This window comes from Gorilla gorilla, chromosome 1, assembly GCF_029281585.2.
Source record: "Gorilla gorilla gorilla isolate KB3781 chromosome 1, NHGRI_mGorGor1-v2.1_pri, whole genome shotgun sequence".
Taxonomy (NCBI): Eukaryota; Metazoa; Chordata; class Mammalia; order Primates; family Hominidae; genus Gorilla; species Gorilla gorilla.
Genome location: NC_073224.2, coordinates 56,975,404 through 57,047,492, shown reverse-complemented (window position 1 = coordinate 57,047,492; position 72,089 = coordinate 56,975,404). Strand labels below are relative to the sequence as shown.

Here is a 72,089-nt window from a genome sequence, read left to right as displayed (position 1 = left end):
CAGCTCTGTGGAGAAGGGCTCCTCAGTGAGGGAGGAGGATGGAGGGTCGCTTTGCTGCCTATAGCTTCTGGAGTATCCGTGAGCTACTTTAAAGACATACATTACTTAGAAGACAGCTACTTCACTGCCCAGGAAATTTAACTGTATTCTTGCCATCTTTCTGCCCTCCTACTGAGTTCCCTGATTGATTTTATTCAGATGATAAAATACAGCATTAGGAGAGATCACCTGCGAAATTTAATTCATCACACAGATGCTGGAAATGATTGACTTTATTATACTCTTAAAAAGGAACTTTATATAGAAAGATCATTACCAACCACTACAAAAACACACTTAAGTACACAGACCAATGACACTATAAAGCAACCACACAAACAATAACCAACAATAACCAAAATATGGTTACAATAATATGCAGCTAACAAAATATGTCAGCTGCATAATAACTAGCTAATGCAAAACAATGGGATGAAATCCACCCATATCAATACTAACCTTGAATGTAAATGGGCTAAATGCCCCATTTAAAAGGCACAGAGTTGCAAGCTGGATAAAGAAGCAAGACCCAATGGTATGCTGCCTGCAAGAAACCCATCTTGCATGCAATGACACACATCAGCTCAAAATAAAGCGGTGGAGAAAAATCTACCAAGCAAATGGAAAACAGAAAAAAGCAAGGGTTGCAATCTTAACGTCAGACAAAGCAGACTTTACACCAAAAAAGGTTAAAAAATACAATGCATTACATAATGGTAAAGGATTCAATTCAACAAGAAGACCTGACTATCCTAAGTATATATGCACCCAACACAGGAGCACCCAGATTCATAAAGCAAGTTCTTAGAGACCTTCAAAAAGACTTAGACTACCACACAATAATAGAGGGAGACTTCAATGCCCTACAGAGAGTATTAGACAGACTATCAAAACAGAAAATTAACAAAGATATTCAAGACCTAAATTCAGCACTGTATCAAATGGACCTGGTAGACACCTAGAGAATTCTTCACCCAAAAACAACAGAATATACATTCTTCTCATTGATGCATGGCACATACTCAAAAATCAACAACATAATCAGATAAAAAACACTCCTCAGCAAATGCAAAAGAACTGAAATCATAACAGCCACTCTGTTGGACCACAGTGCAATAAAATTAGAAAACAAGACTAAGAAATTTACTCAAAATCATATAATTACATAGAAATTGAATAGCTTGCTCCTGATTGACTTCTGAGCAAATAATGCAATTTAGGCAGAAATCAAGAAGTTCTTTGAAACTAATGAGAACAAAGATACAAATACCAGAATCCCTGGGATGCAGCCAAGGCAGTGTTAAGAGGAAAATTTATAGCACTAAATGTCCACATCAAAAAGTTAGAAAGATCTCAAGTTAACAACCTAACATCACAACTAAAAGGACTAGAAAAACAAGAGTAAATGAACCTTAAATCTAGCAGAAGACAAGAAATAACCAAAATTAGAGCTGAACTAAAGGAGATTGAGACACCAAAAAAACCATTCAAAAGATCAACAAATACAAGAGTTGTGGGGTTTTTTTTGAAAAAAATTAATAAAATAAGCCACTAGCTAGACTAATAAATAAGAAAAGACAGAAGGTCCAAGTGAAAACAATTAGAAATGACAATGGGATATTACCACCAACTCCACAGAAATACAAATAATTGGCTGGGTGTGGTGGCTCACGCCTGTAATCCCGACACTTTGGGAGGCTGAGGTGGGCGCATCGCCTCAGGTCAGGAGTTCGAGACTAGCCTGGCTAACATGGTGAAAACATGTCTTTACTGAAAATACAAAAATTAGCAGGTTGTGGTGGTGGGCGCTTGTAATCCCAGCTACTCAGGAGGCTGAACCAGGAGAATCACTTGAACCCAGGAGGTGGAGGCTGCAGTGAGCCAGATCATGCCACTGCATTCCAGCCTGGGTGACTGAGTGAGACTTGGTTTCAAAAAAGAAAAAAAAAAGGAAAAAAGAAATGCAAATAATAATCAGAGAATATTACGAACACTTTATGCACACAAAATAGAAAATCTGGAAGAAATGGTTAAATTCCTGGATACACATACCATCCCAAAACTGAGCCAGAAAGAAATTGAATCCCTGAACAGACCAATAATGAGCTCCAAAATTGAATCAGTAATATATAGCCTATCAACCAATACAAGCCCAGGACCAGATGGATTCACTGCCAAATTCTACCAGATGTACAAAGAACTGGTACCATTCCTACTGAAACTATTTCAAAAAATTAAAGAGAAGGGATTCCTCCCCAGTTCATTCTACAAAGCCAGCATCATCCTGACACCAAAACTTGGCAAAGACATAACTAAAAAAGAAAACTTCATTCCAATATCCTTGATGAATATCAATGCAAAAATCCTCAACAAAATACTGGCAAACCAAATCCAGCAGCACATCAAAAAACATGTCCACCATGATGAAGGAGACTTCATCGCTGGGATGCAAGGTTGGTTCCACATATGCAAATCAATAAACATGATTCCTCAAATAAACAGAACTAAAGGCAAAAATGACATGATCATCTCAATAGATACAGAAAAGGCTTTTGATAAAATTCAACTTCGTTTTATGTTAAAAACTCTCAATAAACTAGATACTGAAGGAACATACCTCAAAATAATAAGAGCCATCTATGACAAACTCACAGCCAACATTATACTGAGTGGGTAAAAGCTGGAAGCATTCCCCTGGAAAGCCAGCACAAAACAAGGATGCCCCCTCTCATATTCAACATGATATTGGAAGTCCTAGCCAGAGCAATCAGGCAAGACAAAGAAATAAAGGGCATCCAAATAGGAAGAGAGGGAGTCAAACTATCTGTTTTCAGACTACATGATTCTATATCTAGAAAACCCGAATCTCAACCCAAAAGCTCCTTAAGCTGATAAACAACTTTAGTAAAGGCTCAGGATACAAAATCAATGTACAAAAGTCACCAGCATTCCTATGCACCAACAACCATCAAGCCAAGAGCCAACTCAAGAATGCAATCCCATTCACAACTGCCACAGAAAGAATAAAATGCCTAGGAATACAGCTAACCAGAGAGGTGAAGGATCTCTACAATGAGAACTACAAAACACTGCTCAAAGAAATCAGAGATGACACAAGCCAATGGAAAAACATTCCATGCTCATGAATAAAAAGAATCAATATCATTAAAATGGCCATACTGGCCAAAACAATTTATAGATTCAATGCTATTCCTATCAAACTACCAATAACATCCTTCATTGAACTAGAAAAAAAACTATTTTAAAATTAATATGGAACCAAAAAAGAGCTCAAATAGCCAAGTCAATCCTAAGCAAAAAGAATAAAGCTGGAGGCATCATGCTACCCAACTTCAAACAATACTACAGGGCTACAGTAACCAAAACAGCATGATACTGGTTTTATAAAAAGAAAAAACAGACACATAGAACAATGGAACAGGATAGAGAGTCCAGAAATAAGGCCACACACCTACAAATCTGTTTTTTGACAAAGTTGACAAAAACAAGCAATGGAGAAATGACTCTCTATTCAATAAATGGTGCTGGGGTAACTGGCGACTGTATGCAGAAGATTGAAATTGGACCCTTTCCTTACACCATATACAAAAATCTACTCAACATGGATCAAAGACTTAAATATAAAACCCAAAAACAATAAAAGCCCTGGAAGACAACCTAGGCAATACCATTCTGGACACAGGAATGGGCAAAGATTTCATAACAAAGATGCCAAAAGCAATTGCAACAAAGGAAAAATTGACAAATTGTATCTAATTAAACTAAAGAGCTTCTGCACAGCAAAAGAAACTATCAACAGAGTAAACAGACAACCTACAGAATGAAAGAAAATTTTTTCAAACTATACATCTAACAAAGGTCTAATATCCAGCATCTATAAGAAACTTAAACAACTCTACAAGAAAAACAAAACAAAACAAAACATAAAAGTGTGGTCAAGGACATGAACAGACACTTTTCAAAAGAAGACATACATGTGGCCAACCAGCATATGAAAGAAAGTGCAAGATCACTGATGATTAAATAAATGCAAATCAAAACCACAATAAGATACCAACTCACACGAGTCAAAATGGCTATTATTAAAAAGTCAAAAAATAACAGATGCCTGCAAGGTTGTGGGAGAAAAAAGAATGCTTATACTCTGTTGGTGCAAGTGTAAATTAGGACAACCATTATGGAAAAGAGTATGGCAATTCCTCAAAGACCTAAAAACAGAAATGTCATTTGACCTAGCAATTCCATTGCTAAGTATATACCCAAAGGGATATAAATTGTCCTGTCATAAAGACCCATACACAAGTATGTTCAATGCAGCACTATTCACAATAGTAAAGACATGGAATCAACCTGAACACCCATCAATGGTAGATTGGATTTAAAAAAAATGTGATACGTATACACCATGGAATACTATGCAGCCTTAAAAAAAGAATGAGATCATGTCCTTTTCAGGAACATTAATGGAGCTGGAGGTCATTATCCTTATCAGACTTACACAGGAACAGAAACCAAATACTGCATGTTCTCACTTACAAATGGGAGCTAAATGATGAGAACACATGGACTCATAGAGGGGAACAACACACACTGAGGCCCACTACTGGGGGGTGGAGGGTGGAAGGAGGGAGAGGATCATGAAAAATAATTAATGCATACTAGGCTTAATACCTGAGTGGCAAAATAATCTGTACAACAAACCCCTGTTATGCGAATTTTCCATATACCACAAACCTGCACATGTACCCCTGAGCTTAAAATAAAAGTTAAAAAAATTAAAAGGAGAATCTTCAACATGGAGTAAAAAGATTGTAATTTTTGTAATTTGCAATTCAAATGAAACCAACATGTACTGGGTGCTTACTTTATGCCAGGAATGGTGCTAAGAGTTTTCATTCAGAGTATTTTATGCCACCTGCAGAATAACACTGTGTCAGTCTTATTATTACCCAGAAGAAGTCTGGTGAAGTCCAGTAATACATCAAAAGTCATGCACAAAACAAGTCAGTGAACTGGAATTTTCTCCCCCAGATCTTCTACCGTGAGTCCAGAGCTTCTCTACAATGTTATACTGAAGAGGAATATGGAATAAACAAGAGTATATTAACTATGAAGTAAGGTAGTTCTGGATCCAAATCTGGGTTTGAAACTCACTAACCACAAGACCATGGGTTAGCAACTTAACCTCTCTATTTTCCTGTGTCCTCTTTATAAAACAGGGAAAATACAACCTATCTTAAAGAGCTGTTCTAAGGATTATATTACTTTAATTACGTGACTTAAGGCAACTAATATAGCAAAATATCTGGCAGGTAAATTTTGGGCCATTTTGTTAATTACACTTAAAAACTCTAGCACTGAAAACAGTATTTAGCATTTAGTATGTGCTCAATAAATCTTTGTGAAACGAATGAAAATAAAATCATCTAGCATACAATAAGAGCTCAATAAATGACAACTATTGTTATATAAAGGGTGGAGAAAATTTGCTTTGATGTCCTCCTGTTTGCAGAAATATCTTCTCCTGACAATAAATAACTTAAAGGTTTTTTGTTGTTGTTGTTGTTTTTTTTTTTGAGATGGAGTCTTGCTCTGCCACCCAGGCTGCAGTGCAGTGGCATGATCTCGGCTCACTGCAAGCTCCATCTCCCAGGTTCATGCCATTCTCCTGCCTCAGCCTCCTGAGTAGCTGGGACCACAGGCACCCGCCACCACTCCTGGCTAATGTTTTATTTTTTTATTTTTTTTATTTTTAATAGAGATGGAGTGTTAGTCTGGATGGTCTTGATCTCCTGACCTAATGATCCACCCACCTCAGCCTCCCAAAGTGCTGGGATTACAGGCATGAGCCACTGTGCCTGGCCAACTTAAAAGTTTTAAAATTAATTCTTTTCTAACAGACAGTTAGAAGGAAATGGGGAAAAAAATATCCTATTCTCAACATTTACCAAAAAGTGGAAGCAGGACAGAAGACTGTGTCTGAGTTGACAGTGAGGTGGTGAAATTGAAACTATTTTGCTAGTAATATGGTTATTCCAGATAGCATTTGGAAAGGTCCTAACAAAAAAGAAATTTATAGCAAAATAAAGGATGATTTCTAGACACTGGAAAAAGCAATTGGAACAAAGGGGCTTAAGTAATCAACTCACAAAATCATTTAACAGAAGGGTAGTGGTGCAATATTGACCAACACACTCACCATTCATTCAGTCATTCATTCATCTACAATGCTAATTAATCTAGACCAACCCTACTTTACATGACACTGTTAGAACCTGAAAATGCAATATGAAAAGCATGGCTCTCTTATTAAATTATCCAGTAATCCAATAAGAGAGACAAGGAGCCAATAACACCTCAGCCAGCTGGAAAAATGCAGGAAAGCTACCCCAGAGAAAGCAATGTACACACTAAATTTTGAAAGATAAGTAACTTTTCAAGGGAACAAACTAGGAGTTTGCAAACTGGCAAAGAAATACATTATAAGAGAAGTCAGCCTGTGCATACAACTACAAATAAGTCCAAAAGCTGAAAGCTAACATTGGAGGAGCTACTGGACAGAGATGAGTTTAACCAGTTATACAAGGTCTACACATAAACAGATGAGCATATGGATATGGCTCATCTATATTAAGGAGGTAGTCTGCTGTACTCAGTCTACCAACCTAAATGTTAATCTCATTCAGAAACACCCTCAGAGACACACCCAGAACAACGTTAGATTAAATGTGTGATCACCCTGTGGTCCCGTTAAGTTAACACATAAGAGACAGACCAATGTGGATTGGAATAGTGAACTTAACCCACACCTTAAATAGTGGGCAGTATTAGGATAGGAATGGAGGTGCTTAGAGAGAACAGAAGGGATTGAGTCAAGGTAGAAGAGATCAACAACAGCCGCAAAACTCTAGAGGCTTAAGCAGAAGGTTTAAGATGAGCAGTGTTGACACACAGCAATTGGTAGGGTGATATCATCCATTTGAAAGTGAAATTTTAGAGTGATGGGCTGTGTGCCATGCTCTATAGATTTTGCTCTATATAGATGTGGGATACTTGACAAGGATTATTGTGATAACTAATTCAGGTTAAAGTTTTAGCACTACCTGAGTACACAGTAAGAAATACATAAATGATTTTGATTGGGATTTTTGGCCCCTTTCTTTTCTTCATCTCCTTTATTCCATCAGCTACCTAGCAACAGTCATTTTTCTTGGATTTTTCCTCTTTCTTAACCACTTTCTTTCCTTCTAAGATATCATGTCTTGTCTGAATCACTGTTAATATTGTCTTTAACCAGTTTCCATTTCTCAATCCGCTCAAATTCATACTACCACCAGATTGATATTCAAAATCATCACTCATTTTGAGTCATTTTTAAAACTCCTAACATTAAATCCCATTGCTTTTCACATCATTACATCGCATTTCAGCTCACTACTCTAAAATTTCACTCTCTAATGGGTGATACTACCCTATCTCTTGCTGTGTGCCAACACTGCTCATCTCAAACCCTCTGCTTTAGCCTCTAGAGTTTTGCTGCTGTTGTTGATCTCTTCTACTTTGACTCAATTCCTCCTCTTCTCTCTAAGTACCTCCACTCCTATTCTAATATTGCCAACTCTTTAAGGCTAAGGTCAGTTTCACTATTCCAATCCACATTGGTCTGCCTCTTATGTGTTAACTTGACTGGACCACATGGTGCCCACACATTTGATCTAACATTATTCTGGGTGTGTCTCTGAGGGGGATGAGATTAACATCTGGATTGGTAGACTGAGTACAGCAGATTGCCTTCCTAATTACTGATGAGCCTTATCCATTCAACTGAAGGCCCTAATAGAAGAAAAAGGTGAATAAGAAAGAATTCCTCCTGCCTGACTTGCTTGAGTTACAAATTGGCCTTTTCTGGCTTGCAGAGTTAGAAACATTGGCTCTTCTTGGATCTCGAGTCTGCCAGCTTTCAGCTCTCCTAGTTCTTCAGACTCTGACTGAAACTTTTACCATTGGCTCTCCTCCTGCATGCCCAGCTTGCCAACTGCAGATCTTTTTGGTTGTTGTTATAGACAACAGACTGGTCTTGAATGCCTGAGCTCAAGCGATCCTCTTGCCTCAGCCTCCTGAGTAGGTGTGTATCACTGCCCCTAGCCCTAAACTATAGCTCTTAAAGACTTCATAGCCTCCTTATTAATCATGTGAGCCAATTTCTTATTATAAATGTGTATGTATATATACATATATATGTGTACACACACATGCGTGCACACACACACATTCTGTTGGTTCTGCTTCCCTTGGAAAACCCTAATATACATACCTTAATTAACGTTTAGCAAAATATATGTACTACTTCTCCAATAAGGTTATAAGCCCTTTGAGGCTGGAACCATTCTTATACTTCTTAGGATATTAATTAGCTCAGTGTTATTCATACATTTGGCACCAAAAAAAAAAAAAACCAACTACATTGATTTACAATGAGAATTTCAACAGCTGATATGTCAAAATAAAAGGGATTAAAAAGCTTTTAGATGGGAAAAAGCAAAGGCTAATTTTAGATAAAGTTGGCAGTTGATATTAGAATCCTATAAAGAGGGGTTAAAAATATTCTAATTTGGCTTCCGACCCAGTCGACCATAAGAAGTACTATCCTAGTAAAATGCTTCTAAGACTATAATAACATTTCCTGTTTGAAATGGGTAAGAAGGAAATGTGCCTGGGAAAATTTTGACCCTTTTACTTTCTATTATACCTAGAATAAGTATATCAAGCAGTTACAGACATATCTCAAAGATATTGCAGGTTCAGTTCTACATCACCATAATAAAGTGAACACTGGGTAATAAAGTGAGTCACACAATTTTTTTTGGTTTCCCAGTGCATATAAAATGATGTTTACACATACTGTATTCTCTTTAAGTGTGCATTTTTACTGGGCTAATCTTATAATTATGACATCATTATATTCAAAGTTGCTAATTTAAAAAAAAAAGAAAGGAAGGAAAAGAAAAGAAAGGAGAGGAGAGAAGAGGGGAGGGGAGGGGAAGGGAAAGGGTTTAAGGAAAGGAAGAAGGAAGGAAAAAAAGGAAGGAAGGAAGGAAACAAAACAAAAAAACAACAAACAAACACAAAACAACTACAACAACAACAAAAACAGATGGTATACTATGTCTCTGCTGCCCAGGCTGGAGTGCAGTCATGCAATCTCGGCTCACTGCAACCTCTGCCACCTGGGTTCGAGAGTCTCCTGTCTCAGCCTCCTGAGTAGCTGGGATTACAGGCACCCACCACCATAGCCAGCTATTTTTTTTTATTTTTAGTAGAGTAGAGGTTTCACCATGTTGGCCAGGCTGGTCTTGAACTCCTGACCTCAGGTGATCTGAAAGCCTCAGCCTCCCAAAGTGCTGAGATTACAGGTGTGAGCCACCATGCCTGGCCTGGTACAGCAATGCTAAAAAGTCATTATCCAACAGCTAAATGTAAGGTGTCTTAGACTTGATCCTGGACCTGAAAATGGACATTAGTGAGACAAGCAGCAAATTTAATTGAGATCTGAAGATGAGTCATAGAATTAAATCAATGTGAATTCCCTGATTTTGATAATTGTACTAGGCTTAAGTAAGATGTTAACATCTGGAAAAGCTGGTAAAGCGTATATGAGATTTCTTTGTACCATTTTTGCAACATTTGTATAAGTCTAAAATTATTTCAAACTTCAAAATGAAAAGTTAAAATTTAAAAAAAATTAAATCACAGACAAAGCCATAGATATTTTAAGTGATCACATTAGACATTGCATAATTTAGACCACTCAATCCAGAACTGCTCACCTCAGGGAGGTTAACCACAGCTGAATAAATTCATTAATGTTTTTTCCCTTAATTTGCCACATCCTACTTCCTGAGTCTGAAGTATTTGAGTTGAGTTCACTTCCAATCCCATAAAAAGGGAAGAGGAAACATGTTTAAAGTGGGAAGCAATTGTACTCTAACTGGCTGCTGGCGGTGTGCTACCTCCAGGAAACAGAAAGCCCCACCCCTTTCGGTTTGCACATCCTAAGCACTTGCAAATTAAAAGCCACAGCAGTGTGAAAATTCCTGAGGAATTTCAAAACGTCATTATTGATAGGAAACCAAACAGAGTCATATCAGAAACACATAAGTAATTTCTTTTCCTATTGCCCTTCTTTGGTATCAACACCTTTTAGCCATGCTATTTCTGGCTAGAAAATTTATAGCCAAAACCAGGATGTTCATCTTCTCTTGGTTTCAGGTAACACAATCAGACTCCCAAAATATCATGTCATGCTGTCCATTATGTTCTATAACCCAACAATCAAACAGTTGGAATTTTTGTCCATCATTTTGTAGCATACAAAGTTTTCACAAGTCTTTTTTTTGCATGTTGTTGAGGGAATTAAATCAATGGTGGCACTAGAGAACTTCTCAAGCCTCTCCCCATCCCCTGCTCCCCCTCCTCTGTTTTAGAAGGCAGTAGATGTTGTTTTATGGCATCTGCACTATCGACATTACAGCTCATCAACCCTCTGTCTGATCCTAACATTAGCCAGAAACACTTGGGTAGTACTATATGTTTTAAAGAACAACATGACATGATTTGTTAACTAGATCAAGAAATACTACCTCTTAAACTGTGGGTTCATACTTGTGCTATTTTGACACAACCAATGCTACAAATTTCTATCCTGCGACAGAGTGCACTAGCTAATGGTCAATCTTAGAAAAATAAAGCATCAAGGGGAGTCTTCTAAGTGAAACCTTAGCAAAGGTTAATTATCTTTACAGTCATCTGTCCTATCATGATTTAAATGTGCTGGGTAGAGCTGGGGAAGATTACGTTTTGAGAAAATAAAGTAAAAGACTCAAAGGTGCATTTTGAAAGATGGCAAAATGCTAAGGGTGTTACAAAATGCTTCATGATTCTCACCTAGGTGTGGATATTGAGTAAGGTCAAGAGCTGTAAAACCTTTGCACACAGCTTTGTCTGTACTCAGATGAAGATAGTTAGAACAGCTCCAAGCAAATCATAAAATAAGGGAATCAGTCTTTGATGGCCTTGTCTTATTCCTGCTCCACGCTTCCCAGAATGGTACCTTCTCCTCTCACTGCAGAAGAGCTGTGCCTCTCTGTTCCCAGAGCCTTGCCCCTATCAAAACTAGGACAAATCTGATACCTGTATTTACTTTCCCACACGTATCCCTTTATACTAAGATGTTAAACTCTTCTAGATGTGTTAAGACTTTTAATTCTGTGAAATAAAAAGCTTTGCTTTCTTTTAAAACGGTGCCAGTATTTAGAGAGGAAAAACAAACCATAGTTCTGCTGAGAAATCAAGCATTCCTTTCTGACTTCAGAAAGCAAAGTAGACACGCATTGCTTCTTTTAGGGAACTAGAGGAGCAAAATCATAAAGAGAGGCTCCCTAAATCCTTTTATGAAGCAAATCTTAACCCCTCCCTTTCCCTGTTATTCCCCAGTGTGCTTCTTCATGCTAACTCGCCGCTCCAGGGGCCATCCGGACAAGGGTCTTGCTTCTCCTACAGCAGAGTCTGCATTGTAACTCTCAGCTTCACCTTCATATTTTACCATGCAGCTTTCCTTCTCTTTCAAATGCCCTAGAGCTCAATGAATCTGTAGATCAAGGTAGGGAAAAAAGAAAGAGAAAACCTGGGATCTGCTCAAAAACTTCTCATTTGTGGGCAGAGGCTCCTAGGAGAAGATTTGTAAGATGGAGGCAGACAAGTTCACACCTCAGATCATAAAAAGGTATTTGAGGTCAAAGTAGCCCCTGTTGTGGAAGAGTAATATAAACATTTTACCCAAAAAAGTACACACAAAATATACCTGAGTGGCAGTCATGGTGGAAGTGAGGATGAAATAGAACAGGTTATTTGGAAAATGTTGTTGGATTATGAAGAAAAATCTACATAGTGACAATGTGACTGTGTAAAATTTTCACAATTTCGTTTTTTTATTTTGAAAAAATTGTAGAAATTATCTAATTCAGCTTCCCACACAAAGTGGGGTGGGGAATTTTATATTCTAATTGAAAACATTTACTTCAGAACTTGGGTAATGTTACATCATATAAAGAACAACGAGAGGTGGTTTGTTGGAGGAGAGGAGGTGTAAGCCTTTTAGTAGCTGTGCATTCTCAGGCAAAAATTTATCTTCTCTGGGACTCCAAGAAAACGAGAGCTATTTGAACCCAGTTAGCCTCTAAGATTCTGTGGTGATTCCCACCACATAGTGTTTAATTTACACTAATTTATAAGTTATTACAATGGCATTTATAAATTTCATTAAGTATATGTTAGACAATGTACATTTTAGTTCTATATAAAAACACCTTCATAGTTTAAAGTTCATTACTTTGAGTATCACTGTATACTTATATTGCAAAATCCACAATCAAAACAAAAATAATCTATATTGTAATGCTGTCTTATTGACACATTAATGACGTTGTGTCCATGACAATAAATGATTACATTCACATTTCCAAGAGACTCTTGGAGACCCCCTCTGTGAGTTTGTGAATTTTCCCCCAGCATTGTGATACCACCGATGAGGAGTCTCTCCTATTGTGTCTCCCCTCTGCCCTTTATCAAAGGGGCCACAGATCAACCAAAAAGAAAAAAAAGAAAAAAGCCACACTTAGCTACAGAATGTCTCCTTTACTGAATATGTATCCTTTGTTGAAGAATGAAAAGCAGCAAGTTGCTCAGACAGATAAACAGGAAGAGAGAATAAAAAATCTACATGTGTATGATATCGGACTTCCATTTTCACAGGATACTGACTGTAATTCACTCACAAAATAGCCTCTCCAATTCTAACTGAGCAAGTCTAGTTAAACATGACAATTTTAAAGCTTTTTAAGGAGCTAATTAATTCATTTGTTGATTAAATACAAATAAGGTCCACTTTTATTTTCTTAGCCTCCGGCCTGGGCTCTAAGAAGGCTGTTAAGCCTGCATAATAACTTCATCTGAATTTAATTTTTTCAGGCTACTTTGAAACGGTTACATAACTAATTCATATTAGTCATCTCAGAGAAATCTCAGACCAAGTTTTCATGTGTAAAGAGGCACCCCTGCTAATCCTGCTTTCCTCTGGATCATAGCCTATGTGAAGGAGTTGAGAATTCTGCCACTATAGGTTGATGCTTGACCTTTGGGATTTTTCTGTGGATCTGCTACTGGTAAGTTAATATAAATTAGTGCACAACCAAAGTCTCAGAAATTTGAGTGCATTTATAAATTTGAAATTAAATTTAGTCTATAAAGAAAAATGAAGCTGATTTTGACTCACGTCTCATTTGGAAATGGCCTAATACCCTAGCAACCTCCTTCTGACTATCCTGCTTTCCCCTGATGTAGCCTGAGTTAACTCCAATTGGGGAGTAACATTTGGCCTTTCACACTATAGTTGCTAATGAACAACTCACTCCAGATATATTGGGAAACTCAAAGAAGTCACGTTATGTAGTCAGTAAGTTGCCTTTGTCAATGAATAATTCTATAAGCACTGCAGACAATACAAAATGGCTTAGATATTAACCTAGAATTCACCTGACTCAGCATAATCAGTGTAGCTTTTGAAAGGGAGAAATTGCTTTTACAAGCTCTATTACATTGAGAAAATTAGTCTTAGGGACTTTCTTCACTCTATCCTAAGCCAATCTTACTCTCTTATTTTCCCTTTTCTTTACTGCCCTGCTTTCTGTTCAGCCACTATCCAGGCCTGTCCCATGAATAGCAAAGCACTAAATTGGCAGAGAACAATGAACATACTTTGTAGGCCAAGCAAACTAGGAAATAACCTTATTCATTAAGTAAAAGCGCTACCTTTCCCCCTTGGAGAAAATTGTGCCATGACTCTATTATTCCAGCCTGCATTTCTAGAAAATATCTAAATCTAAAGCAATGTTCCTTCTCTGTGAGTTCTATGAATAAAAAATATTTATTCTTTTTTTATACTATGACTAAAGAGTCTATGAGTTCAGTTTCAAATCACCTAGAATGTTCAGTGTTTTATACTGCATGAGAGGACAATTTATTTAATATGTTTACAGCTGGGTAATAGTTTACAGCATAGGATGGAAATAGGAAATTTTATCCTATGCTTTTAGACAAGCACTTTGAAGCCAGAATCCATTCATTCGAGCACCGTAAAATGATAAACCCAATATATCAATGCATCTTAGAGATGGACAGTGGGAGCTCCATATCTTGGGAGTATCCTGAGCTCCTGGAGAGATTCAGATGTGTTCCCATCTGCAGCCAACTTTCAAATACCTGGGACAGACATCTAAGCCACTTTATTTATTAAGGTGTAACTGACCTGGACTAAGGAACCAAAATAGGCTTCCCTGAAGAAGTGATAGTCACGATCTCAACAATGAGTAGGAGTTAAAAGTAAAAGATGACAAAGGAGTGGTGGGGATTTCCAGATACAGAGAACAAGATCTGCAAAAGTCCTGTAGTGAGCAGGAACATGGCACATTCTTAGAGTCTGAGAGGAAGCCGGACCACAAAGAAGAAAAGTGAAAGTTTCAAGAAGATACTAGAGATACAGATAGTGGCCAATGCATGGCTTTGCGGGCCATCTGCTCCCTAGGAATGAGGACACACTTGACTTATATCTTGTCTCTCCCTTATCATTGTGTTCCTTTGGACTTAGCAACCCAGCCATGAGCTGTTTTCATCGTAAATGATTAGAAATTCCAAAGATCACTACAGTAGTATTCACCTTAGGTACCAAATGTGACAGCTGAGGCTAAAAGGTGCTGGGCATCTGTATCCAGAAAAGCTGCTGGATGCCTCCAACTAATCACTGGACTTTAGTGCCATCTAAGAAGGCAAATCAGACACCAACTAATAGGGATAAGATTTCTGAGCTATTGGCTTATGTTTTTTCCCCAGCAGTTTTTTTTTACCTCCAAGCAGTTTGGGCTCTGTGCTCTTTGCCTCAGGGAAGGGATATGACAAGCAGGAGAAAAAAATAAAACCTAGGAAGGAATATGCCTTCTAAATATATATATCTTTAGGGAGACCTAAAGAACTAGATTTAGGCTAGTTAAATTTAATTTTAAGTAAATTAACTTGGATAAATTTTAAAATGTGGTCCTCAGCCACACCAGCCACATTCCAAGTGTTCAATAGTCACTTGTGGCTATTGGCTACTTGTATCGATCAGCACAGATATAGAACACTTTCATCATCATATATGCTATACTGGACAGTGCTGGACTACAGCAGAGACAAAATATTTGTGAGAAGCAGAGAGGCAAGAGGAAGACTTCTCTTCCAATAAACTATCAACTTGTATCTTTAAGATAGCAGGAAAAAGACATTTATGCTTCCTTCTCTCAGCAATCATCTTAAAACAATACCAAAAATGAGAAACTGAAATGTAAATTCCATCGTTGGTAAAACTATGAGCTGCCATATCCCCAAACCACAATACATGAGGAAAGTAAGCAAGGATCTATCATGTATGTGGGAAGACACCAAGAGAAGACATCTGTGGCTGCAGATGTCAAAGAAAGCCTATAGAACCTAGTGCTCAAAGTAGGTGATCTAAGCTGAAGGGTGAATCCAATAAGCCCTGTCTTTGAATGAGAATTTGGGGGGACTGGTGTAGAGAACCTCTTAGGATCAATTTGGCAATGCGAAGAAGCTGAGAGTGTGGAGCTGAACAAGGAACACATAGATGCTTTTCTTTGCTGAAGGGCACCTGCCACTAGATATGGTATGAGGTGAGGTACTCTTTATAGAGAGCCTCCATGTAAGTGTAGACCTCCTTCAATGGTGGGGAAATCAGTTTAAGAACTCACTCAACCACATACACTTGTGCCATAAGAAACTTTCTTAAGAACCACGGAGAGTACTACTAGCTTAGGACACTGCCCCAGACCGTTCCCCACAAATCTAAAAAGAGTTGGATCAGGAAGAATTCTTTTCATTTAAAGATTAATGATAAGAATGGGACAGGCAAAGATCTGTCTTTGTCCTTTCAGCCTGCTATAACAAAAATATCTTAGACTGGATAATGTACAAACAACAGAATTTATTGCTCACTGTTCTGGAGTGTGAAAAGTCCAAGATGAAGGCATTGGTGGATTCAGTGTCTGGTGAGGGCTTACTCACTGCTCGAATGATGGCTCTCTTGAGCCTTTTTTTATAAGGGTATTAATCCCATTTATCAGGGTGGAGCCCCCTTGACTTAATCACTTCCCAAAGGCCCTACCTGTTAATACTATCACACTAGGTATTAGGTTCCAACATATGAATTTTGGGAGGGACACCAACATTCAGACCATAGCAATATCTGCACACAGATAATACAAGAAAAAAAAAGGTAAAAAAGGAGCAGAAAAAATAAATAGTGAAGAAAGAAAATACACCAGAAAAATGTTGCCATGCCACAGATGAAAATTGAGACCCAATGTATTTCTATTCACTAAGAACAAAAGAAAAAAAATACTTCTGGAAAACAAGAACTAAAGCAGGGTTCAGAAAACACACATACAGAAGACGAAAGATGAGCACTTAGAGCACTCAGAAAAAATTGGAAGGAAAACATTCATCACGTAAATGAAACTCATGATGGAAACAAAAGGTAGAAGAATATGCACTGCATAGAACACGGTAGGGGTAGTGGGGTACCAAATGTTTTTTTTTGAGATGGAGTCTTGCTGTCGCCCAGGCTGGAGTGCAGTGGCGCGATCTTGGCTCACTGCAACCTCCTCCTCCTGGGTTCAAGCGATTCTCCTGGCTCAGCCTCCCAAGTAGCTGGGACCACAGGCATGCACCACCATGCCCAGCTAATTTTTCATTTTTAGTAGAGATGGGGTTTCGTCACGTTGGCCAGGCTGGTCTCGAACTCCCGACCTCAGGTGATCCGCCTGCCTCGGCCTCCCAAAGTGCTGGGTGAGCCACCATACCTGGCCACCAAATATTCCTTAAGTGTGCAAAATCAGATGGAAATAAAGACATCATTTTTAAAAAATGGAGAGAAACAATCACTATGGAGACAGAAGAGATAAATTATACATAATTAGTGTTACCAATAGAGAATAAAACAAACAGAAAAAGATACAAAAAATAGAATTTGAGGAAAAATTTCTATGCTCAGGAAAATTCATCAGAATTATTAATATTAATTATTGTTTATTAATAATTATTTTATTAAAACAAATGAAATATATTAAGTGACTTTTTTTTTGAGGAAGAGTCTCTCTCCATCGCCCAGGCTGGAGTGTAGTGACACAACATCAGCTCACTGCAACCTCCACCTCCCGGATTCAAGCAATTCTCCTACCTCAGCCTCTTGAGTAGCCTCTTGAGTGGGATTACAGGTGTACATCACCATGCCCAGCTAATTTTTGCAGTTTCAGTAGAGATGGGGTTTCACCATGTTGGCCCAGCTGGTCTCGAACTCCTGACCTCAAGTGAACTGCCCTCCTTAATGCATGTACAGTGTAGCAGATACTGTCATGTCCCCTCTCATGTTCCTTGGGCCTCTCAGTGTTTTCTGACTTCCAACTGCCAGTGCTTGTCACATCTTCATGCCTGATGGCATCCCTCCGACACTGGAAGGCTGCTCTGCTCATGCACAAGACAGGCCTAAAGTGCCAGGGAATTCACATTAATTATTAATAAAACATTGTATTATATCTTAATAGTGCTTAATAGAGCCAAATTAATCACCTCCCAAAGGCCCTACCTCTTACTACTATCACACTAGGTATTAGGTTCCAACATATGAATTTTGAGGAGGATACAAACATGGTCATCATCGTTAATAATAATGTACTGTATTCTTAAAAATTGCTGAGACAGTAGATTTTTTTAAGCATTCTCACCATAAAATAAATAATAAGCATGTGAGGTTATATATGTTAATTAGCTTAATTTAACCATCCCACAATGAATACATATTTTAAAATGTCGTGTTGTATATCATAAATACACACCATTTTTATTTGTCAACTTAAAAAATAATTTTTCAAAGACTTATAAAGTAATAATATGAAGGCAGTGTGATATTAGAGCAAGGATAGCCAAAAAAAAAAAAAAAAAAAGAAACAGACAAGAGAAACCAGAGACAGACTAACACACATGCTATAGCTGCTTAATTTATTATAAAATTAGCATTGCAGAGCAGCATGGAAAGAACAATGTCTTCAATTCATGGTGCTGGGTCAATTAGGTATTCTTATGGAAAACAATTAAAACTTGACAGCTAACTTAACAGCTAATCATATATTTTTAAAAAGTGATTTCAAATGGATTCCAGACATGAATATGAAGGGCAAAACAATATATAAAACGAAATGTAGAATATTTTCAAGATTTTGGAGCAGAGAAATATTTATTTTAAATAGAACACAAAAATACCAGTATTAAAGAAAATTTAATAAATGACACCAATTAAATAAAGAACATTTATTCATTTAAAAAAAAAACAGTAAAAGAGTGTAAAAACATGCCACAAAGTTGGAGAAGGTATTTATAACATGAATAACTTTTAAAAGTTCCTATCCAGAATATTTAAACAAATTTTATAAATTAATAAGAAAATAACAGACAACCTAATAGAAAAATTCTCCCCTCAACCCTCCACCAAAAAAAAAAAAAAAAAAAAAAAAATCCCTTGTCAGGTACTGCTCAAAAGAAAAAATATCCTACTGGTCAATTGACGTGAAAACTTCAAAACTGATCACTGATTTGAGACTTAAAACAACAATAAGATAATACTACAGGTCCACCAGAATGGCTAAAATTAAAATGGCTGACAATACCAAGGGTTGAAGTAGAAGATACAGAGCAATAATTAATCTCATACTTTGTTTGTGGTACTTTGAAAACCAGTTTGATTTTATTGAAAATATACTTACTTTATAATCAACAATTCCATTCCTAGCAGATTCCCTAAAATAAGAGTTAGCAAACTAAAGCCCTCAAGTCAAATCCAGTCTACAACCTGTTTTAGTAAATAAAGTTTTATTGGAACAGCCTTGCCTATTCCCTTAGGTATGGGTGCTTCTTCACAAATTTGGGTAGTTGTAACAAAAAAAGCCATAGGACCTGCAAAGTCTAAAATATTTACTCTCTGGGGCCCTCTACAGAAAAAGCTTGCCAACCCATGCCCTAAAGAAATGCATGTGCATATATATGCAACAGAAGATTGAGCAAACATGTCACGCAACATTTTTCTTAATAGCCCCAAACTAGAAGCAACTCCAGCATCCACTATCCAAGAGTAGAATGGATAAATAAATCGTGGGATACTCATGTAAATATTAGAATACTATACAGCAATAATAATGTACAAACTTCAGTTATTACTAACAATATATATGAGTAAATCACATAACAAAATTTAAACACAAAATAATTCATACTTTATGAGTCCATTTATAAAAAGCCCAAAGGCAGGTAACACTGAATCAGTTGTTGTTTTGTTTTGTCTATCCTTGCTCTAATACCACACTGCCTTCCTATGATTACTTTATAAGGCTTTGAAAAATTATTTTTACATTGACAAAAATGGCATATATTTATGGTATACATGACATTTTAAAATAAGTATTCATTGTGGGATGGTTAAATCAAACTAATTAACATATATATCAGTATTTAGGCATCCTCATTTAGTTGGCAAAGAAAAGCAAATAAGCAAGTACTATAAAAGTTGGAATCACTGGTTTCCTTTAGTGGAAAGGAATGTATTGGGATTAGGAAGGAACACGCAGGGAGCTTCAGAATGCTGGCAACTTTCTGATAATTGTTTGTTTTATAATTGTTTCAGCTGTTTACTTATAATATGTATTCTATACTGTTATGCAATTTTCAGAGTAAAATAAGGTTTAAAAAAAGTGTGGAGACTTAATAAGCACTGTTCGGTGGGTGCCACTTGCCATTTATGAGCTTTACTCTGGGGTGATTTGCTGGTCCATTTTGGAGACACCCTGTTACATAGGATCTTTAGGTCTTTCCTCTCGGGCTGCTCTGGTTCTCCAGCAAAGACTCTTCCAACCTCCTGCCTGAGGGGTGACACCTGGACTACTAGAATTCTGGGATCCCAAGCAAGCTAAGGAGAGCTGAAGACTGTCAGCACACAGAGCGCATAGGGTTACTGGATACCGTGCGATGGTGGAGTATACACATCCACAGCTGCGCCTGGAGTCCTCCTGCCCAGGCATGGCGTCACACTCTTCAGAGGATAAGCCACAGAGTATTTGTGGGAGCTGAAAATGGACAGTTACCCAGCAGCAAAGGGCAGAAAAAGGCATCTTCGAATCTACTTCTTAAAGAGTGTTCAGTAAATTCTTACTTTAGCTCTCTATGCCCTTTTATTTCCACCTTATACCCAGCACTGAGCATTTCTGAGCCTTTTGGGAATTCTACCTGTAACTGGGTCTGAGCTTCCATATTTTGAGTAAGATTTGGCTTCCTCTGGTGTAAGTCAGTTGTCCCTCATCTGTTTGCTTTCTAACATTCACACAGACTCTGCCTACTCTCATCCTCTCCATCTTGTTGGTTATATTTTTTACAAATCTCTTTATTGTATTTTTCACTGAGGTTTCAAAAGAAATAAAATTAGATGCATGTATTCAACCTACCATCTTTCCACAGATGGAGTTTGATTTCTTAATCTCTAAAATGAACATCAAGGGCAATCAGGCAGGAGAAAGAAATAAAGGGTATTCAATTAGGAAAAGAAGAAGTCAAATTGTCCCTGTTTGCAGATGACATGATTGTATATTTAGAAAACCCCATTGTCTCAGCCCAAAATCTCCTTAAGCTGATAAGCAACTTCAGCGAAGTCTCAGGATACAAAATCAATGTGCAAAAATCACAAGCATTCCTATACACCAATAACAGACAAACAGAGAGTCAAATCATGAGTGAACTCCCATTCACAATTGCTTCAAAGAAAATAAAATACCTAGGAATCCAACTTACAAGGGATGTGAAGGACCTCTTCAAGGAGAACTACAAACCACTGCTCAATGAAATAAAAGAGAACACAAACAAATGGAAGAACATTCCATGCTCATGGATAGGAAGAATCAATACCGTGAAAATGGCCATACTGCCTAAGGTAATTTATAGATTCAACGCCATCCCCATCAAGCTACCAATGACTTTCTTCACAGAATTGGAAAAAACTTTAAAGTTCATATGGAACCAAAAAAGAGCGCACATTGCTAAGACAATCCTAAGCCAAAAGAACAAAGCTGGAGGCATCATGCTACCTGACTTCAAACTATACTACAAGGCTACAGTAACCAAAACAGCATGGTACTGGTACCAAAACAGAGATATAGACCAATGGAACAAAACAGAGCCCTCAGAAATAATACCACACATCTACAAGCATCTGATCTTTGACAAACCTGACAAAAACAAGAATTGGGGAAAGGATTCCCTATTTAATAAATGGTGCTGGGAAAACTGGCTAGCCATATGTAGAAAGCTAAAGCTGGATCCCTTCCTTACACCTTATACAAAAATTAATTCGAGATGGACTAAAGACTTAAATGTTAGACCTAAAATCATAAAAACCCTAGAAAAAAACCTAGGCAATACCATTCAGGACATAGGCAAGGGCAAGGACTTCATGTCTAAAACACCAAAAGCAATGGTAACAAAAGCCAAAATTGACAAATAGGATCTAATTAAACTAAAGAGCTTCTGCACAGCAAAAGAAAGTACCATCAGAGTGAACAGGCAACCTACAGAATGGGAGAAAATTTTTGCAATTTACTCATCTGACAAAGGGCTAATATCCAGAATCTACAAAGAACTCAAACAAATTTACAAGAAAAAAACAAACAACCCCATCAACAAGTAGGCAAAGGATATGAACAGACACTTCTCAAAAGAAGACATTTATGCAGCCAACAGACACATGAAAAAATGCTCATCATCACTGGCCATCAGAGAAATGCAAATCAAAACCACAATGAGACACCATCTCACACCAGTTAGAATGGCGATCATTAAAAAGTCAGGAAACAACAGGTGCTGGAGAGGATGTGGAGAAATAGGAACACTTTTACACTGTTGGTGGGTCTGTAAACTAGTTCAACCACTGTGGATGACAGTGTGGCGATTCCTCGAGGATCTAGAACTAGAAATACCACTTGACCCAGCCATCCCATTACTTGGTATATACCCAAAGGATTATAAATCATGCTGCTATAAAGGCACATGCACACGTATGTTTATCACAGTACTATTCACAATAGCAAAGACTTGGAACCAACCTAAATGTCCATCAATGATAGACTGGATTAAGAAATTGTGGCACATATACACCATGGAATACTCTGCAGCCATAAAAAATGATGAGTTCATGTCCTTTGTAGGGACATGGATGAAGCTGGAAACCATCATTCTCAGCAAACTATTGGAAGGACAAAAAAAACCAAACACCACATGTTCTCACTTATAGGTGGGAATTGAACAATGAGAACACTTGGACATAGGAAGGGGAACATCACATACCGGGGCCTGTTGTGGGGTGGGGGGAGGGGGGAGGGATAGCATTAGGAGATATACCTAATGTAAATGACGAGTTAATGGGTGCAGCACACCAACATGGCACATGTATACATATGTAACAAACCTGCACATTGTGCACATGTACCCTAGAACTTAAAGTATAATAAAAAAAAAAAGGAAAAAAAAAAGAACACCTGGAACTCTTAAACAAAACAAACAAAAAAAAATGCATGTCCATGAGTGATCAGTAAAACATTCAGCAGGTTGTGTGAGCCAAAGGCCAAATTACTTTTTAAAAATAGTGCTTTGTTTCTATAATGTGAGGCTGGTATTTCTAATTACCAAATCACCTACTATTATTAATAGAAAATATTTGAGATACATATACCTCACCTAATGCTCCCTGGAAAATCTGCTTACATGGTTAGGGCTAGTGAAAACAAGGGATTCTGAATGTAAAAGATCATGTAATCAGATTTAATTGCTCTCTGTTGGTGCAAACCAATTTAGGATAAACTGGGAATTCATAAACAAAAATTAATATAACATTGCCAATTTTGAGTGACTAATGTGGACCAAGTCCTTTACAAAGGCACCACTATGAGATATTTATCATGATAACAATTTTGGAGATGAGAAAATAGAGACTTAATGTGACTTCCTCAGAGTCATATTTCTCTAAGGAAGTTACTAAAATTTCATTCCTTATGTATATAATTTGAAAGCTTCTTTTTTTTTACTACTATAGCATGAATAAAGTATACAAATATTTAAAAAAATAAAAATAAATAAAATGAACATCAAAATAACTATCTTGTGTGATTGGCATAACTATTAAAAGTGATTTATGTATGTAAAGCAGTTTCTTTCCTGTGGCTGTTAAAATAGAAGGTCTTAAATACAGATAAAACCACACCATCTATACATGCACACCACACACACACACAGACACACACACACACATACACACACTCTCACATCCTCCTCCTTCCCAAAAAAAATCATGTAAATTAAATCAAAGGTAGAATTCAGATGTGGATTATTCAGATATGAAGCTTACTCTAAGGGTGGGCATTCTTAGTCCATGATGAGAAAATATAATTGACTACAGGAACCCTGAGGATATTTAGATAAGAAGCATCAAACTTTCTCTTAAAAGATACTATTAAAACAGGACACACATTCATAATCAGTTGTGTATCTGGGGAGATATTGGGATTTGAATAGGACGATATTAGTAAGCATTAATAGAATGTGCTCTATTGCCTGACTTGTAAAATCTAGTCGTAAAAGAAGATCACAGTTTCCTGTTAATTAGGACCACCTACAGTGTTGGAAACCTTTTTGGATGATCAAAGAGGTGGCATACTTAACCCAGGAGATGTTGACAAGCTCTTCAGCTAGTTAGCATAACGTAACTTTCAACTAAGTGCTTGATGTACAAGCTCTTTTATGCTCTGCCATAGTTTGGGTTTAATAGTTTGTGAAGTGATATTCCTTGCATAAACAAACGACAGTTACATGGAAATTTCATTTGTACTAGTGCCTTGTCCCTGTGTCAATTAATTTTCAATATACTTTTGTAATATTTCTTTCAATTATAAGAATGATAAAATAAGATATTAAGAAGGTTACTTTCATTTTTGAGTCTGCAACACAATATATAAAGATCTTGAAGGGGACGGGCTCAGATTACATAGGAAATCATCTATTTCCCCCTTGCCCACTCACAACAACTGAAATAGTGGTCCTTAATGTCAAACTTCAGGGAATTGAGAAAAATGCCTTCTTAGTAAGGGGCCTCAGATCAATGACTTCCTGAGCTTGAAAGAAATTTTTTTAAAGCCTCTGGTCCATATAAATAGGAAGCATAATAGAAAGATCATTTCCTTTGGATCAGATAAACATGAGCTCGAATCCCCGCTCTATCACTTATATATCTGCATGCTCTGAGAGATTTTACTACATCCCTGTGTGTGTACAAATATGGTTCATAATACCAACTTCCAGGGTTGTGTGGAGGCAAAAAGAAGAAAATGCCCATAACGACCCAACACATTCAGGCCCTTAAGAATTTGTAGCTCCTACTAATAAACAGGTGCTCAATCTGCATTCTTTTTTTCGCTTAAACTAAAAACAAAATTTCTTATCAAGGAAAGTGTCGGTGTATTGGTAGAAAAAGAAATACAGTATCGGAAATAAATTTATATATGGTATCCTTAAAATGATTCCCCTTCCTTCAACCTACTAACATCTATTAGTCAATTAAACTCATCTTACTAACAAACATCTATTGAGCACTTAGGTGCCTAACTCAGCTCAAGAAGCTGGAGCTGTGCTTGGAGACCCTTGAACATCCTTTACTGAGCAGATCGAAGGGGTTTCTGGACACTTTCTTCGTGGCGATGCGTCCCTTTTCCACTTCCATAGGGAATTGGTATCTGTCATTTTCCATACCCATGAGGTAATTTACAGCAAGAGAAGGGAGCGAAAGTATATTTTCTCCTTACATTTTTCACTATATTGTGAGAATGTTTTGATTTCTTGTTGCTCTGTCATTTCTCTGCTGGAGTATAGAGAATGGGCCAAATGAAGAAGTAAAAGGGTAGAGTGGATAACGAAACTGCACATCATTTTGGTTACTAAAAAGGGGGCAAGGCACCCCAAAGAGAGAAGCACTGATCAGGTGGTGTTCATGAAACGTCTTCCCTGCCTCCTCGGCCCTGTCCGCCCCACTCTGCCCTGCTTGTGCAGTTCAGAGACCAGAGGTTAAGGTGTGCGGAGGAGTTTGTCAGGAAATGAGGCTGGAGGAGCAGGCTCCGGCCAGACTGGGGAGATTAGTCTTCATCCTCTGGCATCAGAGAGCCAGCAGAGGTCTTTAAGAAGGGAAGGCATGTGATCAGATCAGCTTTTCAGGATGATAACTCTTCATTGTGGAAAATGGACTGTGGAGGGAGAGACGTGTTAAGAGAACCAATTAGGAGGCTGTTGCATTATTGGGCTTTCTTTTACAATAACTATATGTTATTCTGTAAAGTGTCTCTAAGGACCACAAAGTGTTGTAACTTTTAATGTTTATTTAATATTCAACACAATTTTACTCCTAAGCATTTTCCTTCACTCCTCATTAGTATATGTTTAAATGCTATCCTAATAAAAAAATTAAACATAAACTTTAAGATATTTATGGTGCTCTCAACTATTCTAAAGTAATTAAATGAATAAAATATGCATGTTTACTTTGCATATGTTAGGGAAGTCTTGATTTTGAATTTAAAAAATATATAAACACTTGTTTCCTTCCTGTTCCATTGTATAATTTATTTTCCAACATAAAACTAATATCATAGGTTTAGATATTGACTAGGATCTTTATTAAGTTGTACAGTATCAAATTATCTTACACTAGTTATCTTCATTGATAGCATTCTATAACCAGTTTAAATAAATGTATGTGTATATATATATGTACACATCTTTGAGAATCCCTTTGGGATTTGAATAGGACGATATTAGTAAGCATTAGTAGAATGTGCTCTATTGCTTGACTTGTAAAATCTAGTCGTAAAAGACTAGATTTTACCACTGAACCTAAACCATCTAAATAAGATTACTAGCAGACTTAGCTCAGTTGCACTTTGGAAATTCAGTCTTTTTAGAATTTGTAAAGTATTCATAAAAGCTGAAAAAATGTGCAGAAATTTGCATTGATGGATGTTTTCTTAACCTCCATCAGGAAATGATGTACTTGAAACTCATTATAGATCTTCATAGAAACTCGACTGAACGTGCCTTGGGCTTTGTGCTCATCAGCACATACCGAGTTGACTGCATAATTCATATCTCTTGTGTCACATTTAATGTATAACATGTATTTCCTGTTAATTATGAAAATAAAAACACATCATATATTCTAAGAGCATAATTACAAAAACACTGCAAAAAGTTATGTTTGAAGTCTATTAGCCAATTTCTCTTTAGAAGATATAAAATGGAAGAGTTATTTTCTCTTGCTTTTTGAAAATCAGTTTAACAATGCTTCCCTTTTTTTCTTCCACCTGACTTTACAGAATGATATAGAGGCTCCATAACATAGGAAACAGGAAATAATAGAGACAGAGGAGTTACCAACTCTATCATCTCGAAACATTTAGACAAATAAATAAAATGAACTCAGGACTTTCCAGGACAGAACCAAGATTGTTCTGTGGATATGAAGACCAAAGCAATTCACTGATTCGTGATTAATTATTTTTTCTCTTTTAGAGGCATTTTTAAAATATGTTTGTAGTACATGGAAAAACAAAATTCCATAAAGGCCCTGATCCTATTAGCCTCCCAAAGTCAAAATTATCTTAGATAACATCTCCCTTTATAAAGAGGAAATATATTATGTAATTAAAATTCTAACGACTTAATAATCATAATCTGGCTTGAGAAAACTTTTAAAGTATCATATAGGCCTCATAAATCTTGAACTGCATGTGAAGTTATCAAGCATACTGCAGTTTAAGCTTTCACACCTGCAAAATATACAATCTAAGCTCTAACTGTATGAGGCAGCCATCATTCTTTGGCTCTTTGGTTACTAATTAAACAGGCATGATATTAAAAATTAATTAGCTACCTAATTAATATTGCATACTTGTCACAGGTAGTTATTGTGCATCTTTTCCCTGGACTCACAGGAGAGAAACTTTTTGGCATTAAACTTTGGTAGGTTAATTTGATTCACTGCTTAAGAACATAAACTGGATTGTTAGACTGGCTGTCATCAAATATGAAATTTGTTACCTAGAAGCTGATGAGACAGACTTTGAGTTTTCTAAAATGACTCACTTTTGCTACCAAAAATCCTATCTAAGAAAATGATGTGACTTGTTTATTAATGCATACATTTATACATTTATTTATTTATGGATTCATTAATTTATCTACAAGTGCCATGAGAAATTAACATGATTTATTAAAATGAATATAAAAATTTCTATTTGCAGGAATGGTTTATAGGTTTTATCTGGTCAATAGCTTCCAATCTGTTGGCATTAGCTGCCTACCATACTCATACAAGTTCAGCAAATAATACTATTAACAATGGCTGTTATTGTTATTATCATAGTAATAAGTTTCCAAAAGTGAAGAAGGGGGAGGGTGGTCTGTGTGCCCAGTATTTGAAGACCTTGAATAAATGATTACATAAAGACCTCGAATAAACTATTACAGACAGTGTTAGAGAAGCTTACACAACGAACAGTGGAGGCACCAAAAAAAGAGGAACCCATTCTCTTTGTTGAGCCATGGAAGGAATATCTCATGATGAGTCAAGATGCCCCAGAAGAATTCCAGTAGCTGTGATTAGTGAGCAGTGGGATACCTGACCTAGGACCTGAGGACAGAGGTCTGGGCTTGAGATATAGATTTATGAGTCACCAAATGATTCTTGAAAGATGCGGAATATTGTCTAGGTCGACTAAGATGGAAGGGCATCCCAGGCAAAGACATCAATTTGACCAAAAGAACATCCTTATTGACTTATTTTAGATTTCCTCATGATAGAAGCATTAGATGTATTTCCTAGGTGAAGAGAGGAAATAATAAAGCATTAGAAACCTGATTGGCTAGAATGAAACATTAAATTATGATTTTATTTATTTATTTATTTTTTAAGGAGACGGAGTCTCACTCTGTTGCCCAGGCTGGAGTGCAGTGGCGCGATCTCAGCTCACTGCCAACCTCTGCCTCCTTTGTTCAAGCGATTCTCCTGCCTCAGCCTCCTGAGTAGCTAGCTGGGATTACAGGCGCCGGCCACCATGTCCAGCTAATTTTTTGTTTTTTTAGTAGAGATGAGGTTTCGCCATGTTGGCCAGGCTGTTCTCAAACTCCTGATCTCAGGTGATCCACCCACCTCGGCCTCCCAAAGTGCTGGGTTTACAGGCGTGAGCCACTGCGCCTGGCAATTTTATGTATTATTAATTTATTTCTCAGAGATAAAGTATGTCACCAAACTTACATATTTCATATTTGTATTGCACATTTACATATGTTAGTTATCCTAGTTAATTTAAACAACTCTAAAATTCCATTACTCAGTAAATGATCTGAAGCAGATATTTCCTTAATTCAATGATAACTGCTACTTTGTGATCATTATAAATTTGATACACATTTGAGGTAATAACTCTAGTGTATCACTTTTATTTAATAATGAAAAAATCAGAATGACATTTTAATAAAGATTTTCAAATCCACTTATATACTTAGATGTTCCCAATTAATGGCATTCTTAAATATGTGTAGCACAAATACACAAGCTTTTAGGGTTTCCTTAAGTATGTTAAGGCATAGTTAAAAAAAAAAAAACTTAGTTATTTTTATTAGACAAAATTGTGTTTCTGAGCCTGGGTGAACTGCTTAAAATTCCATGTAAGTTCTACTTCTTTGCAACTGAAAAAACATATTCTCCCATAGGGATGTGGTAAGAATAAAATGGAGATAAAGCAAGTACAACATGTAAGTGTTAATAAATCGTGACTGTACCATTATTAGAGTATATTATTATGGAATGGTGTATATACTCTATACAAGAAGACAAAAAAGTACTGAAATCACGCAATTACATTCTCAAGTTTAAATGTAACACACATTAGTTGAGGATCTATAGTTCCTGCTTTTAAGGAATTTATAATTGAGTGATGTAATCAAAAAAAGATATCAAGGTTCATTTGCATTAAGAAAACAACTAGTGTACATGGTATTGTCTAATTGAAATCTGGCCTACCAGCATTTTACAAATGATGGCTTTTGTAACACAGAGAAAATATTAATAAGATCTAATTTAAATTTCTTTAGAGAGCAGCTTTTTAAAATAATTTTAAAATTATGGAATTAATTATTTGATTGGATCAAGTAGTGCATTTTAAAGGGTTTATCATATCTGCTTATAAATGGTTAATTATCTCTTTGACTCAGAGAGTTTCATTTTAAAGCTCCAATTGAGACTGTCACTCTCATTCGCCAAATGAGAGACAGATTGCAGTTAGGAATATTCTCATTTGTTTCAGAATGAAATCCTCTAGCCCATTTTCTCCTTTTTCATCCTTCTTCCTGCAAAGATTTATTTTCTAATTTGTTTCCTCTTTTTCCCATGATTGATCATTTAGGGCCTGTTATTTCACATTCATTAAGACCTAGCTGAGTGCAGAGCATACCCTGCAGAGGACATTGAGGAATTTTAGCTCAGTAGCTACTGGTTGAAGTGGGGTTTATTTTGCCGTTGTTCTGCTGTTGTGGGATTAAGAGGTTTATTTCACTCATCAGTTTTCTCTATCTTGTCTGTTAACATGTTGGTAAACTTTCATAAATGCTTTGAGTATTCCCTGTACCAAGGATTAGGCAGACAGTAAGAGACAATAATTATAAAGCAATGAGATAACAAATTATTCCCAAGCACGGGCTGATAAAGCATAGAAGATGGGCTCAACCCACCTGGAGACAAGCTGAGGGGAAGGTATTTTGAAGGACATGACACTTAGGGTCTTAGAAATGAATAGATATTACCCAGAAGTGTGAAGTGTATGTGTGTGTTTGTGTGGATATAAGCTGGGGTTGGGAGCAGGGTGAGCTTTTCCACAAAGTAGAAATGCATGAGCAAAAGGCACACACAGACATGAAACAGCATGATGCTTTTGCTGTTTGGTGGAACTGAAACTGGAGAAATGAGTAGGTATGCATCAGATTATGAAAAGCATTGTATGAAATGTTGGGATGTATAAATCATGTCATGTATTTTTGGAGAAAGAGAGAAATAGCAGGAACCTACGCTCACAAATGCCCAATCCCACCTCCAGAGGTTCAACAAAAGTATGTCCAAAAGTTCATGAAAAGAAACATGCCATATTTATTTTTCCTCTATTTATATTTATTCCCTAGGTGATTGTGTTTAATCTTATGACCTTAAATACCATACATATGGTCTTAACTCCCACATATTCATCTCCAGCCTCACCCTGTTCCCTGAACTCCAAACACATCCAAACGCCTACTTGATATTCCCAATCAGATGTCGAATGAAGACCTCAAACTTAAGTCCAATACAGAAATCCCATCACCACCTCCCAAACTGTTCCTCCTACTGTTCTTCTCAACTCATTAAATTAAAACTCCAACCTTCTAGTTGCTCAAGAAAAAACATTGCCTCTCATCTCCTTACCTGACCTATCAGGATATCTTGCTGGCTCCTTTCTGAAATATAACAAGAAACCAAAAGTTTCTCACCTCCATTGCTACCAACCCAGTTAGAGCAACTATCATCTCTCACCTAGATTATTCCAGCAGTCTCCCAACTGAGCCCCCTGCTTGTAGGCTTGCCCTTCTAGAGTTGATTCTGCCCACATGGCTCCTCCCAGGGGCTCCCCACCACGCTTAAAGCCCAGAGTACTTACCATGGCCTGAGACGACTCTTGCCTTGGCCCCTGCTACCTCTCTGACCTTATCACCTTCCCCTCTACACATTGCTGACTCCACTCCAGCCTCACCAGCCCTCCCTTGCTGTTCCTCAGACACACCTCTCACACCACTGCCTCCAGACGCATTCACTTGCTATTCTCTCTGCCCAGAGAGTGCTTCCCATCGTGCCTCTTTCTCATTCCTTTCAGATCCCTTTTGAAATGTCATCTTATTGTTGACTTCTGGTCCACTCTGTATAAAACAGCAATAGCTCCCTGCACGTGTACGCATGCGCACGGGCACACACACACAGATGCACATGGATGCACACGTACAGAGAAAGAAAAGAAACAGCTGACTATCTCCTGTAACCTGCTTTATTTTACCACAGTTTTCACCATCATCTGCCTGTATATGTATGTGTATGTGTACATCTATATCTGCACTAGTAGTTTATCTACTGTCTATTTCTCACCACTAGAACAAAAGTGCCATGTATACTGGCATTTTGAGCTATTTTGTTTGCTACCAGATCCACAGCTCTTAAAATAATACAATACTCAACAAATATTTGTTAAATGAATGAATGCTGCTGGGTGCGGTAGCTTGCGCCCATAATCCCAGCACTTTATGAGGCTGCAGTGGGCAGAACACTTGAGCTCAGGAGTTCAAGACCAGGCTGGCCAACATGGTGAAACCCTGCCTCTACATAAAAGAGAAAAATTAGTAGGGCATGGTGGTGCACACCTGTAGTCCCAGCTACTCAGGATGTTGAAGTGAGAGGATCGCTTGAGCCCAAGTAGGTGGAAATTGCAATGAGCTGAGATTGTGCCACAGCACTTCAGCCTGGGTGACAGAGCAAGACCCTGTCTAAAAAAAAAAAAAAAAAATGAATGTGAGGTTCCATCCCAAATGGATACTCTGGGTTCCTTCTGCCTCTATCCTCCTACCTCCTACCCTTGCATCTCCAACTTATAAGCTTTCTAACAGCAAAAACCAAGTTTCATTCATCATTCATTCTTCATCTGTATATCTCAAGCATCCGGCACAGTCTCTGGTATATCTTGCCATTCAAAAAGAGACAAAAGTGGTTTCACTGAGGCATATACACTTCTGAAACACAATAACAATACGGTCTTCATTACTTTAGCCAGAAATAACTTCTTTATCTTTTAAACCCACTCCCTAATCACAACTCTCTCTCTCTCTAGCTTACCATTCTAATGATGAGGACAGCATGATTCAAGGCAATCCATGCAGGAAGATGAATCATAGTCTCTTGCCCAACACAGCAGCCCAAAGCCCACCTCTTCTCCTCCGTCACATGAGGCATGATTCTGCAAAGGGGACCAGAGGTAGATTTACTGTGAGGCTAACGAAGTTTAAGTAAGAGGGCTCCTCAATTTCAGACATCTTCTAAAGCTCCATGCTTAACCATTTATCCGCAATTACTAAATCTACTCATCTTAAAACTCTAAAAACCTGGTTGAAGTGGGAATTTTCCTAATACAAACTGAAAAAAGCAAATGTCACCCATCCTGCTTTGGAAGGTGCCTGTACTTGTCACCTTCTGACCTCTTACCTGCTTGGCTATATCTGTGTTCATCCTTCTACTTCAATTCTACCTTGTTTAGAAAGGTCTGACCTTGACATTTTCTAAATTTAGATTGGTTTTCATCTCTTTTCTTATGATTACATATAATAATTCTCATTTTCGTTTTTCTTCAGAACTAGTTAACAAACTTATTTCTTGAAGATTTTGCTTCATACAATAATCAGATAATTTTTATTCTGCCAGGTTTCCTTGTGATTCATTTTTCTCATTCACTGAGTCATAGTGAGTTTCATACTATTGTTTTCTTTTCCTCCTTCTACATTTCTTTTTCTAATGTATAGGCTCAACCGTCAACTTCTCTCAGTGGAATCTCTGATTTATGGAAGAGGCTACTGTTTGTCAGCTTTATCGTTCTTTCTCTGGACTGCTATTCGCTGTTACGTTTCCTTTCAAGGCTGACACAGCACTTGACATTAGAGGCGCAAGATGAGTAAATGAAATGTAAATCTAAGGGAAGTTACCTTTGAATGGCATATGGTGCCTGCTCCCAGAAGGAGTTCAAAGCTGCCTGTTCATTCATAAATTCAGAATCCCTAAATTGTATTATTCATAGACTCACCCATAACATAAAGTTGGTATAAATTTAACATGTATAGAGTGAAAGTTAGAACCTGGCTTGCCCTGTGGACTTCATCTAGAGTCAAGAAACTCAGGGGATTCTCAGTTTCTTTAAAAGATTTTTAAAAAGAAGAACTTCAGGTCTTCAGAGTAAAGAGCACTTAAATTTATAAGGTTACACATTCAGTCAGCCAGGATTTTATTTATTGATGTCCAAGACTTAACAGGAATGAATCAAATGCCCTGACATCTAAAATGTGGGATTTCTGGTTGTCTCAGCATTTTACATCCCTATAAACTTCCTTCTAGAACATGATCTGTATTTTAACCAACCGATTTTTGTAGAATTTCAGGAGGGAAAAATGGTTTTGCCTTAATAACTTACAAATCAACACAAAGAACTTCACATAGAGCTATTTTCACAATTTTCTCTGAAAGAGCCCGTGTTTAATATATGCGTAACACATTTCCTCGTGCTAAGTAGAATGCTACATTCACGCTGTTCCATATTTCCTTGCCAGTCCTTTTCCACAGAGCCTCTAATTTGCTCAGAAATCAATGAAATAATAGACACAAATGAATGAGAGAGCCACTTCTCTCTGGGTCTTCTTTCCAACTGGGCCTGGGCCTAACATAAGGGAGTGACATCCTTTCTCACCAAGACACTTGAGATTTTTTTTTCTCCTTTCACTTCTGACTTAAAATTCTTATCATTGAGAGTCTTGTCTTGAGCTGGGTCAGAGTGGGGCAGGTACTACCAACAACAGGGCTTTGAGCCTGAGGTCTACTTTTTGCATTAAAAAGGGATATTAGTCAGAGTGATGGAGAACTTAAAGTCATATTAACACCAAACTGGAATTTTCTCTTTGATTTACCCAAAAGAGTAGAAGAGACTTAAAAAGGGAATACTTCTCTCCATATAATATCTGTATTGTTCAATTATGTGTCCATTAATTATTAAATATTCTTTACCAGAAACAAAAAATGGCCTTTATAGTTACCCCCAATTTTCCTGATAATGTGAATTACTTTTTCAAATAGCAAATGAAGAGACAGACTTCCTTTTTTAAAGGAAAGCAAAAGTGTCACCCCCATAAATATCGAAGGGGAGGGGAGGTTCTTGGGCTGTGGTTGATGAAGAGGCAGGGCACAATGAGCTGGCATGGGGTCCAGGGAGCAGGAGCAATGAAAAGACCAAAATGGGAAGAAGAATCTTATATCTCACTCTGCAGGGCCATGCGCTGAGCCACCTGTGAGTGGAGTGACGGTAGGCTGTTGGGGAATAGAGATCCCAAGGTAGACACCTAGAGGTCAGAGCATCCTGGTGGTGGAAAGACTTGGATATAAAAAGATGTCCATCTTCATGGGAGAGAACAAGAAACAGCAGCAATCAAGACAACTTCTAATTCATTCCCTACTCTCAACTATTCATTTCTTAACTCTCAGTCATCTTTGCATACCCTAGGATGCCTCAATAACTCCCTTTCTGATGACCTGTGTTACATAGCATGGACAAGGAAACCCCAGATTTTGTATTTCTCTACTCCATTCCAGGAAACCTCCTGAGAATATAGAGATGATTAGTGACTATCCTTTTTTTACATCCTCCTTTCTCAGCATTATCCTATACACAGTATCCAAACAATACAGAGCCTCCCCAACCCCACCCTACAAGATTACTGTAGACTTCCTTTAGGGGGAAAAAACCGTGGACACAAATTTAGCCAAGCTACTACTCTGTGACAATCAAACACAAGTTGATGAAGTTTTCACATAAAGGAAACCAGCAGTTTGCCCAATGTCTAAAGTTTGGAGATAAAGAACAGAACTTAAAACTGGGACCTAGAGCTGCAGGAAGGAAGCAGGAACAAAATTTTAACCGAGTTAGAAGGTTTATTGAGACCTCCAGGCATCAGTTAGTCTTTTATCTTATCTAGGACTGTGTTTAGGATACAATTCAGCCATCTGGGGGTTGCTTCAATGAGCTTTGCACTCCAACACCTAAAGAAAAAAAATACCGGCTACTAATTGGAAGTGTTATTTGAGCACTCTTTAAAATTCTTTCCAAAATTAATGAGGGCATATAGTACATAAAGATGCACACAGGGAGGCAGGCAGCATCGGGAGACAACTGAGCATCTCACATAAATGCAGCTGCTAAACAAGTTCATGACATGCATAAAAATGGCAATAGGGTTATACCTGCGAGAACACCTCAGAGGGGCTTTAAACCCTTGAGCAAAATTTAAAAATTTTGCCTCAGACCTTCTGGTCTCTTGTAATATTAAACCAACTATTTGTGCCTGCATAAACAGTTCATTTCATTTTTCTCTTTAATTATATATTGTGACTGCTGAATATTAATCTCACCCTTTTTAAAAGGAAAATGTATATTTTTGTCTGTCATTCAGAGTTTTCATAAATCTTCAAGTTTGAAGCAGATTCATCCAATAATGCGTCACTAGCCCAGCTACCTCTGGTTGCCAACAGTCTATATGAATAGGAGGCAGAATGAGAACAAGGAGACCTTGAACTCATTAAATGGTTTGTGAATGGTTCCCATTTCCAGAAAAAGTATAAATTTGTTTTCCAGATCCACTCTCTCTCTCTACATGTGTCCATGATGAGAGAGGCAGGCATTCTTTTATCTTACGGAGATTTTTGTTTTATAGAAGATATAAAAAACAGAAGACAATTTGTAACAATGAATTTAATGCTTCCAATATTAAGCTACAGTATAAAGTAAATTCCTGCATTAATCTAAAACCATCTAAAAATTAATGCAACTATGAAGATAGCTATGACAACGTCCTATACTAACTCATGCCTGACCAGAAGTTATCCAAACATGTAATGAAGCAGTTTTTTCTGTCCATTTATAACTCAATAATTTACTTTTTCATTTAGAGTACACTTATGTCTGTTGAGTTCAGCTACCTTTTAGCCAACAAGTTTACCCCCCTTTTTCACCATGGCTACATATAGAAATACTACCTGTCTCCAGACCCAGCAAAGATGGAAAGAAGGATGAGGGATGCAGCAAGAAAATACTCTACGAGAGCAAACAAAAAGAGGTAAGTTTGTAGAGTATTGCAGAGTCAGACAGTTAGGCATGACAGAAAGAATGGTTTAAAGACACAACTTTGGCTTTGGACCCAAGCCATAAATCAGGAAAGAAGAAAACTCATCTCCTATAACTTAGAATATGCAGACCACTTTTCAAATGCATGGTCAAGTTCTTTGCCGGTCTTTAAGGATTTGCAGACATAGTGCTTTCATGACTAACAAATGGTTTGTATAATTAAAACTGTTTTTTGAAAGCCCTCTGAATTTCAGAGCACACAGAATTATCCTTCATATAGTACTGCATCAGAACAATTAGGTAGAATCAGGCTGCATGTCAGTGCACAGATCATTTGTTTTATGATTAACTTAATTCACCATAATATTTACTTCCACTACTTACTCCCAAACAATATTGATCTGCTCTTTCACAAAGCAGGTTATCCTGGTCTGGATCAAACCTGTCTCTGCTAGTAACAGTTTCTCTAGGAGACAGTTCTATTTTAAATGTTTCATAGGCCATCTAGTTATTTGTTCATTGTTAGGGATGGTGGGAGAGCTATAATAGACAAGCAGCCTCAGCTGGCCACTGGATGTAAGACTAGATCTGGCATTATTAAAAGGATAGACGGTATATTCTATGTCCTATGGAAAATAGTTTGATAATACATCTTGACCCAGAACTTATTAAAAAATCCATTACCTTTTTAATTCAAGTTCATAATACCCTTTGGAATTTCAATTTAGGCATTTCTTACCAAAATAATAGGTAGCTTTATTACTGAACATGGGAGATAGAGTCTCTCATATTGACAACTCTCTTACATGAGGGTTATTAATTTATTACTGACAAATTCATGTTCTTACTCTTAAAAAAAAAAAAAAAGAGGGGGGTTGCACATCTTTGCCTTCCAAGATCTTAGATCAACTCTGCCATTGCCTTGTGTTAATCTTACGGTGGTGCACCAATTCTATTTATTGGGCTGTTAATCTTTACCTAACAAGACCTGGCCCAATCCCTAAGATTGCTCATGAAATCCGCACCCTGAGGCCAGTTTGCTTTAAAAACAAGTACAAACGCACCGAGAAGGGATAGCGTTATACACTCAATTTGGACGATTACATCCCATTTGCAAAATCAAAGATCTTGTGAGGCCATGGGAAATCCAACCTCGGCCTCTTATCCTGCATCAGAAGTGCTGGTCAGGAACCCGACACCTGCTCCCCTCCTTCCGACACACTTGCAAGACAAACACATGCTCCATTAAAAATAACACCACTCTATTCTGGCATGTTTTCTTCCCAGGCGCCTTGCTTTAAAATGTGCTTGAGTTTGTCGCGGCGGGCGGGTGAGGATCTCCAATTACTGCGCGCAATGAGCTCCCAGAAGACAGACGGGCGCACTGGCCGCTGCGTGCCACCACTCAGCACTTCTCTCGCCTTCTGAGGCCTTCTTCCCCCCAGTAGCAGGTCCTCGTGCCTTTTAGGTTCCTTCTTTGATATGCTAGCACAACGGAAAGCAGTGGGAGGCAATGCTGCACCTTGCCCCGTACTGGGAACTCCCTAGAGAACGCGGTGTTTGGTTGCAGGCCTTTCCAAACTGATTCTCTAGCATTCTTTTAAAATCATCTGCTAGCAGAAATTTGTCTGACCATTGGGTGTTTTAATAATTGCTCTAGCTGACCTGGGAACTGGGGAATCTGGTAAAGAGACACAGCGTGACAACACAGCGTTTGCTGATTATTTCACGTTAATTTGGACCATAAATTCCTCGAATGGATCCAGTCGGCCAACACATGATTTTTAGCACAGGCTGAGAGATTCTTCAAAGGGCTTCCATATATCACAATGTATTGCTATTAAGAAAGGATCAAAACAGCAGGTACATCTCTATGGGAATTTAGTAAATACGTAAATTATTATTTAAATCACTGTAGCTGGCTGTAGGAGGAAAAAAAATCAGTTTGTATCTTATAGATACAATGTAAGCCTCACTTTCATTTCTGTTTTTTTATTTTTATCTTTTCTGAATGGCCGGGTCGCTTTTCTTCATGTTTTAGCACGCCTTTCTCAGGTGGGTTACATTAAAGAGACTCTGTCCACCAAAATTTCCATTTGGCATGAGTACCCTAGAGAAAGGATCAATGTCTTTTGGTGAAGAAGGGAGTGCTTTAAACTATTAGCACTTGGAAATACATCCGCTTATCTTAACCGTTCATCATTAAAATGGTTGAAAAAAACAAAGTACCTTTTGCCTTTTGCCTTAATATTTTCTTCATCAGTCCTCCTATGATATGTTACTATCACCATGATTATTTCCTGAAGAATGTGGTTTTCTTTTTTTTTTTTTTTTTTTTTTTTTGAGACAGAGTCTTGCTCTGTCTCCCAGGTTGGAGCGCAGTGGCACCATCTCGGCTCACTGCAAGCTCTGCCTCCCAGGTTCACACCATTCTCCTGCCTTAGCCTCCCGAGTAGCTGGGACTACAGGTGCCCACCACCATGCCCGGCTAATTTGTTTGTATTTTTAGTAGAGAAGGGGTTTCACCGTGTTAGCCAGGATGGTCTCAATCTCCTGACCTCGTGATCCACCCACCTCGGCCTCCCAAAGTGCTGGGATTACAGGCATGAGCCACTGCACCCGGCCAAGAATGTGGTTTTCAACAAGTTTTTGGCCTTCTCCTTTTTCTCACCCTACAGTGTCCTTTTGGTGTTATAGAAGTGCTATCACCTATTCCTCTTCCAAGAAAAATGACTTAAAAAATGGGATTATTTATGCTTTCCCATTATTAATTTAGAGGACAAGATAGAAACATTCCAGTAGCTACAGAGAAGGTCAGAAATAGGTGAGGTGCATTGGGGGTGAATCTTAAGCCTCTTTAAAGAAGGCTTAAGAAAATATTGAAAGTATGGGAAATGGCATAGGGAAGAGGAAATTGGCAAGGGCAGGGACACCAAGGGTGGGCTGAGGTGATGTGTTAGGAAAGATGGGAGAGGTTCCAGAACTGGGAGGCCAGCCTTCGTTATTAAGTAAATATGTAAGACTAACACTACAGTATAAGAGACAAAAAGCTTCTTTGACTTTAGATATCTTTGGCTTTCAAATGTAATGTGTATGTTTTAAGATTCAGAAAGCTGATTAAAAGGTAAATAACCATCATTGAATATAATGCTTTGTTTAAGAAATGAACTCTTGTTTTACCAATATAGCTGATCAACATAAACAGCGAAACTGGTAATTGATAAATGCTGTGAAAGTCAGAAATACTCATATATTGACAAAGAATACTGGAAAAGGAAAATATAATCTGAAGCTATTTCGTTAGCATATTTTCAAAAAGCATTCAACAATACCAGGTCTTCTGACAAGCTCAATCAAAATATTCCCATCAGAGTAGTGATTTCTTATAAGTCCTGCTATTGAAGGCAGTATTCTAGGGTCTTCTGCAGCCATGATTCACAGCACTGGTCCCCAGTCCCTGCATATCCTGATGCTCGGAGAATCATGGTATAGGAGATTATTCATGAAGTGGCTAAAAGGATAGCAATAGCAATAGCTAACACTTGTATGATATTACTGTGGACGAGGAGGTTGTTCAAGCATTTCATGTATATTACTTCATGCACTCCCAGACCCTGCCAACAACTCTATTAGGTATATACTTTTATCGTCCCCATTTTCTGGATAAGGAGATGAGCCTCCAATAGCTTAAGGGGCTTGCCCATGTTCACACAAGTAGTTAAATACCAAAGCTGGGATTCAAACCCAGGAATGCTGGCTGTAGAATCCGTGGTCTTTCCCACTATCCTATGTTGCTTTTCAAATTTGGCATAACCTTTAAATGTAGCAATTTGTCTTTAGAAGCTAAAGAATCATGAAGATAGTATTTTTGGTCCCATTGACTTGTCCACAATGCTATTTTTATCAAAATTAAAATTATATAGTGCATTGGAAAATATTTACTAAGCATTAATGAAAAGTCATATTGCTAATGTTCTCTCTAAAATAAATGTTAAGTACTGTATAAAATGTATGTAAGGTGAGTTAACCCATACAACCAATGTATGAGCTAAAGTAAATCAAGTGATGTTTTATTCATTTTTGGGGTCAATATGCACTGCTGTATATTTTACCAAAATTATTAGGGGAATGGAAAAGAAAATAGAAAAGCAAATTTATCTTTATACTAATGTAACATCATGTTTTCCTCTTTCCTGTAATCAAATCTAAGGTTACGTATGAAGCATTCACCATACTTTATAATCAATGTCTTTATTGATCCTCAAAACTATTGTAATATATAGCTTATAGGAAATTTACATTACAGAAGGCTATAAACACTGCAGCCCAGGTTTCTGGGAAGGTGAATGGTCATCTGGAATAAGTAATGTTGCTTGCCTCCATGTTACTGTCATAATAATAGTAATAAAAACTAATAATAAATGTGTTTTTATTACTATTTGTCAGGCATTATGCAGATATTATTTCATTTCATCCTGATAACCACCTTACCTGGTAGGTGCTGTTATTATCCCCATTTTTTATGTAAAGGATTTTATTCAAAATCAAACAGATAATAAATGGCAAAGGCAGATTTGGGGGTTTCGTCTGTTTGTTGTTGTTGTTTTGGGATGGGGGTCTCACTCTCGTCACCCAGGCTGGAGTGCAGTGGCACTATCGGCTCACTTCAGCCTCCATCTCCCTGGGCTCAGGAGATCCTCCCACTTCAGCCTCCCAAGTAGCTGGGACTACAGACGCACACCACCAAGCCTGGCTAATTTTTGTATTTTTTGTAGAGACGGGGTTACTCCATGTTGCCCAAGCTGGTCTCAAACTCCTGAGTTCAAGCAATCTGCCCTCCTTGGCCTCCCAGAGTGCTGGGATTACAAGCATGAGCCATCGCACTCGCAGAGGTGGATTCCAAATGAGGAAATTCGACTGGGAAGTAGAGAGATTCACCCCTAAAGTCTACTGGGTAGTACATGATGTGAACTTTGACACTGACTGAACTGTGTTAGAATTGTGGCTCTACTTCTTATTAGCCGGTAACCTCAGACAAATCTCTAAGTCTCCATTTCCTAATTTATAAAATGAAGATCATACTACAGTGTTGTTATAAGGATTAAATTTAAAAGCAGAGCCTATGACACCTATGATAGTAAACAAAACTATCTACCCTTTATTGAATGCTTATTGTATCCAGACTTTATGCTAAGCATTTTACAAATGTTATTTATTTAATCTTCCAATAACTCCATCAGACAGGTTTTATTACTCCCAGTTTATAAGAAACAGATTTAGAGAATCTATGCAATCAGTCCAAGTGACACAGACAGTGAGACACAGAGTGGAAAAGTGAATCCTGATCCACACATTGCTCATGATCCACATTGCTCACATGGCACTGGGTCAGTCCACCAGGTAATACGGAGTTCATGCTCTTTCACAAGACTGCAGAAACTGATACTGGGAACCAGTATCACTGATGTAAATCACTAGTCAAAACTGAGATTTGCCTGAGTTCAATATACTTCGTAGTTCACATAAATATTTCAGTATAAATATGACTATCTCCTCTCTGTCCACTGTTGGAGGGTCTCTCATGTTTCTGCACATCTTGCAAGCAGAGCCACTACAATCTTTTCAGAACAGTGAATAGGTCAGTCAGGCAAGAAGCAAGCAGGAATGGTACAGGGAGTTCTCCTGGAGGGGCCACAAGAGAGAAGGGTTAGCCAGGTCATCCTTAATCAGAAAGGCGATCAGCACCACGAAAGCCCCAGCGGCCATTGGGCCCTACAGTCAAGCTGTGTTAGTCAGGACAAACTTACATTTCAGGACAGATAGGCATGAACCCTTCAAGTGGACAGCTTGTGCCAAGAGGGCTTGTTTAGCAAAAGAAGCTAAGCAAGAACATGAGTAAAATTCTGAAAGCTGCAGGTTGTGACTTCACTAATGCAGTAAAAACAACTGTTTTGTTGGCTGACATAAATGACTTCCCTACTGTCAATGAAATCTACAAACAGTACTTCAAGAGTAGTTTTCCTGCAAGTGCTGCTTACCTGGTTGCTGCTTTGCCCAAAGGAGGCCGAGCTGAAATTGAGGAAGTAACTGACCAAGCACCTCTCACAACGGCATGACTATAAGTGGCCCAGTGTTATTTAGTCTGAAATTTTTCACATCTTGACTTTTACAATTGATACAACATCTTAATTTTTAGAACTGATGAAAATGTGAGTTTGACTAAAATATCTAAAGTTATTATGGAAATACCATAGAATATGGAGAGCTAAGCACGAGTTGAAGATTAGATGATTAATCCAGTTACTGATGTAATAAATTATTATTATTTACACCCATATTACTGAATGTAGGAAAGAGATACTCATTACTAAAGAGCGACTCAAATAAATAAAAGGAAAATAATAGGTAGGAAAGATGAGTTATTTTTTCTAAGAAATAAACAAGAGCACACCTAATTCAAACTAATTTAATGATATGAAACATTTTGTTCTCATGTCAGATGTGTGACTCTGCTTTTATTTGAGTAAAATTAAAGTATTTAAATTGGAATGGTAGAGGTCAAGAAGAAAGTGGACCAAAATTGTAGACAGATAATATTTTTCTAATGGAAGTAAAATAGACATGCAGATTAAAAAAAACAGTGAATAAATTTTGAAATTAGACACAGTGTCCCCCTCCCGGGCAAAGGGCAGGTTTACTTATAAACAGGAAGAGAGAATGAGTGTCTCCCTAAAAGTAAAGGACATGCATAGTTACTGCCCATTATAAAACATTAGGGTTCCTTAAGCTTAAAATCACGGTCCTGTAACACAACTCACTGCAGATGTAGGTGTTTACTGGCCTGCTTCACATTGCCCTGTGAGTATTGGGGTTCATGGAACCAGCACAAGGAAAATAATGGCTACTTGGCTACTGCATGGCTGTTAATAATAAACTATACTTTGTCGCTAATCCAGAGGTCATGAAACTGTAGCTGGCCAATTTGTTAGCTTGCAAGTATGGCAAAATCTCAGGCTCTTCACAGTTCTTGGCAACCTTCTCCCTACCTCAACACACACATTTGGAATATAAGCTCAGCTAAAACAGAGTCCTTGCCTATCTTTTTCACTGCTTTATCTGCAGTATGTAAAACATTTTCTGTTCACAGTGGATACTCAATAAATGTTTGTTAAATGACTAGAAGAGAATAAAGCATTCCTATTTATTCACTTAAAACTAAGCAGTGATCAACTGTATCTGTAGACCTCTGTGCAAACAACTTATTAGACTGTTTCAACTGCTTGTATTTTATGTTACTTCTAAACTCTATATCCTAATGATTATGTTTGATCACCTGTATAAAAATATATGTAAGAATGTGTAATTCTTGCCACATAACTCATTATTTAAAAACTTAAAAACACCCAAGAAGTAATCTCTTAGATATCACTATCTAAGTGATACTTAGATCTGCTCACAGGTCTAGGAAATACTGCTTTGTACTATTGTCACTTGCACCCTTGCAGTAACCCGAGCCACCTCAACAAGGATTCAAGAAGCCCCAGTATCGCCACAGAACTCCCTGGCTCCCCTTTAGGGATTAACAACATTCTTCCCCTTTCCACTGGTCACCTTGATCAGACTTTTCCAGTTCTCATCCTGTTCTCTATGGAGAACTTGGAATATAGGAGATACACAACATGGAATATGAAATATGGAAACCACTTGTCAAGAGTTTGATAAGTAGCAGAGATATGCTTCACTCTAAGCAGTGTTGGTAAATGAATCAGTGTTCGCAGATACTTCATACACATCAGAGCATGTAGACAGCTTTACTAACTGTATCACAACAGGTAAGCACGAACCTGTACAGGAAAGGAAGTGGGGCAAAAAGAGATGTGAAAAGGAGGAAAGACAAAGAAAATGAAGGAGTGAGAGCTTAAAGGGGGAAGCTATAGTAGTACAGTAATAAGGCAAAGAGTTTAATTTCTCATTTCTCAGAGGTGCCCGTTTAAATTCAGTCTCTCTAAATGCTTTTAAAATTGATAGGCACTTTTAAACATGAAAACAGCCAAAATGGGCCATTTTCTTACTGAGCTGCACAGACCATTTCTCACCAGGCTCCTCCAGCTGCCTCCAACAATGTTCCCCATCAGCAAGCAGCTCCTGGGATTGGGTTACAAACAGGTCTGCAGCACCTGCCATAGCCTGCCATTTAAAACTACTGCAAAAGAATGTTTTCTTCTCTCTGGGCTTAGTCTGCAAGCCAAAGAAAAGCAAAAAATTCAACTTAAAAAATTTAATAGGTAGATATAGGTGAATTTATTTTAATATTTCAACTATTTTCTCTTTTTTCCTATTTTGAACTAAAATTTATAGGCCAGGAATCTTTCTTAGAACTTTAGTCCTTTAACAATTTCCCCTCCAGAGCTAGCACAGATTGTCTGATTGTCTCTTTTTTGTACTGAGTGCAAAACAAACAAGCTTCCATCACTGCAAATATCGCTAGTGTTTCCCTAAATATAAGCTCAAGTTACCTACGTATTTTATTTATGGTTCACTTCTAAAACAATTTGGACAGCATATGTTTCATGAGATACAGTGTAAGAAACATTGTAAAATGAAATTTCCCTGTCTTAATCAATGAGGCATCCTGGTAGAATACTTTAGATTTATTAACAATTAAACCACCTCATTGAGACATTTCATAAAATTGAAGATATGGAGACCCAACTATAGTGGTGATATCATTTGCTATTACTGTTAGAACAGAACTTAGGAAAGCAGAGCCTTTGTTTAAAAACAGCCTGCAGTTACGTGTACCATTTAATGCAGACTTATGGTCAGGTTAATGAATTTCCCAGTTCATATATATATTTTTACTAGGCTGCCTTCATCTGGGAATGCATAGATAAAAAAAAGGAAATTATTTATTTTTTTTCTCTTCATGTAACATAAAGTGTAGATGAGTTATTTTAAGGGGTGAGTATACTACACTCTATATTTTCTGTGATGTAAATTAATGATATAAAGTTCCTAAAGGAATTACATTGATATATTTAATAATACTGCATCTTGCAATACTAAGTAGTTAAAGGAGGGGAAGAGAGAGGAAAGGGAGCATGAAGTATCTGTATAATGTCTTAATTCCACTTAAGTAATCATGTAAAACAGAAAAAAGGGGGAGCACGCAGGATAAATAGAGAAAAAAACATATTGCATATTTCAGTGAGAAAAGTACTAGATAAGCAGTGCGTTTGTTTGTATTTTTCAAATCTATCTTTAGCCTAATGTTAAGACTTCTTAGAAAACAGCAGAATAATGGGAAACTCTAATTTTTATATTAGACAAATAATTGCTATTATAACAGATTCTCTTGAAATTAATTTTCTCCTAAATAGTTAATATGTTCTACTATACGAATTTCTACTGCATTTGTAAATAACTTGCTTTATTTGCAGGGGTTAGGGGAAGTTGGAAAAGTTCCAAGACATTTTAAGCCTCTGCCCTCGGGAAGCCCACAGCCTCATGGTCTCTGGAATTGGCTAATTTCCCCTCCATCTTGCCCCATAACATATCTTGTATGTGTTATGTGCCTCTCCTCTCCCCTCAAATCCTACCTCCCTGCCCTCAACAGGGTACTATAAAAAGAGTACTTCGTTCTCCTTTCCTAAAGGTAAAACCAATGCATTTTGAAATAAAAGTTCTTCATAGATGCTGTAGGTAATGGGTAGAGAAGAGCTCCCACCATCTTAGACTATTGCCTTCTCACCATTCCTGCTGGGGTCCTTCCCAAGCATTGATTGCTCTTTTGAAGAAAACTGCCTTTCTATTTCAGTTTTTAAAAATCAAAGGTTTCAGAAACAGATTCCTTCCTGAATTCCTGCTCCACCACCAGGTAGCTCTGTGATCTTAATTAAGCTACTTTGCCTGCAGAATTTCAGTTTTCTCACCTGCAAAATAGGAATAATAAAAAGAGAAAGAGAGAGAGAGAACAGCAGAATAAGGGGAAGATTTAGTTTTTAAATTTTGAGAAAACATTTCTCAAACATTATAGCATTCTTCTCTTTCTCTTTTTAAAAAAGTTACTTCTAATGTATATTTCCAAAGCTCCCCAAGGGTTTTTGTTCAGTTCACAATCTTTCAATTATTAAGCATTGGCCATCCCATGTATGCACTCTGAGTTTCTGCCTTCTTCCTCCTGCTTTGTTTGCTACTGATGCATTGGCCTGAATTACCATCACGTTCAGAGTTAGAGTAAGGAAAATAAACAACTGCATTCAAAATCATAAGAACAGTAGCCAATCTATCATTTATGTTTCACAAACACACTTCTCCTTAAAACCAGTTGCTATTCTTCACAAAACTTCAGTAATTTTCTTCTTCCTTTTACATTTTCTCAGAACCCACCTTCTCATCTCATGTCATTCCTGATAACCACACCATGCAACAAGTCTGCCCATTGGTTTCTGTCTCAAAGTAAATCCTTCTTTCATTCTTTTATTGCATCTTTTCTTTATTTGAAGCATCTTGCTTGTGACATAATATGTCACAATAAATTTTGTCATCAAGAAAGCATCTCAAATGTAAGGACAACATTAACACATAATGAAAAACTAAATATATAGAAAAAAACTTATTTGAACCATCCATAAAAGCTCTTTTTTCCTCTCCAGGCCATTTTAACACATTTTTATTTGCATTTTGCAATTTATATAGTTGCCAACTTAAGCCAAGCATACTCAGGAAAAGTTAGGTTTTGGTGGGTTCAAACTGGGAAATATCTATTTCAGCTTTTCAGCTCTGCTCACTCCAGGTAGGGATGCCAGACTGACACAAATCAACAAGCAGCCACATGGTGACCAAATGGACCATGCTTCTCAGCATCATTTCAAGATGGCACAAGGTGGGGTGTAAGATAGAGAGCAATGTTGAAGGAACTGTGCTCTTTTCTCAAAGGTAAAACCAATGCATTTTGAAATAAACGTTCTGAGTAGGTGATATAGGTAACAGGCAGAGAAGAGCTCCTACCATCTTAGACTGTTGCCTTCTTCTCACCATTCCTGCTAGGGTCCTTCCCAAGCATTGGTTGCTCTTGAAGAAAACTGCCTTTCTAATCCAGTCTTTAAAAATCAAAGATGTTCACCTTCTTGCCCAAGTAATTCATGCCTAATCGTAATGCCAAAGAGAGTCTCAATTCAGGCATTTTGTGTTCTTCTCTCACATTGGTGCTATTGTCCTGTGTTGTATGTAGCTGGGGAAGAAAAAAGGCCCTCCACATGGAAGCAAGTTTGTCGGAAACTTGCTCAGAACTGGTAGTTGAGGATAAGGAGGCCTTCCTTTGGAGCCATGACCCTTTCCTCTCACTATGAGGATGCATTCGGTGTAAAATTGGTTCATCTGTGACCAAATCCAAAAGGCTTACGTATCAAACTAAATGATTTCTTTAAAAGTGATTCATGCATGAATTGACAGCACAGTGCCGCAGAAGCACTCCTAGATCACACAACATTGAAGTAGCATGTCCTACAGTGAAGAACTGGTTGGAGCTGGAAGGAGCCCGGGTTGTCATCCCAAGTCTATATCTGAAAAATGATGGACCTTAGATAAGTCAGTCACTCAGGACCAAGCCTCTCCTTTAAAATGCTGACAATAATGGATGCTGACTTCTAGCTTACAGTGGTGTTTTATGTAAAACACAATGACCTTTTGAGAAAATAAGACTCTAGGAAAGAAAAGAGCTCTGTAAACTCAGGATTCAAATACCATTAAGTATTCATTGATGTTATTAAAATCAGATTAGATCAATAATGTGTCTAGCATCATCCAGGATAATTTATGAAAAGTAGTATATGGAGTCCCTATATCTCAAAACAAGTTGAAATTACTTAAAAGTGTCTTGATAGAGGTTTAACTTTTTAGGATAGGCTAGGTTGCAATATGTTTGAAAGGATCCCTAAGGGCAGAAATTCTAGATTCCCAGTAGAAACCATACTCTGACTTCTTCATCAAATAGGGAATTTCCAAACCTACAGGGGAATAGAAAGGAAGTCCAGTACAGACTTGATTGCTTTGTGCTCTTTACGTGATATTCTTTAGTTGCCACACTGATGTGTTTAAGATGTATTAGGCACACTTCTGTGCCTTTTGGGGGTTTGAGGGAGGACTCTTTAAAGCGAATGTATGACCACATTTGATCAATTCACAGGGAGAGTGGACCATACACATGATGGCTTTAGATATATTCTTAAATGAGATAGTACACCATAATGCAATCTGGTCTAGTGCAAGATTTGGCAATCTTTCAGAAGAGAGGAGTGATAAATTGCTGAGTATCGGCCTTGGGGGAAACAAGGAGTTTAACTAGAGAAAGCAAGAGGCACAAAGAAGGTCTCTTTGCTAAGAAACACCTCGCTGATTTGAGTTTCATTTGCATTAAACATTCTCCTTGTAAAATACAAATATTCCTCGAGGAGGAGTTACTTTGATCAGCTCAATTTCTGGCTAGATATGGATGAGTCGGAAACTGAGAGGAGTTTTGCTATAGGACTGGTGGAGTGATGGGAGGAAAGATCATTTGGAACATGAGTCACTTTAAAGGCAGCCAGATCTGATGGATGTAATGCTTAAGGGACTGTGAACAGCCCAGGGCAGCAATGAGAGGGGGCACCAGGAAGAGGAAGGGGAGTCAAACCATGGGAGATGTACTTTATCAACCAGGCAATATTTTCTAGTACAACTGGCTGGGGGCGTTGAACATTATTCCCCGTGATTCCTTGGTCTCCATTGTGGCAGGATACTGACTCTTACTCTGTTTGAAAGAACACAAAGTTAAGAGTTCAAAGACATGGGCTTGGCTTTCTCAGTGTGAGTAGTCCATTTGCCACATTTCTTTTGCCTGACTCATCCTGTACCTCTGCCAGGTAGAATGATTGAGACCTGCTCCTGCCACTCTTACCAGGGCACTTTGAGAATAAATGAGTAAATTTCTTTGTTAAGCAAATTCGATGCCCAAATCTGAGGAATGCTAAGATTTAAAATAATAAGTGAAAACTTCATGAGACTGATGTTCTTGTAGCCTCTTTGGGCTAATAAGAGTAGGCTGGTTACATGCATATGTTTAAGCAATTAGAGTCTTGGTACTGTTAAAGCAAACTAAATATGGCCTGAGAATGACTCTGTACTTCTACATTTGAGTCCTTGTGGACGAACCATAACCCAGCTTAATAGGCAGACAAAATTGAAAATTTAACATAGTAGTATGCACCTGTAACAATAGCTGAGTGTTGGCCAATCCCAGCGGCCATACTTCAACCACTTATACACTGCTGGGTGTTCAAACTGTGTTCAAATAAGGCAAAACCTGAGCTGTAACCAATCCAGCTGTTCTGTACCTCACTTCCAATTTCCGTATATCATTTCCCCTTTTTGTCTATAAATCTTTTTCCACCTAGTGGCTCGCTGGAGTCTCTGTGAATCTGCTGTGATTCTGGGGCGGCTGCCCAATGTGCAAATTGTTCATTGCTCAATTAAACTCCTTGACATTTAATTCAGCTGAAGTTTTTCTCTTATCAGTACCTACAAACAATATTCTTTTTTTTTTTTTTTGAGACGGAGTCTCGCTCTGTTGCCCAGGCTGGAATGCAGTGGCACGATCTTGGCTCACCACAACCTCCGCCTCCAAGGTACAAGCGATCCTCCTGCCTCAGCCCCGTTAGTAGCTGTGATTACAGGCACGTGCCACCATGCCCGGCTAATTTTTGTATTTTTAGTAGAGACGGGGTTTCACCATGTTGGCCAGGCTGGTCTCAAACTCCTGACCTCAGGTGATCCACCCGCCTCAGCCTCCCAAAGTGCTGGGATTACAGGCGTGAGCCACCACGCCCAGCCTCTACAAACAATATTCTTAGAAAAAAAATAAAGTTGTCTTCTGCATAATAGAAAGCAAACATAATTTTATTAGGGATCTAGAACCCTTTCTGGGAAGTCACAGAGAATGGGTTCAGCAGAAGACGACTGATACTTCATGCCAGGTAGACTGCTAAGATCGTATACATTATCTCATGTAATCTTCACTATAATCTAAAAGAAATGCTATTAGCGTACCTATTTAATAGATTAGGAAACCAAGGCATAATGAATATCTGGCCCAGATACCATAGCCTGTAAATGCTGAAGCCAGAATTCAAATACGGATACTGTCACTTTTTCATTAAAGGGCTAAATCATAAATATTTTTAGCTTTGCAGATCATACAGCCTGCAGATCACAGCCATTCAATTCTGCCATGGCAGTGAGAAAGTAGACAGACAATATGGCAATGAATGAGTGTGGCTATGTCAATAAAACTTTATTTACAAAAACAGGTAGTTGGCTACCTGGATTTGGCTCCTGGCCCTAATGTGTCAACCCCGGCTATTGACCATTATTATATGATACTGTCTCTTACTATATATAATTTCAAGCTGAAATTATTTGGTTGCTTCTGTACATTGGTTGTTATTTAGTACACACTGACCTCTTCGTTATTCTGTTAAGTAGCCCAAGATGATGATGTATTGAAAATGTATGGCTTCCTTTTGTGAAAGCTTAGGTTTTACCAATCACCTGTTGGGGCATCTCATCATTTATCTCTTAGAAATAGAAGCACAGAGGCTATATTTTATACCTGCTCAGTCATCTAAGGCTCTTGACTAGCAAGAAAACACACTCTGTTGGCTCAAAATCCTGCCCCACATAGAGCAACCAGCTTGGTTGTTAGGGTATTTGTTTCTAAAGATCAAGCAACAATATAATACACTCTGATGATCCAGAACAGATGTGGGGATAAAGCCTAAGCTGAAAATATTCCTGGGGAACTTAAACTAGGATCAGAGGCATTTCCACCAGGCATGTGGCAAGTTGTAGTTTGGAAAATGTGCTCTGTCTTGTATGACTTCAGTGTCCCACTGAGCTCCCCACCTTTGACATAGTTGCAATGAGAGAAGGTTGGATTTACAAGTGGTATTGACCTCGTTGCCAAGGGAAGTAAAGGAGATTTGGTTCCACTCTCCATCCCTAAATGTGATGGCAGGGAAAGGGCCCCTGAAAAAAAAAAAAAAAATGAAGCTGACCCCAGTATGCTTGCTACAATTTGGTGCTTGTATATTTGTATCTCTTTTCTTCACTACCTCTACTTTGAAGATGATTGTATTCATTTTGTTTGGGTGCTATATTCCATGCCTAAATCCCAGAGAAGGCATTAACAAAGTGTTAGTACTGACAGACTGACAAAGATGTTGGCCTATTCACCAGTCCCTAAATCATATGAGCATTTAACTGTTATAGTTAGGTTTGTGGGTTCTCTGTTCTCTATTCATATTCTATTTCTCTCTCCCTCCCTCTGTCCCTCTTTCTCTCTTAGTCACTACCTAGTTACCTTGTTTCTATAGCTACTAATAGCAGAGCTACCCTCGAAACTATAATGGAGTTTGCCTCTCCTATTCTTATTTTAAAGAAAATAGAAAATTGAGTACTTTAAAACTTAGTGAATTTCTGCTTTTTAATTGCTCTGCTTCTGATGGAAAATCCACTTTACCCTACCTGATTTTATATCACTGGAAATGGGACTGGCATCGTATCTACATTTAGATTATGGGACAGATAGAGTTATCTTTTTTGAACTGAATTCTAGAAAATAAATCATTGTTCTCATTTCCAAAAGGAAGTAGTAGATAATAAAACCTACATGTATTTGCACAATTTTTTTTAGATACTCTGAATTAAGAGAAAATGCATTATTCACTTTAGCAATTCCAAATTTCAATTAAATTTCCCTTTTAAAAATAGTGCCACTGAATGTATTACAAGTAAAAGTGTCGCCACTTTTTGCCTGGAGGCAGAAAATGTTTAACAAATTTATGATAAAGCAATTTTTTTTCTATCAATCAATCCCTAGAGGGCATTAACTGCTCTTAGGAAGTTTATTGCAGAAGATGACACAACCGACATGCACAAAAAAACAGTAAGCATGCTGTGAAGTGGAGGAGGAAATGGAACACTCTAACATCACATCCCGGTCATACCAAGGTCCATTGACCCTGTATTCATTCCAGATAATTAATTTACTACACATTAAACCTCGATGTGAAGAAGGCTGTTGTGCATCAATTGTGTCGGAATAAAAAGTGTTATTGATTTAGGATTTCTATTGTATCATGTGCTGACAGAAAAAACAACAACAATCAAGTTATATCTCATAGATGGAACAAACCTGTGCTGAAGGACGAAATTGCTAAATAAGTGCACTCTGGAACACACTTAGCTGAAGCGGCACTGCCTGAAAGGGGTTCTGCAGGGTGAACTAGGAGGCATAATTAGAACCAACTGAAGTGTCTAATATTGATAGATAAGCACTCTAGAAATCAGATTTTGGGATGTGCTAATGATCCTCTTTACAGTAAAGGTCTAAAATAGCCCACTGCCCTCTGCCAAATCCAACCATTAATATTTATTAAATAAAATATGAGTGTACCACTAATTTTAAACAACTGACATGAATCGAAGCTTTCTCCTATTTGAAGCACAAAAATTATAAGGATGAGGCCGCACAAGATTGAAGTCATGATGTTTTATAGATACTGAAAGAACTGGTTATCGATTTTAAAAATCAAGTGGCCTCATTAACTAATATAACTTGCATATGGCGAGAAAGAAAAGACAATGAACAAAAATGTTCGGGTTCAAATCCCCAGTAACCAAGAGCAAGTCACTTAACTTCTCTGAAGGCACAACAGTCACACCCGTAAAGCAGAAACAGTAATACTCACTCTACTTACTCATAGGGCTAATAAAATAAATGCGATAATGCATGAAAGTGATTGCAAATATTATTCAGTTCTATTCAAATATGTTATTGAAATTATTTTACTTCAATAACATATTTTTTGCCATTACTTTCAGTGGCAAAAACCACAATTACTTTTGCATCAACCTAATATTTGAAAAAAATGATTTTTAAAAAGAATGCAATGATAAGGAGGACCTTTTCCCCTTGGGTGACACATTCTAAACATTTTTTTTAACATATCACAAATCTCCATTTTTCCTAAGTGGTTTACAATAACTTAATTTAGCCTGAAAGTACTTATTTGAGGTTTAAAAAAAGGTAGGACAAGACGGAGGTGCAAAAATCAGTGACAGTGCAAAATACTCTTTAGAAGGCATTAACTACTCTTAAAAATGTGAACACCCATAATTTCATGGGACAAAGCAACATGACCTGAATTCTTTCTCTAATTCAAGGCACTCTGTGTATTAATAGGACTTCCTCACATGTAATATCTGAAATATTTTTACTTGTTTTATATACCATCCAAATACCTTTTTCACATGTAGCATTTTCAAATCTATAGTAGAAAGTCGATTGATGGGATGGACCATCAATATGTAGTTATACTGATCCCTCACAAGTTATTCCTATAATAAAAATAGAACTGCTATAAGCTTCAGTGTTTAATATGATACTCACTAGCAACATGTGGATATTTAAATGTAAATTAATTAAAATTATAAAACTGAAAATTCAGTTCCTCAGTTAGCCTAGCCATATTTCAAGTGCTCAATAGACACACTAGTCACACAATAGCTGACTAGTGCCTTCTGCATTGGACAGCGCAAATATAGAATATGTCTATCCTCACAGAAAGTTCCAGTAGATGCACTACTATAGAGGGTCTTTGAAATCAGAGACCCAGCTCACATCACTAGGTATCAAACCTTTCTCTTTTTTGGCATAAGCTATCCTCACTCCTAACCAAGGAACACTGTGAAGTTCTGCTCTTCCAGCTCCTTGAAGCCTGAGTTTCTTGCAGGGTGTGAAACAGTTAAATTGTTTTGCTTTGTTTTTTACCACCAGTCTCAGCACGTAGTTGGAGGACCATGCTTATGAGGGTAGTAGAATTTATGCAATGCAAAAAAATGTAGAAATGTTCACTGAGTGAACAAAGGGTCTGCCTAGGTTTTCTGGGGTCCACCTTCCAAATGGGATACTAAAACTTAGGTGACTTTTCTTTTGGAAAGGTAAATACACTTCACTTAATGGGTAAATTGTTATGTCCACCATATTAACTGACTCAGTGGAATCACAGAGAAATTTTAAAACTTGCAGAAGAATAAGAATCAATATATGATCAAAGTAGCTGAGAAGACCTAAGCACCTACTAGCCCATAAGGCTGGAGAAAGTATACCTGTTGGCATAACCAGATGCACAATTTCAGAGGAAGCAGAAAAGAACTAGCATTTACTAAACACCTAGTATGTATTCATAGTAACCTTATGAAGTGGGTAGAATAAATACCATTTAACAGAATAGAAAACTGATGTTTAGAGCATAATTCTCCAAAAGTCACACAGCTATTAAGTGATGTATATATAATTTAAATTTACATCTATCCAGCTCCAGTGCTCTTGTTTTTTCCATTATACTTTAAAGACCTTCAAAGAGAATAATATTAGTAGTAAAGGCTGAGGCTCCTGCCTTCTGATCATGGATGGAATCAAAACTTAAGACTCCTCAGAGGGCAGTTGGCCAAGAACAAAATGTAGCATAAAGTGAAAACTTAAAGACAATCAAACCTAGTATGCAGAAAGAGCTCACAAATATGTAGAGTGCTAAATGGCAGTACACTTCAGTAGCAAAGGAGTTTACATAACAAAGGTTGTAAGGCTTGTAGAATAATATTCACATGCTATTCAAATACAGAAGGGAACTTTTATTGCAGCTAAATATGAAGATTAACACAGAGCCCAAGAAAATCTAATAAGGAAGAAAGGTGGAAGATAAGAAGCTGGAATGAATACCTGATTCCACATGCATATGGAAAGACAATGTAATCCCTAGTAAGTGGACACAGAAATGTATAAAACAAAAACAATAATTTATATGCCTAAAATATCTCTGAAATATGCAGATTAACCATGGCAGTTTGAGGATCTTCTCAAGTAATTTATATTTTCCAAACTGAAAATTCCTTTTCTGCTTCAAGCCATGATGGAGTAACTGGAACAGGAGTTGCCTTTCCACTGTAAAAAAAAAAAAAAATTAGAAAATTGGACAAAATACACAAAACAACTGTTTTCAGACACCGGACAGCAAAAAAACATAAGGCTGTGTCCCTGAGAGAACAGAAACAAAAATGATAAGCCCTAGGACTGCCCCAGATTTCTATCTAGGTATTCTTTTCAAATTGTAATACAGAAAGGGGGAACTCAAGCAGATCAAAGTGGTATTGCAGAGTCGAGGTGATAGAAAATAGAGTTTAGAAAGGCTGACGTGGCTGGAGTTTTAAGGGCACAGAACCAGACAGCAAAAGAATCAAGCTGAACTGTGATAATCTGCCAAAGCAAAATTTAACATTCTTTAAAAGAAGACACAAAATTAAGTACTAAATAAACAACATTTATTGTGTCCAGCACTTAAAAAAATAACTAGAGATATAGTGATACAAAAAGTTATAATCCATAACCAGGAGAGATATCAGTCAATAAAAGCAGACCCTCAGATGACAAAGATGATGAAATCAGCAGACAGGGACATTAAAGCAACTACTATAAATATGTCCTAGGATTTAAAAGAAAACATGTTTAAAACAACATGTTTAAAAGAATAAAATTAAGAGAGAAATGAAAGATATGAGAACTAAATAAACCTTAAAGTGCTGAAAATTAAAATATCTAAATTGAAAAATTACATAAACTAAACAGAAGATTAAACACCGCAGAAGAAAAGATTAATGAATTTAAAGATATAGCAGTAAATTCTATTCAAACGATGTCACAGAAAAAAAAAAACACTAGAGAAATACTTAACTAAGCCTCATTAACCTGTGGCATAGTATTATATTAAGTGGTCTAATGTATTTAGGCATAACTCATTTTGTTGCATTTTTTGTGCTTTGCAAATATTATGTTTTTTACAAATTGAAGATCTGTGGCAATCCCTTGTCAAGTATGTCTATTGGGGTCATTTTTCCAAAGGCATGTGCTCACATCTTGTCTCCATGTCACATTTTGACACATCTCACAATATTTCAGATGTTTTCATTATTATTATATCTGTTATGATTTGTGATCAGTGATTATTTTATGTTACTTTTCTAAGTGGTTTGTGCACCACAAATTGTACCCATATGAGACAGCAAATTTAATTGATAAATGTGTGTGTTCTGACTGTTTCACAGACAAGCTATGCTCCACCTCTCTCTCTCTTTTTAGGCCTCCGTATTCCCTGAAACAAAACAATATTGAAACTAGGCCAACTGATATCCCTACGACAATGTCTAAATGTTCAGTTGAAAAGAAGAGCCCCACATCTCCCACTTTAAATCAAAAGCTAGAAATGATTAAGCTTAGTGAGGAAGGCATGTTGAAAACCAGGATAGGCCAAAAGCTAAGCCTATTGTGCCAGTTAGCCAAGTTGTGAATGCAAAGGAAAAGTCCTTGAAGGAAATTAAAAGTGCTACTCCAGTGAACACATGAATGGTAAGAAAGCAAGACAGCCTCACTGCTGAGATGGACAAAGTTTGAGTGGTCTGGATAGATGATCAATCCAGCCAAAAAAAAAAAATCCCATTAAGCCAAAACCTAATCCAGAGCAAGGCTGCAACTCTCTTCAATTCTGTGAAGGCTGAGAGAGGTGAGGAAGCTGCAGAAGAAATGTTTGAAGCTAGCAGAGGTTGGTTCATAAAGTTTAAGGAAAGAAGGTGTCTCTATAACATAAAACAAGCAGCAAGTGCTGATGTAGAAGCTACAGCAAGTTATCCATAAGATCTAGCTAAGATAATTGATGAAGGTGCCCACACTAAACAACAGATTTTTAACATAAACAAAACAGCCTTCTCTTGAAGAAAGACATCATCTAGGACTTTCACAACTATAGAGGGGAAGTCAACGTTTGGCTTCAAAGCTTCAAAGGACAACCTGACTCTCTTGTTCAGGGCTAATGCAGCTGGTGAATGTAAAGTGAAGCCAATGCTCATTTACCATTCCGAAAATCCCAGGGCTCTTGAGAACTATGCTAAATCTACTCCGCCTGTGCTCTATAAATGGAACAACAAAGTCTGGATGACAGCACATCTGTTTACAGCTTGGTTTACTGAATATGTTAAGCCCACTGTTGAGACCTACTTCTCAGAAAAAAGAATTCTTTCAAAATAGTACTGCTCATTAACCATGCACCTGGACATCCAAGAGCTTTGATGTAGATTAGTGTTGTTTTCGTGCCTGCTAACACAAAATCCATTCTGTAACCCATGAATCAAGGAGTAATTTCAACTATCAAATCTTATTATTTAGGAAATACATGCTGTAAGACTATTAGTTGCCATAGTGATTTCTCTGATGGATCTAGGCAAAGTTAATTGAAAACCTTCTGGAAAGAATTCATCATTCTAGATGTCATTAAGAACATCTGTGATTCATAGGCGATCAAAAGATCAACATTAACGGGAGTTTGAAAGAAGTTGATTCCAATCCTCGTGGATGAATTTGAGGGGTTCAAGACCTCAGTGGAGAAAGCCTCTGCAAATGTGGTGGAAACAGCAAGAGAACTAGAAGTAGAGCCTGAAGATGAGACTGAATTGCTGCAATCTAATGATAAAATTTGAATGGATGAGGAATGGCTTCTTATGGTATCTTATGGAGCAAAGTGTCTTAGGGTTTCTTGTGAAGCAATCTACTCCTGGCGAAAAGGCTGTGAACACCGTTGAAATAACAACAAAGGATTCAGAAGATTCCATACACTTAGTTGATAAAGCAGCAGCAGGGTTTGAGAGAATTGACTCCAATAATGAAAGAAGTTCTACTATGAGTAAAATGCTATCGAGCAGCATTGCATGCTACAGAGAAATCTACGGTGAAAGAAAGAGTCAACAATGTGGAAAACTTCATTTTTGTCTTATTTTTAAAAACTGCCACAGCCACCCCAACCTTCAGCAGCCACTACCCTGATCAGTCAGTTGCCATCAACATCGAAGCAAGACTCCCCACCGGCAAAAAGATTATGACTTTCTGAAGGCTTGGATAATTCTTAGCGTATTTTAGCAATAAAGCATTTTTCCATTAAGATATATACATCATTTTTTAGACATAATACTATTACACACTTAATAGACTATATTATAGTGTAAACATAACTTTTATATGCACTGGGAAACCAAAAAGTTCGTGTGATTTGCTTTATTGGAATATCAGCTTTATTGCAGTGGTCATGAATCAAACCCACAATATCTCCTGGGGTATGCCCGTATATAATTAGAAAAGGAAGGAAAGACAAAGAAAATGTATGATGGAATAATGGAAGAAATGTTTCCAAATTTGATGAATACTATAAATCCACAGGCTCAAAAATCTCAATGAACCTCAAAGCAGGGTAAACAAACAAACTAACACACCAAGGTATATCATAATCAAATTGCTGAAAGCCAGCGATAAGAGAATATCTTAAAAGCAGAGACAAAGACATATTACACATAGGAGAACAAAGATAAAAATAATCTCACTCTTCTCATTATAAATAATGCAAGCTATAGGACAACGGAACAATGTATTTACAGTAGTGGAAGACAACCTAGAATTCAATATCCAGAAAAAAATAACTTTCAAAAATGAAGGCTATGGGGAAAATCTTTATGACACTGGATTTGGCAATAATTTCATGGATCTGACACCGAAAATACAGGCAACAAAAGAAAACAATATATACATTGGACTTCATCAAAATTAAGAACTTTTGTGCATAAATGAGTACTATCAAGAAAGAGAAAAAAACAACCTAATGAACAGGAAAAAATATTTGCAAATTACATGTTTCACAAGAGATTAATATTAATATATAAATAACTTCTAAAACTCAACAACAAAAACCAAACAATAAAGAAGAACACGAAAAAATGAAACAATTTGGATGAGTAATACAAAGTAAAAAATTAGCTATAATCCTCTCACCTAAAGATTACTACAATTATATTTTTATGTAAAATCTTTTTCTGCACATTCATAGGTTTAATAACAATAATGGAAACATACTTTAATAGTGTATAATTTTTTTATTAAACCATAAACATATTTTCCTATTATTAAAAAAAGGCTAAATAATGATGTAGGCTGGGCACTGTAGCTCATGCTTATAATCCCAGCACTTTGGGAGGTTGAGGTGGGTGGATTACCTGAGGTCAGGAGTTTGAGACCAGCCTGGCCAACATGGTGAAATCCCATCTCTACTAAAAAATACAAAAATTAGCTGGGCATGATGGCGGGTGCCTGTAATCCCAGCTACTCAGAAAGCTGAGGCAGGAGAATCGCTAGAACCCAGGAAGTGGAGGTTGCAGTGAGCCAAGATCGTGCCATTGCACTCCAGCCTGGGCGACAAGAGCAAAAGTCCATCTCAAAAATAAATAAATAAATAAATATGTATTCAGATAAGCAACAGCTGAGAAAATTTTATATCAGCAGACCTGCATTGTCAGAAATGTTAAAGGAAGTTGTTCAGGTAGAAAGAAAATGCCACATGATGGAAACTTAGCTTTACACAAAGAAATAAAGAATGTCAAAAAAACTAAATATATAAATAAATATGAACGATGGTTCCTCCCAGTTTTAATTGGCTTTACATTGAAAAACTCACTTTGAATATGTTAGATCAAAAATACATAAACTTGTGTTACTCCATCTGACCATGTGTTATTTATTCATTTATTTATTTATTCATTTAATAAGTACTATTCTGGGAGGTCCACTATTTTTGGCACTGGCTGTTCAATAGAGAATAAAAAGACAAGGGTCCCTGCATTCACAGAGCTTCTATGTTTTCATGGTCCAGCAACATCAATCAGCTTTGTAGTTCTACCACATTCTCCAGAGCTTCTCGTTCACCTGTTTTTGCTCTTCTCAAATAATTTGTGTCCTCTAGCTGTCTCCATGTCCTCACTTTAGGATTCACTCCTCACTCTCTCAATTAGATTTCTACCCTACCAAAAGTATTCCTAATAAGATGATGTCTTGGATGGATTCCCTCCAGAAGTAGAGCCTGAGTTGAGTATTTTTCTGCAAATAATTTATTCATGGAATGCTCTCAAGAGAAGGGAGTGAGAGAAACACAATAGGGCAGAGAAGAAAATAATCTAAGCAAGAATGTCTTATCAACTGGAGACGAGCTTCAGCCAACTCCACAGTGAGTTCTATGAATCGCCCTACAGAAGCAAGAGAGGCAAACTTTTCTATCTATACATGTCGTGTATTGGCTGCAGAAAACAGAGAGAATGTAATGGACAAGAGAAGTATACTAAAACTGACTTGTTTCAAGAGCTAGCAAGTGCCAATTTTTAAATTTCTCAATATTGTGCAAGCTGGCTGTTAAACATAGTCATTATTAGTAATTAAATTACAGGTACATAAATGTACAATTAAATAAAGTATATAAAAACATAGGTAATAGATACTCAAAACTCATCACTTCCTATTTTATTATATTTTACTCATGTTCTTGAGGTTAATTACATCTATTGTATCCTATAGATAAAAATTCTATATAATGGTGCATCCCGCACCAGTGAGTTTCTCTAACTCCAGATTTAGTGACATCACGTTGGTAGCTTGAAATTAAACATAACGAGGATATTTATGCTATAAATATTGATAAACACTACAAATTGGGGCTTGGTTTATTGTTTTATTGATCATCTATCTGGCCTTTAAAAGGTGATGGAGAAAATGTTACTAAACTAATTACGTTGTGAATAGCACAAAAAGAATTAAGGAAATACTCTCGTAGGTATTTAAAAATATTATCTGGTTCAGCAAAGTTATTCAGATCATTAATGAATGAGTAAAATTCTGACATATATCTTCTTGTTTCATTTTATACTACTCATTAACATAAACAAAAATATCAACCAGGATTTGCGTGAGAGCTGCGTTTGTTCACCAGTTGAATATATCAGTAGGCTATGAATACAAGAGTTTGGGAGAAGGGGAGAGCATTCTATGCAAATCAATTGGCTATACAGAATTTCGATAAAGTATTTGATAATTTATTATTATTGGTAAATTGTATACTACACAACCTTTATACCAGTAACATTTATAATAAAAGGAAGAATGGAAGAAGGGAAGAAGGGAAGAAGGGAAGAAGGGAAGGGGAAGGGGAAAAGGAAGGGGAAAGGAAGGGAAGGGAAGAAGGAAATAAATAGATAGATACAAAATAATTTTTTCCCAGAAAGCTGCTTTTTAAACATTTACCAGCACACTGTGCAGGTAGGGGTGGGAATGCAACTTCCCCCATTTGGACGAGGACGATTCTTTAGAAAAGATAGCCATTGAGAGCCTTTAGCAAACAACATTCAAAGTAACAGAAGTGTAGATGCAACTGCCCGGTAAAGGGCATCTGGGTGGGGCACAACAGCATCCTCTGGATGGCTAATGACCTCTCTGTTGTTAAATCCTACGGGCTCACGATTCCCAACGTTTTTAACAGCAATTGATAGTTGACCACTTCCTCCTCTTTTAAATAGTCTTCTTTTGGATTACTTGACATCACATCCTCTTAGCTTTTCTCCTAACCCTTTGGCCTTTTCCCCTCACACTGCTTTGCTTTCTCTCATTAATTTAACGGTTGGAGTTTCTCCAGATTCAGTTCTAAGGCTTCTTCTCATTCTCCATCCTCTTTCTAGACCTTCTAATCTACTTTCTTGCCATTATTTATTATACATATGTCAATAGCTCTAAATGTGTATATACAGTGCAGATTTATCTTCTGAAGCTCAGGTTCATGTATCCTATTGCTTATTCAACACCTCTACTTGGATATTTCATGGGCACTTCATACTCTGTATGCCCACAAATTAGTTCTTTATTCCAATCTTCTAAACATTTTTTCTCTTCTTATTTGACTTATGTGCCAAAGAAAGGCAAAATAAAACAAGAAAACTACATTTTCCCTATAAAAATAGCAAATTAGTTTTATTTGAAAATAATGAAAATGAAATTAAATGAATATTTTCATGTAGCATGGATAGGACAGTAATCAGATACAATCTCTTTGGGAGAAAATACCTGGCAATACATATATCATTCACTCAAATTCAGTAGTTCTACAAATATATTGTTTTTAAAACTAAAATATACAAGTGAAAGTTAATGAACAAGACTCATAACCATGTCATTGACAAAATCCAAAATTTTAAATGGCTTAAATCCCAATCAACAGAGATTGGTAGTATCTAGCCTATAGTATATCCATATGAGAGAATATTATGCTTTCAACGAAGTTCGATAATTTAAGAATTGCTTAAAATATTCAGCTGAAACAATAGAACCATACTTTGTTCAAAAAAAAAAAATTTTTTTTTTTTTTTGAGACGGAGTCTCTCTCTGTCACCCAGGCTGGAATGCAGTGGCACGATCTCGGCTCACTGCAAACTCCGCCCCTCAGGTTCACGCCATTCTCCTGCCTCAGCCTCCCGAGTAGCTGGGACTACAGGTGCCCGCTACCACACCCAGCTAAGTTTTTTTTTTGTATTTTTAGTAGAGACGGGGTTTCACCATGTTCGCCAGGATGGTCTTGATCTCCTGACCTCGTGATCCACCCATCTCAGCCCAAAATTTTTATATGTTACTTGATCTCAACTAAGTAAAAAATATATCGCTCAAACCATTAAAAGTCAATCTAACAAACTGTTATTTATGAGATGTAAAATTAAGAGTGCTTTTCTTTCTTTTACATCATACTTTCTGTATTTTTCATATTTCCTGCCTTTTATTTATCCACTCAACACACTATTGAGCATTATTTTTGCCATTCCTTTTTCTAGACACTGGGGATACAGCAATGGGAAAAATAAAACAGATGAAATTTCTACTTACATGGAGCCTCAGCCTCACTGAGAAGATAAACAATAAACAAATTTAAAAATTAGAATATATAGTATGAGAGAAAGTAATTAAATGTTGTAGAGAAAAAGCAAAACAAGAGGATTCAGGAGTGCCAATGAGAGAAGAGTGCAACTTTAAATGGAGGAGTCAGAAAGGCCACACTCAGATAGTGACATTTGAATAGATTCCATTAGGAGTTTAACAGGGTGCCATGTGGAGATGTGGGGACGCACGGTAGACAGAGGGGACAGCAGGAGCAAAGGCTCTGAGGTGGGATGTGCCTGAGCATTCATAAAACAACAAAGAGGTCAATGAAGCTACAGCAAATGGTCATGTCATTTTTTCATGAGTCAAAGACAAGCATTTTAAAAGAAAGAATAGGAAAAGACATATATGTTTCAGTACAGATGTATCAGAGAAGCAGAATTAAAAACTTGCATTTGATTTAAAAAAAAAGACCATATGGAAGTTCCGTTAAATTTTTTCTAATTAATTCCCAGTGATTCTATTTGAAAATTTAAATTGCATTTATTATTAAGTTTAAACACAGTATAGTGACTTTGCTTGAAAAACCACATTTTTATAAAAGTCTTTACACACAAAGAAGTGATTGTGTCCATTCCAAAGATAAAGAAATGTAGTGAATTCAATTAAATATTATACTTAAGTTAAAAGGAATCAAAATGGATAGATCACTAAAGCACAGTGTTAACTGAAAAATACATGTTGGACAATGTGTACAGCAAGATACCATTAATGTAGCTTATTGAACACACACATAAAGCAGTGACATATATTGTTAGCAGATGTGTATGAGCATGTAAAGTTATAGGAAACAAGCAGGAAGGGTACATACTAAAGTGATGACAGTGGTTGCCTAGAAGAGGGGGTGTGACAAAAATGATGGAGGAGGTCAAAGGAGGAAGATATCTTAAAGCTGGAAACAAACAGGGCAAAACATTAATTATTGTTAATGTGAGGTGGATATATAGATGCTTATTATATAAAGCTTTGTACTTTTTCAGATTTTTAAAATTTTCCTCAAAAAAGGATGGAACGAAGGAAGGAAGGCAGGCAGGCAGGCAGGCAGGCCTGTCCTCCACCTATGAGGTAAGCAAGTCAGTTAAAATCAACAAGTGTTCAGTAACCACCTGTGATATTGCAGGCACCGTGCCCAGAGCTAGATGTACTGAAGTGACTAAGACACAGTCCCTTCCCTAAAGCAGCTTCCCAGGAGAAGTCTGGTAAGCACGAGTATGTGTTTTAATGTGTTTTTTTTTAAGCTACACAATCTAATTGTTAATACCTTATTCTAGATAAATCATCACTGATAATAGCTTAATTTTATTTTTGTTAAGGATACTAACTCTAACTAGAAAGAGGATACTTGCTAAAGATAGATTTATTAATTGACATTAAACGGGGAGAAGTCAAACAGTCCCGTAATCAATAAGCATTTGTGTGGGGTGGGGTCAATTGCTGCTAATACTGTATTATAAATTACCCTAATGAAATCACAAGTAATGTGATTTCATTAGGGTAATTTACAAAGAATTTACAAATCTTTCATTTGTAAATCATAAAAAAAAACTAACAATCAGAGTTCACAGATTGAAAAGTACAAAGATGGTTCTAGCCTCTAGCTCTAGCTTCAGTCAGGACTGGATCCAGGTGCTCAATGTCACCTACAATCTCTCTCTACAACAGTTGGTTCTGCTATCTTTGCAATGGCAAATTTCTAAGGCAGATCCACTGTATGAAGTGAAAAAAAATGGTCATCAGTGGCTCCAGCTAAAGGCAACACTTCACACACACAAGTCCCAGACAGATACTGTGTTCACTCGCAATAGGTTGCTTTGTGATGTGTTCACTCCCAATAGGTTGGCTTTGTGATGTGTTCACCATGGTGGCCAAGGGACATATCAGCTCCAGTGAGCTGAGAATGGAGGACATGTGCTTCTTCAAAGGAAAATGAACACTTTAAGCAAAAACAAAAGTATATACAGCATATGAAAAAAGTTACTTACAAAATATTTTGTCATTCGGCTGTGGTAATGATTCTGATACCAAGCTCTGCTAAGCATACTACCAACATCATCTAATCTAGACCATATAACAACGTCTGAGGTAGATACTCTTATGCCTATTTTAGAGTTCAGTAACTCAACTCCCAAAGGAGTTAAATTGTCCAATTACGTAGCAGAAGTGGGATTAGCAACCAGGTGGTAGATTAATTATTACTTTGAAAGGATCAGATTATTCTATCAAAATGAATTCTATTTGCTTTTAAAGATTATTATAATCCAGGCCAAAAAAAAGATACTCTTAAAATTCTTAAACAATAAATCCAGTTCCTGTTAGTAACTATCTGAAATGTGAACCCAGTCTAATGAATGTCATCCTCTTAGGATAATCAGTTCATATCCTGCATATATTTCATCACATCCAGTTGCTTTTCAGAATTTATTCTCCATTTTTTTATGGATGGTCTTTGATTTTTAAAAATGTAATTTATGTCTCTAGAAAACAACCTGTAAAAAATAATAACAGTTTTCTACAAAACTACAGCAATTCTTGGCACTCACTGCAGTGTTGTGAGGCCACTCAGCTCAGCCTTCCAGTCCTGGCTGGATTTTCCACGCAAATCTTTCTCCATTTTCCAACTATCCTCCTTTGGGATTCTCTCCACTTTCAGCTCCCTGCTACATATAAAGCAACCTGACACAATCTCTTAATATCAGTAATTCAATTAGTTAATATGTGTAAAGTGCTACTATGTGCTAGGCACTCTGCTAGGCTGTAGGGACTCAAAGAGACACAGTCTTTGCCCTTGAGGAGTCCATAGTCTAGGAGTGAAGATAGTACTGTCTCCCTCTCTCTCACCATCTGTCTCTTCCTTCCTCCCTCTTTATTCCTTTCTTTCTCGGCATTAAGAGAAAAAAAGCAGGGACTGAAATCCAACCACTTTTCCAATAGCCAAACCTGCACCCTGGCCCAAGGCTCCATAGGTCTAGAGGAAAGGGCATCTTTCTCCAAGGTGGTAGCTTTGCACAAAGATGCCGTAGTGATTAGAAAGTTCTGCCTGTCTGCCTTCTTTCTTTCCTTCCTTCCTTCCTGCCTTCCTCCCTGCCTGCCTGCCTTCTTTCCTTCCTCCCTTCCTTCCCCCTTCCTCCCTTCCTTCCTTTCTTCCTCTCTTCCATTCTTACTTCCTTTCTTCCTTCTATCCTTCCATCCATCACCATTGGCCACTGTCTGTGCTATAATAGATGTTGAATATCCAACAGTAACCAAGACAGGGTTTCTGTACTCATGAATCTTACAGCATAGCTGGAAATATAAATAGATAAATTATAATAAAAGGAGAATGCATTACTAAAAACATGAAAAACAAGTAGCATGAAAGAATAACTAACTCGATCTAAAGAGGGAGAAGAAGAAAATGGTCAGAAGAATCCACCTCTGAGCTGGGTTTGAAGTGTCTGTTGGAGTTTGCTGAATGGACAAAAAAGGAAGAGCAGCCAGCCAGAGTAAACAGAATATCAAAGCTCAGAGGTGTGAAACACCATTGTAAGCACAATGGTGTTTCTACTTCAGTATTAAAGGAATTTTCTACTTGCCACTCTGCAAAAAATCTCAAAGTAGTCCCACAAACTATAATCAGCTTTGAATAAAGGGTCTAGGCAGGCACAATGGCATATCCCTATAGTCCCAGCCACTTGGGAGGCTGAGATGGGCAGATCTCTTGAGCCGAGAAGTTTGAGACTGGCCTGGGCAACATAGTGAGACCCCCAACTCAAAAGAAAAGATCTAAAACTATATTATTTTCCAAAACCAGGGGAAAAAGTCATTCAGGTAGCATCAATAAGCTATATTTTCATCTAGAGTTGACCTCAACAGAAGCAAAATTACATGTCATTAGAATTTCTTCATAATCCCAGACCAGGCAGGAGTCAAGTAAAAAGATGAAACATTTTTATTTCAAAGCAGAGTCAAGGGCAGAAAAAAAATATGTATCATTTAAATTGAAAAAAATAAAAAATAAAAAAAGGCAGTTCCTTTCCTTTTTCACTCTCAGCCTGTACCTGTCATTATCTAGACATTTGCTGCAACTCTTCCTGCCCTCCTGCTGTGTGGAGACCACTTGGTGAACAGATCTCTGTGCATCTTAGTAAAGCATGGATAGAGGTTATTGCCCACATTTGTTTACGGATCTACTCCACGTTACAGAGAAATGTTTGCTTAAGAAAGAGCTAAGGGCTGGGCACAGTGGCTCACGCCTGTAATCCCAGCACTTTGGGAGGTCAAAGCAGGCAGATCACCTGAGGTCAGGAGTTCAAGACCAGCCTGGACAACATGGCAAAACCCCGTCTCTATTAAAAATACAAAAATTAGCCGGGCGTGGTGGTGCACGCCTGTAATCCCAGCTACTTGGGAGACTGAGGCAGGAGAATCGCTTGAACCCAGGAGGCAGAGGTTGCAGTGAGCCGAGATCGTGCCACTGCACTCCAGCCTGGTGACAGTGAGACTCCGTCTCAAAAAAAAAAAAAAGAAAGAAAGAAAGAAACAGAGCTAGGGAGGTGCCAACACAAAAGCTAACCCACCCATTTCTTCACAGGACATGTTGGTCCTCTTGAAGTGAGGTCTGAGGTCATTTGTGGGGCATCAGAGAGGATGAACGCATGGCTGATTTTATGAGGCTTGCTGAGAGATAAGGCGCAGACTGCAGCTTTAACTGCTACAAGGTCAAACACTTGACCAAAAATGAAAACAAAAATGAAGGAAGCAGAATGTTGCAAATGACAGAAAGGAGAGAAAACAAAAAGACAATCTCTTAAAATACTATGTAAAAGATGCACTGAAAAATAATTGTACTAAGGTAGCTGCATGAATCTCTCTATGGTTTCTGTTCTGTGTTTTTATGATCAGCTCAAGTAACTTAGTACATATGGCATGTTTGTAAGTAAAGCAGTCAATGAAGTTGGTTACACCTCTGCATTTATTACCATGTCCCTGAGTATTATTAACTTTTACACTCCCCATAAAATATAATTTATCACTTAAATAATTTGCTTTGTGTCAGGGTTCAGTGTGCTCCAGTGCCTTCCTGCTCATCAAATGAGATATTTTTACTTAATGAGCCAAGGATGTCCTTTGTATTTAACATTTGAATTGATTTCTAACACTTCACTCTTATAATAGTTTGGTGCGTAATTCCAAAAAATATGGGTTTTATTTCACAATGTCAAAGAAAAACAGTTGAGATTGTTAGATACATGTGGCATTTTAAGTGATAAGAAATGGTTTTATCCCTAACTAACCATAAAGATGGAGCGAACAAAAATCATGAAAGTATGCCACCATAAAATAATTATTTCTTTGCACTAGGAAGCAAATAACGGAATTTGGGAACTGACATATCTATTGATTGTTCAAAACAAAAGTTCAACTCTAAGCTACTCTGAAAAAAAGTTGTGATCTAATGCAAAAATACAAAGTCAACGCTGCCATGGTTAGCTGAACGTCTTGGGATTTTTTCAACATGTATAACCAATAGCTTCTGGGTCAGCAGTGTCCACTTGATGAAAATGACTGGCTGTTTGGAACTTTCTTTCCATTTAACAAACCAAAGCTTAAGAATTGAAATCCCATATTTTCTAAATTATTTTTCAATCCTTTGGTATTCTAAACAGTTGAAGATACTTACTGTCACCAGACAGGGAAAGAGAGGAGAAACCAGGCCCAGAAACGGGGAATAAAGATATCTTTGAGCTGGCCCCAGTGGCTCATGCCTATAATCCCAGCACTTTGAGAGGCCAAGGTGGGCAGATCACTTGAGGTCAGGAGTTCGAGACCAGCCTGGCCAACATAGTGAAACCTTGTCTCCACTAAAAATACAAAAATTAGCCGGGCATGGTGGTGCATGCCTATAGTCCTAGCTACTTGGGAGGCTGAGACAGGAGAATCACTTGAACCCAGGAGGCAGAGGGTGCAGTGAGCTGAGATCACACAATCCAGCCTGGGCGACAGAATGAGACTCTGTCTCAAAAAAAACAAAAAATAAAAAACCAAAAAAAACACATATCTTTGATATGAAAACTACAGGCAAAAATGTTATATTAATCCAAATTATTCATAATTCACAATGTATGCATATATGTGTATACATGTATGTGCATATATCCTAATGTAAAGCTTCTATTTTGGATAATAGCACACTGGATTGATCATTTATTAAGCATTGTTTTATTCTGCTTCAAATATGTATAAACAAGCATATCATTCTATTACAATATAAAATCATTAAGAAAAGCAGGATTTAAAAGATTTGGGAATAAAACAGTTGAATGCTTATTCTGGTTTTATATACTCTAGAGAATTTGAGTACTTTTCCCTCGCTTCTTATTCAGAATTGTCTCCTATTCTATATCCCCTGCCTATTCTTTCAGATCCATGAAAATAGACCATAATTTCAATCGTCTGTGATGACAAAGGAACTAGACCAATAAGACCTTGAAACATTAGTACTGCAAAGTTGGTCAAAAACCATTTCCATGGTTGAATAAGCTTAGAAACTAATGCCTAGTATAGTCTCCGCCTATAGTTTCACAATGCACATTTGCGTTTTTAAAACTATGGAAAATTCTACAAAAAGAAAACTTGTTTATCCCAGGGTTTCCCACATGTATATGACTACAGAAACGTTTACTTCAGTAACACCTTTGGATACCCATTAACACTATGGTTTTTTCAAAAAGAATTTCAGAAATGGTTTAACAATTAAACAAATTTAATTAAATAACCAATTGAGTGAGGGTATTTGAGTGATGATTGAGTGAGGGTGTTTATATTTTAGAAAATACCCCTTTCTAGCCAGGCCACAGTGGCTCATGCCTGTAATCCCAGCACTTTGAGAAGCTGAGGCAGGAGGACTGCTTGAGGCCTGGAGCTCAAGAGAAATGAACAAAGTATTAATAAATTGAATGGTACATTTGAGTTAGAGAAAAGTTTAAATTAAGAAATAGTTCAATAATGCACATTTAGTATTTGGAAGAAACTAGTTTGTGTATTTGGGATTCATGCCCTGGAGGATCTAACTTTAATAAATGAAATCGCAATTATTTTAAATTAATTAAAATAAATCATTTTCAATGAATTTATCATTAATACTATTATTCATTTTTTAAAAATTGCCCCAAGTACTAATGTAGTATTAATTCCAAACTAAACATAATTAAAAATAATAAAAATTTAGTAAATTCTCATAACTGGTTCAAAATACGTGTTGAAGAAAAACAGCATTTCTACATGCATTGATTTTTTTAAATTGATTCTCCAAGCATAGCTACATTTTTAAAAAAGAAAAAAAAATGACTTACACACCCTGGATTCCTTTGATTGTTGAATCACTTTTCTAATATAAGCAGAAGCAGTGAGTAACACTCTAAATGGTATACAGCAATGTTGTTCTACAAAATGAAGATAAATACCAAAATAACCTTTCAGTTACCTTATATATTTGAATTTCAATTCTGTCAAATAATCATAACTTTTTCCTTTCATTGTAATACGTATATAATCCTTAAAATGTACTTGCATTTTAGTTTTATGTCTAGAAAAATCTCTATAAATGGATGTCATTAGAAAAGCTCATACACTGTGATATGCCCATGCCCACAAAAGCAGCCTTATTTCTTTTCACCCCTTAATCCTCCAGCAAAACCAACAATCTCCCAGGAAGACTTCCTTAAGACTTCTGCTCCAAACTGGTTTAGACACCTGACCTCTAACTCTCAGTGATATCTCATGCCTACCTCTTTTACTTCCACATTTTATCATCATTATCTGTTTATCTGTTCATCTGTGGAAACTCAAAAGTTGAACAAACAAGTGATTTAAAAGATGGCCAATTATTAAAAAGTCAAAAAACAATAGATATTGGCATGGATGTGGTGAAAAAGGAAAACTTATACACTACTGGTGGGAATGTAAATTAGTATAACCTCTATGGAAACAGTATGGGGATTTCTCAAAGAACTCAAAGTAGATCTACCATTTGATCCAGCGATCCCACTACTGGTTATCTACCCAAAGGAAAAGAAACCATTATATCAAAAAGACACCTGTACACATATTTTACCATAGCACAATTCATAATTTCAAAGATATGCAGCCAAACTAAGTGTCCACCAACCGATGACAACATAAAGAAAATGTGGTATATAGACACCCTGGAATACTACTCAGCCATAAAAAAGAATGCAATGTTGTCTTTTGCAGCAACCTGGATGGAGCTGGAGGACATTATTCTAAGTGAAGTAATTCAGGTATGGAAAACCAAATACCATATGTTCTCACTTATAAGTGGGAGCTGAAATATGGGTTCACAAAGGCATACAGAGTGGTATGATGGATGTTGGAGACTGAGAAGAGGGGGGGAATTGAGGGATAAAAAACTACATATTGGGCACAATGTACACTTCTCATGTGATGGGTGAACTAAAATCTCAGACTTCATCACTATACAATTCATCCATGTAACCAAAAACCACTTGTACCTCTAAAGGTATTGAAACTAAAAACAAAATTTTAAAGATGGCAAACTCCTAAAAGTGAAATTATCATGTAATACTTATAAGATAATCAAAGGAATTAAGTGACGATGATGTTTTAATAAACACGATGTCCTGCTGGGAAGAACGTGGAGAGTGTTATTGCTTCTCTGAAGGATTTTGCCTTTTTTTTTTTAATTAAGTAAATTCTATACCTATTTTTTCCAGAATTTTTTTTTTAGTTTTACTTTAAGTCAATGATATGAATTAGATAGAATTCTAAGTAAATGCTATACCCATTTTTTCCAGAATGGTTTTTGTTCAGTTTTACTTTAAGTCAATGACATGAATTAG

General features: G+C 37.2%; 1 pseudogene; it reads left to right on the top strand.

Moving 5' to 3' along the window:
* The first annotated feature begins 42,015 nt into the window (after nucleotides 1–42,015).
* On the top strand, nucleotides 42,016–42,415 carry LOC134758565 (2-iminobutanoate/2-iminopropanoate deaminase-like; annotated as a pseudogene).
* Nucleotides 42,416–72,089: the final 29,674 nt, after the last annotated feature.